This window comes from Oncorhynchus mykiss, chromosome 4 (genome assembly GCF_057628025.1).
Source record: "Oncorhynchus mykiss isolate SJ-2025 chromosome 4, ASM5762802v1, whole genome shotgun sequence".
In the NCBI taxonomy this organism is placed as follows: Eukaryota; Metazoa; Chordata; class Actinopteri; order Salmoniformes; family Salmonidae; genus Oncorhynchus; species Oncorhynchus mykiss.
Window position 1 is genome coordinate 10,292,962 of NC_143025.1, and position 72,089 is coordinate 10,365,050.

Here is a 72,089-nt window from a genome sequence, read left to right on the forward strand (position 1 = left end):
GGATCAAAAAAAGCAGAAGCTCTAACTTTTTTGGCATTGACCTGGATAGTATGACAGAACTCTGCCGGCTATCTCTGCAGTAGATTGCAATTCCGCCCCCTTTGGCAGTTCTATCTTGGCGGAAAATGATGTAATTGGGGATGGAAATTTCAGAATTTTTGGTGGCCTTCCTAAGCCAGGATTCAGACACGGCTAGGACATCAGGGTTGACTAGAGTGTGCTAAAGCAGTGAATAAAGCAAACTTAGGGATGAGGCTTCTGATGTTAACATGCATGAAACCAAGGCTTTTACGGTTGCAGAAGTCAACAAATGAGAGCGCCTGGGGATATGCAGGGCCTGGGTTAATCTCCACATCACCCGAGGAACAGAGGAGTAGGATGAGGGTACGTCTTAAGGCTATAAGAAGTGCTCGTCTAGCGCGTTGGGAACAGAGAATAAAAGGAGAAGATTTCTGGGCATGGTAGAATAGATTCAGGGCATAGTGTAGAGACAAGGGTATGGTAGGGTGTGTGTACAGGGGGGGTAAACCTAGGCATTGAGTGACGATGAGAGAGGTTGATGCTAAAACATCTGCTGTTCCACTCCCCTCGCTGCAAGTGGTGGATTGGCACTTGGTTTCACAACACTGCTGGTGGGAACAGCTCCTACCAAAGAAAATGTATAATTATGCCTCCATATGACTATTTAAAAACAATCATATGACCATGGATAGAACTTCCATTAACAGTTGAAGAGTTGGGCTTGTATTCACAAAGTGTCTCAGAACAGGAGTGCTGATCTAGGATCTGCCCCCACCCTGTCAAAATAATCATATTAATTATGATTATTCTATTCTGAAAGGTAAAACTGATCCTAGAGCAGATTATTTGAAACGCTTTGTGAATATGGGCCCTGGTTTAATTTAGTCAGTGTGGCAGGGACCTGTTGAACATGTGTTTTGGGGGCAGCGGTTTTGCCCACAAACACAAGCAGTCACTTTTTAGCTTGCATATACCCCCACCCAGAGGTCAACTTTGGGTAACAACATCAAACTGCAAGTTCTCTGAAGCTAGCAAGCCGGTTGTATTTAAATGTATTTGGACAGACAAGAACACAGTTTAGAATAAAAATGCATTATATAAATTGCCTTATTTTATCAGCTACCTACAAGTTAACTAGCTAGGACTTAGTAGGAAAAACAAATATTTTTATAACTAAAAATAGACCACAGCTTGTCGCTTCCAATGGGAACAAGCAAAGAGGTGGGCAGAGCAAAGCACAAGCTAGCGAGATCCTATTGGCGCGTTCTAATAAATATTTGCATATTTCAGTTAGGGAACGCCTACTCTGTGAAGTGCGTGTGCAATAACTCAATTCGCCTTTGCACTCCTAAACAACGCAATTTAAAAAAAAACTTTGGCAAAGGGTAAAGTTTAAAAAAAACTTTGTACAGTCTGTTCAGCACATATTCTAGTTTTGGGAACAGAACACTGTATTGAGATCAAATGTTTCATTGATGAGAATATGTGCAGAATTTCGGCCAAAATCCATCTCGTTCCATCTTCTCCCACTGTCCGCCAATGGGCTTCGTAGTGTAAACGCCAAGCGGATGCTTCACATTTACACGTCCAGTGAAATATCTGTCTCATTGTTATATCTGTGACACAAATAGCATGGTGGCAAGTTAGCATGTTTAGCTATCTACTTAGCTACTGACTTACAGCTTGAGTAAAATGTATCACTCGATTCGAACATGGTCTATGAAGGTCTCCAAACATATTTTGGATGACTTAAATATAACTTCCTTGCTTGTTTGTTACTTACCAAATGTATTAGAGAAAAGTAAAAGCTGGCTAGCTAAATAACAGCTCTGTCATGTGTTACTTGAAATAAGTCCCCCTGGAACATCAACTAAATTCATGGTTCCTATTTACTTATTTTGCAGTCCTCAACAGTCCAACAATTTTACAGTGTAGTCCCAAAATAATATTATCTATTTAAAGCCATAAATGTTATAACATATATAACAAATAGTCAGAATGTTACATTGTCGGTTTGGTTCATATGTCCATCAAATATGTCTCTATTCTGTCCACAGAGCTCAGGTATCACTGAGCTCTTTGACTTTGGTGGGAGGTTACCAAGAACTGGATGGTCACTCTGACAGAGCTCTAGAGTTTCTCTGTGGAGATTGGAGAACCTTCCAGAAGGACAACCATCTCTGCAGAACTTCACCAATCAGGCCTTTGTCGTAGAGTGGCCAGACGGAAGCTACTCCTCAGTAAAAGGCATATAACAGCCCACTTGGAGTTTGCCAAAAGGCACCTAAAGACTGTGAAGATGTTTTTCAGCGGCAGGGACTGGGAGACTGGTCCAGAATGAGGCATAGATGAATGGAGCAAAGTACAGAGCTCCTTGATGCTCCAGAGCGCTCAGGACCTCAGACTGGCGCAAAGGTTCACCTTCCACCAGGACAACTACCCTAAGCACACAGCCAAGACAACACAAGAGTGGCTTCGGGACAAGCCTCTGAATGTCCTTGAGTGGCCCAGCCAGAGGCCGGACTTTAACCTGATCAAACATCTCTGGAGAGACCTGAAAATAGCTGTGCAGCGACGCTCCCCATCCAACCTGACAGAGCTTGAGAGGATCTGCAGAGAAGAATGGGAGAAACTCCACAGATACAGGTGTGCCAAGCTTGTAGCTAACATTTCTAAAAACTTGTTTTTGCTTAGTCATTACGGGGTATTGTGTGTAGATTGATGAGGGGAAAAAACAATTTAATCCATTTTAGAATAAGGCTGTAAGGTAACAACAATGTGGAAAAAGTAAAAGGATCTGTACATGGGTAGGCTACAAAGACCTACTGAACAATAGCTAGGCAGCTAAAATAAAAGATCCATATGAATGTTCAGAAAAATATTGAGACATATTTTTTTTTCTGTTTGTGGAAGCTCACATGGAAAGGCTTTCTTCTCCTTTTCATAAAATGTATTTCATATGATTTATTATGGGTTCACAGCAACGCTATACTTCTTAGAATATTAATTTTTTCCTTGCCATGGTCAAATAACTCAAGCATAGATTGGTAACGTTTTCTAAGTTGGCACACAAAAACTTGACTCCATGAGTAACTTGGTCAACAATAATGGCGCCGATTGGCCTGTAGGTGGCGCTGTTTATAAGCAGTCACACTAAAACCCTCATATCCGCTGCCCCGTTTGAGTTAGAACTTTGTATGTAGGTGTTTTTCCTCATGCTGAACAAATTAGCCTCAAGGACCCATGAGGTTTGTCAAGATCGATTTTCCTTCATCTTGGAAATGTTGGAAAACCTTTTGAAATATATATTCTCTCCCCCAATGTTACATCTCTTAATTTAGTTTGAGGAAAGCTAAGGGATTGGTTATGAGATGGCTGAGTTATTTATAAATCAGAAATCAGATTTTACGTGGCCCATTTAAATCTTTTGTCAATCCACTTCACAGTGGCCTATGAAACTTGGTCCATCATGAACCATGTTACGTTTGGCATTGACATCTTAACGAATAAGGAAACTAACAATTCACTTTGTTTGACTATGTAATGCTAACACTAAAAATAATAATTAAAAAATCTTCTGATTTTTAGGACAAAAAGGCTTCTCAACAGTTTCTACCCACAAGCCATAAGACTCCTGAACAGGTAATCAAATGGCTACCTGGACTATTTGCATTGTGTGCCCCCCCAACCCCTCTTTTACCCTGCTGCCACTCTCTGTTTATCATATGCATAGTCACTTAACTATACATTCATGTACATACTACCTCAATTGGCCCGACCAACCAGTGCTCCCGCACATTGGCTAACCGGGCTATCTGCATTGTGTCCCACCACCCACCAACCCCTCTTTTACGCTTCTGCTACTCTCTGTTCATCATATATGCATAGTCACTTTAACCATATCTACATGTACATACTACCTCAATCAGCGTGACTAACCGGTGCCTGTATGTAGCCTCGCTACTGTTATTTTTCACTCTTTTTACTGGTGTTTTTATTTCGTTACTTACCTATTGTTCACAAGTTCACCTGTTGTATTCGGCGCACTTTGACAAATACATTTTGATTTGATTTGATGGACTACAAGTAAGATTCACTCCAAATGTTGTCTTTGGACACATCACATAGTCCCTACAGAGTTTGAGAAAATATCGTTGACTTCAACTCTTCTTCTCATGAACCATAGGACCGAATTTCACCAACTTTGTAATGTAGGAGGCCCGTGGTACATTTCTTAACTTAGCTAAGGGATTTGTAAAAATATGGCCGTAAATCCACAGTTGCCTAGCAACTTGAAACTTGTAGTCATGCTATCATGGACTAAGATAAACCTTATTAAATCTGGGATCTTTACACTGCTGCTACTCTCTGTTATTATCTATGCATAGTCACTTTAATAACTCTACCTACTTGTACATATTACCTCAATTACCTCAACTAACTGGTGCACATTGACTCTGTACCGGTACCCCATGTATATAGCCTGTATTTCTCTTGTTTTACTGCTGCTCTTTAATTATTTGTTACTTTTATTTATATATATATTTTTTTGTATTTTTCTTAAACTGTATTGTTGGTTAAGGGCCTCTTTTCATCAACTTATTTATTTTTCAACTGTCCCTCCTCTCTCCCCCTCTCTCTTGCTTTTCTCCTTCATTCTCTTCCACTCCTTTCTCTTGTTCTTCCTTCCTAATTTCCTCTTTCAGCTTCTCATCCTTCAGCTCATTTTCCTTTATCAATAGTAATGTTTCCCTCTCCTCTCCTGTCTCATTCCCTCGAATCTTCCCTCTCCTCTCCTCTTCCCTCTCTCATTCCCTCTCCTCTCCCCTTTCTCATTCCCTCGCCTCTCCCCTCTCCTCTCTCCTCACTCATTTCCTCGCCTCGCCTCTTCCCTCTCCCTCATTCCCTCTCCTCTCACCTCTCTCATTCCCTTGCCTCGCCTCTTCCCTCTCCCCGCCTCTTCCCTCTCCCCGCCTCTTCCCTCTCCTCGCCTCTTCCCTCTCACGCCTCTTCCCTCTCCCGCCTCTTCCCTCTCCCCGCGTCTTCCCTCTCCTCGCCTCTTCCCTCTCCCCGCCTTTTCCCTCTCCCGCCTCTTCCCTCTCCTCGCCTCTTCCCTCTCCTCGCCTCTTCCCTCTCCTCGCCTCTTCCCTCTCCCGCCTCTTCCCTCTCCCGCCTCTTCCCCCTCCCCGCCTTTTCCCTCTCCCGCCTCTTCCCTCTCCTCGCCTCTTCCCTCTCCCCTCTCCCCGCCTCTTCCCTCTCCTCGCCTCTTCCCTCTCCCCGCCTCTTCCCTCTCCCCTCCTCTTCCCTCTCCTCGCCTCTTCCCTCTCCCCTCTCCCCGCCTCTTCCCTCTCCCCGCCTCTTCCCTCTCCCCGCCTCTTCCCTCTCCCCTCTCTCATTCCCTCACCTTGCCTCTTCCCTCTCCTCTCCCCTCTCTCATTCCCTCTTCCCTCTCCCATTCCGTCGCCTCTTCCCTCCCCTTTCGCCACTTCCCTCCCCCTCCCGCTCTCCTCTCTTCCCTCCTCTCTTTCCTCTCTTTCCCCCCTCTCTCTCTCCTCTCCCCCACCCCCCCGCCTCTTCCCTCTCCTCGCCTCTTCCCTCTCCCCTCTCCCCGCCTCTTCCCTCTCCCCGCCTCTTCCCTCTCCCCGCCTCTTCCCTCTCCCCTCTCTCATTCCCTCTTCCCTCTCCCATTCCCTCGCCTCTTCCCTCCCCTTTCGCCACTTCCCTCCCCCTCCCGCTCTCCTCTCTTCCCTCCTCTCTTTCCTCTCTTTCCCCCCTCTCTCTCTCCCCCCCCCCCCTCAATTCAATTCAAGGGGCTTTATTGGCATGGGAAATATATGTTAACATTGCCAAGCAAGTGAGGTAGATAATATACAAAAGTGAAATGAATAATAAAAATGAACAGTGAACATTACACTCACAGAAGTTTCAAAAGAATAAAGACATTACAAATGTCATGTTATGTATATATACAGTGTTGTAACGATGTACAAATGGTTAAAGTACAAAAGGGAAAATAAATAAACATAAATATAGGTTGTATTTACAATGGTGTTTGTTCTTCACTGGTTGACCTTTTTTTTGTGGCAACAGGTCACACATCTTGCTGCTGTGATGGCACACTGTGGTATTTCACCCAATAGATATGGGAGTTTATCAAAATTGGGTTTGTTTTCAAATTCTTTGTGGATCTGTCACGTTCTGACCTTAGTTCTTTAGTTATGTCTTTGTTTTAGTTTGGTCAGGGCGTGAGTTGGGTGGGTTGTCTATGGTCCTTTTTCCATGTTGTGTTTTGTGTTTGGCCTGGTATGGTTCTCAATCAGAGGCAGGTGTCGTTCGTTGTCTCTGATTGAGAATCATACTTAGGTAGCCTTTTTCCACTTGTGTTTTATGGGTGATTATTTTCCGTTTCAGTGTTTGCACCATTCGGTGTTTCGGTTTTCATTTTGATTCTCTTGTTCTTTTGTATTTTGTATTCAGTCTCATTAAATTATACTATGGAAACACACCACGCTGCATTTTGTTCCTACTACTCTTCCTCTACTCCTCCTCCTTGTCTCTAAGATGGTCATACATTGGGCAGGAGGGTAGGAAGTGCAGCTCAGTTTCCACCTCATTTTGTGGGCAGTTTGCACATAGCCTGTCTTCACTTGAGAGCCAGGTCTGCCTACGGCGACTTTTCTCAGTAGCAAGGCTATGCTCACTGAGTCTGTACATAGTTAAAGCTTTCCTTAAGTTTGGGTCAGTCACAGTGGCCAGGTATTCTGCCACTGTGTACTCTCTGTTTAGGGCCAAACAGCATTCTAGTTTGCTCTGTTTTTTTGTTAATTCTTTCCAATGTGTCAAGTAATTATCTTTTTGTTTTCTCATCATTAGCGGGTATCGGCCTAATTCTGCTCTGCATGCATTAGGATATTTTTACAGAATTCTGCAAAATTCTCTCTCTCTCTCTCTTCTCCTTACCCCCTCTTTCTCCTCTGTCCCCCCTCTCTTCTCTCTTCCACCCCCTCTCTCTCTTCTCGTTCCCCTCTCTTTCTCTCCTCTCTCCTCTCTTCCAACCCCCTCTCTCTCTTCTCGTTCCCCTCTCTTTCCCCCTCTCTCCTCTCTTCCATCCCACTCTCTCTCTTCTCGTTCCCCTCTCTTTCTCTCCTCTCTTCTCCCCCCTCTCTCTCTTCTCGTTCCCCTATCTTTCTCTCCTCTCTTCCACCCCCCTCTCTCTTCTCGTTCCCCTCTTTCTCTCCTCTCTTCTCCCCCTCCCCCCTCTCTTGCACCCCTTCCTCTCTCTTGCCCCCCTCTTCTCTCTTGCTCCCCTCCTCTCTCTTGCTCTGATGTCCTTGTGCCAGGTTATGCGCTCTATCTTCCTCTAACCTCATCTTCCTCTCTTTTTTGTCAAACAGTTCACTTTGACTTTTATTCTGACATTGATTAGGCTTTCTCTCCTCTGCTCCCTCTCCGTCTCAGCCTTCTCTCGTTTTCCTCTATTTTTCACTTTCCTCAGATCATCTGGCCCTCTGCTTCTCTCTAATGCTCCTCCTCTAATTCATGCTCCTGTTCTCACTTCCCCCTGAGCCTCCAGACTCCTCTCTTTCTTTGACCTGATGTCCAAAACTGACTTCCTCTCACCTGATGGGTTGAATGATTGAATTGATTAAACCCCATATTTCTGTCCATGGCCTAAACCAGTAACATAATAGCAGTAGACTGTAGGCTGTCTACAATTATTAGCTATCAATGTTTTCCTTTGTCTGTATACTGCAATTTTTAGCTGCAAATGTGTACAAGATGAAATAAAAGTAAATAAGTCTGCCTATAGGCCTACAAAAAAATATATAGAAAAAATCTAATATATTAAGAGTCCAGTCACCTCTTCTGTTGCTCCTGCAACACAGCAGCCATTTTGAAGCCTGACTGAGTCCAGTAGCTTATATATCTCTTCTCTCTGAGGTTGCTCCTGCAACACAGCAGCCATTTTGAAGCCTGACTGAGTCCAGTAGCTTATATAGCTCTTCTCTCTGAGGTTGCTCCTGCAACACAGCAGCCATTTTGAAGCCTGACTGAGTCCAGTAGCTTATATAGCTCTTCTCTCTGAGGTTGCTCCTGCAACACAGCAGCCATTTTGAAGCCTGACTGAGTCCAATAGCTTATATAGCTCTTCTCTCTGAGGTTGCTCCCTGATAGGGAACTCTTGCCGCAGCTCACTGAAGCGGGCCTCAATGCAGGCCTGAATCAGTTTGTTCTACATCCTATGGAGCTGCTTAAGTATGAAAGCCATAGAGATCCAATTAAATGACTAGAGAAGCTATGTCATAAACCCTCAAAGTGCCATATTGGGTTGAAAATAGCAGCCATCTTGGTCAAGGAGAAATCCAGAAACAGTGTAATTGGAATGAATGACAGTAGAGCTTTTACTGATGCAGGAAAATAAAAGTCAAGTGTCATGAGATGTATCAGAAAGTGTGTAATGTAATTATAGTCAACCTATTGTCATATAATTCTAAATACATTTTAAAAAGCTTTTTCACCAATTTTCTGTATAAATAGCCTCTAAAAAATATGTAAACAGACCATATTTTTTTTTATTTTGGGGGGAAATCTGTGAGGGCTATTATATGATGCAATATCAGTACCTGTGCATTCACAACTTGTCGTATCATCAACTGATTTCAGCCTCTGTATAACTGTCGATTGACTGCATCTTTTCAATCAAATCAATCAAATGTATTTATAAAGCCCTTCTTACATCAGCTGATATCTCAAAGTGCTGTACAGAAACCCAGCCTAAAACCCCAAACAGCAAGTAATGCAGGTGTAGAAGCACGGTGGCTAGGAAAAACTCCCTAGAAAGGCCAAAAGCTAGGAAGAAACCTAGAGAGGAACCAGGCTATGAGGGGTGGCCAGTCCTCCTCTGGCTGTGCCGTTCCATCTTTTCAACGGATTGTTGGCAAATTCATAGTTCATTTGAAAAAGGAATGGAATCATTCCTCTAAAACTGTCTGGCAAGCTAGCTAACACACGCAGTGCAGACACTGTTTTAAAACAAGGAATGTGAAGAATGTATCTTATCACAGCACTGGCAAGCCGTGGTTGACCAACTCCCTGACTAACATGGCTAATCTTCATAAGAAAGCTTGTGTTCATTCTAGTATTCAAATTCCTAATTCTATGATGAACACCCTGTTCTCCTCACTCATCCTGGATGGAGTCAACACAGGAGAACATACAGCAAACGTTTATTCTCCACTAGAGAAATGAACAGTAGAATCACACATACAGGATCTGCTTGGTAATCCGCACCCTAGCTTAGTTAGATTCCAAGCGTCATTGATAAAATCGCAGTTATATGAGCTTAAATGGGACAACTGAACATGTTATTTACCTGGGTCGTGTTCAGCAGCATGTTATTTACCTGGGTCGTGTTCAGCAGCATGTTATTTACCCGGGGTCGTGTTCTGCAGCATGTTATTTACCCGGGGTTGTGTTCAGCAGCATGTTATTTACCCGGGTCGTGTTCAGCAGCATGTTATTTACCTGGGTCGTGTTCAGCAGCATGTTATTTACCTGGGGTTGTGTTCAGCAGCATGTTATTTACCCGTGGTCGTGTTCAGCAGCATGTTATTTACCCGGGGTCGTGTTCAGCAGCATGTTATTTACCTGGGTCGTGTTCAACAGCATAGCATGTTATTTACCTGGGGTCATGTTCAGCAGCATGTTATTTACCCGGGGTCGTGTTCAGCAGCATGTTATTTACCTGGGTCGTGTTCAGCAGCATGTTATTTACCCGGGGTCGTGTTCAGCAGCATGTTATTTACCCGGGGTCGTGTTCAGCAGCATGTTATTTACCCGGGGTTGTGTTCAGCAGCATGTTATTTACCCGGGGTCGTGTTCAGCAGCATGTTAGTTATCCGGGGTCGTGTTCAGCAGCATGTTATTTACCTGGGGTCATGTTCAGCAGCATGTTATTTACCTGGGGTCATGTTCAGCAGCATGTTATTTACCCGGGGTCGTGTTCAGCAGCATGTTATTTACCTGGGGTCATGTTCAGCAGCATGTTATTTACCCGGGGTCGTGTTCAGCAGCATGTTATTTACCTGGGTCGTGTTCAGCAGCATGTTATTTACCCGGGGTCGTGTTCAGCAGCATGTTATTTACCTGGGGTGTGTTCAGCAGCATGTTATTTACCTGGGGTCATGTTCAGCAGCATGTTATTTACCCGGGGTCGTGTTCAGCAGCATGTTATTTACCTGGGTCGTGTTCAGCAGCATGTTATTTACCTGGGGTCGTGTTCAGCAGCATGTTATTTACCCGGGGTCGTGTTCAGCAGCATGTTAGTTATCCGGGGTCGTGTTCAGCAGCATGTTAGTTATCCGGGGTCGTGTTCAGCAGCATGTTATTTACCTGGGTCGTGTTCAGCAACATGTTATTTACCCGGGGTCGTGTTCAGCAGCATGTTATTTACCTGGGTCGGGTTCAGCAGCATGTTATTTACCTGGGTCGTGTTCAGCAGCATGTTATTTACCCGGGGTCGTGTTCAGCAGCATGTTATTTACCTGGGGTCGTGTTCAGCAGGATAAAAATAAATGAAAATTAGTCTCTCTTGGACATGTTCAGGTTGCGCCTGTCTGTTGCATGTGTTTTTCTTTTTTTACAACTGAACATGACCCTGAATGGAGAAGGCTCAGACATTCCAGTGGACCATTAGATGTACATGTACATTTAGGCGAGGGGCTAAAGTCATGGCTACTAGGGTTGGGTTGGGGCTTAACCTAGAACTACATTGTTTTGAATAAATATATCATTTATTTTCTCTATAGAGCTTTGAAATAAGTAACGAAAAGCACTATAAACCTATTATTATTATTATTGTTGTTGTTCCCTCAGGAAACAGCCTTTATGACATCACATGCTATATGTTCTATTTAGAAAATTCAAATTGCCATGGTAGTCTGTCTCCATGTCATGACCCCTCTGTGACATCACCCTCTGTTAGCAGTAGGCCTATGTTAACGGATATTTTTATCTCCTATTTAACCAATGGCATTATCATTCCAACCTACTATAAAACACAGTGTAGTACAAATTTAGGCTACAATACATAGGCTATATATTATTGATCCTCACCCTGCCACCCAATCCTTCTTCTTCAAACTAAATGAGCTTTTACCAATTTTAGTAGCGTGCCTAACATACTTGGAAAACCTACTTTGAAATATCTTCTACCACAGCGGCTGCTTTGAACTTGAAAACAAATCTAAATACAACATTTAAAGTGTTGGTCCCATGTTTCATGAGCTGAAATAAAAGACCCCAGAAATATTCTATATGAACAAAAATCCTCGCTTAGATTTTGTGCACAAATTTGGTTATATCCCTTTAGTGAGCATTTCTCCTTTGCCAAGATACCCATCCACCTGACAGGTGGGGCATATCCAGAAGCTGATTAAACAGCATGATCGTTACACAGGTGCACCTTGTTCTGGGGACAATAAAAGCAAAAAGTTCAAACTCATATCGGTTTTATCCAATTATTCTCATTTCCGTGTAAAGGTCTCAAATGAAACACAGCAAGAAGCAATAAAGTAGACTATTTAAACATCCAGAGAAGTAGCCACTTATCATTCGTCTTGACCTAGTCTCTGGTCATTCTGCATGCAGACAGTCTCTGGTCATTCTGCATGCAGACAGTCTCTGGTCATTCTGCATGCAGACAGTCTCTGGTCATTCTGCATGCAGACAGTCTCTGGTCATTCTGCATGCAGACAGTCTCTGGTCATTCCACATGCAGACAGTCTCTGGTCATTCTGCATGCAGACAGTCTCTGGTCATTCCACATGCAGACAGTCTCTGGTCATTCCACATGCAGACAGTCTCTGGTCATTCCGCATGCAGACAGTCTCTGGTCATTCTGCATGCAGACAGTCTCTGGTCATTCTGCATGCAGACAGTCTCTGGTCATTCTGCATGCAGACAGTCTCTGGTCATTCTGCATGCAGACAGTCTCTGGTCATTCTGCATGCAGACAGTCTCTGGTCATTCTGCATGCAGACAGTCTCTGGTCATTCTGCATGCAGACAGTCTCTGGTCATTCTGCATGCAGACAGTCTCTGGTCATTCTGCATGCAGACAGTCTCTGGTCATTCTGCATGCAGACAGTCTCTGGTCATTCCACATGCAGACAGTCTCTGGTCATTCTGCATGCAGACAGTCTCTGGTCATTCCACATGCAGACAGCTGTTGCTTAGTCTCTGGTCATTCTGCATGCAGACCGTCTCTGGTCATTCTGCATGCAGACAGTCTCTGGTCATTCTGCATGCAGACAGTCTCTGGTCATTCTGCATGCAGACAGTCTCTGGTCATTCTGCATGCAGACAGTCTCTGGTCATTCTGCATGCAGACAGTCTCTGGTCATTCTGCATGCAGACAGTCTCTGGTCATTCTGCATGCAGACAGTCTCTGGTCATTCCGCATGCAGACAGTCTCTGGTCATTCCACATGCAGACAGTCTCTGGTCATTCCACATGCAGACAGCTGTTGCTTAGTCTCTGGTCATTCTGCATGCAGACAGCTGTTGCTTAGTCTCTGGTCATTCCGCATGCAGACAGCTGTTGCTTAGTCTCTGGTCATTCCGCATGCAGACAGCTGTTGCTTAGTCTCTGGTCATTCCACATGCAGACAGCTGTTGCCTAGTCTCTGGTCATTCCACATGCAGACAGCTGTTGCTTAGTCTCTGGTCATTCCACATGCAGACAGCTGTTGCTTAGTCTCTGGTCATTCCACATGCAGACAGCTGTTGCTTAGTCTCTGGTCATTCTGCATGCAGACAGCTGTTGCTTAGTCTCTGGTCATTCCGCATGCAGACAGCTGTTGCCTAGTCTCTGGTCATTCCGCATGCAGACAGCTGTTGCTTAGTCTCTGGTCATTCCGCATGCAGACAGCTGTTGCTTAGTCTCTGGTCATTCTGCATGCAGACAGCTGTTGCTTAGTCTCTGGTCATTCCACATGCAGACAGCTGTTGCCTAGTCTCTGGTCATTCTGCATGCAGACAGCTGTTGCTTAGTCATTCCACATGCAGACAGCTGTTGCTTAGTCTCTGGTCATTCTGCATGCAGACAGCTGTTGCTTAGTCTCTGGTCATTCTGCATGCAGACAGCTGTTGCCTAGTCTCTGGTCATTCCACATGCAGACAGCTGTTGCCTAGTCTCTGGTCATTCCACATGCAGACAGCTGTTGCTTAGTCTCTGGTCATTCCACATGCAGACAGCTGTTGCCTAGTCTCTGGTCATTCTGCATGCAGACAGCTGTTGCCTAGTCTCTGGTCATTCCACATGCAGACAGCTGTTGCCTAGTCTCTGGTCATTCTGCATGCAGACAGCTGTTGCTTAGTCTCTGGTCATTCCACATGCAGACAGCTGTTGCTTAGTCTCTGGTCATTCCGCATGCAGACAGCTGTTGCTTAGTCTCTGGTCATTCTGCATGCAGACAGCTGTTGCTTAGTCTCTGGTCATTCCGCATGCAGACAGCTGTTGCTTAGTCTCTGGTCATTCTGCATGCAGACAGCTGTTGCTTAGTCTCTGGTCATTCCGCATGCAGACAGCTGTTGCTTAGTCTCTGGTCATTCTGCATGCAGACAGCTGTTGCTTAGTCTCTGGTCATTCTGCATGCAGACAGCTGTTGCTTAGTCTCTGGTCATTCCGCATGCAGACAGCTGTTGCCTAGTCTCTGGTCATTCTGCATGCAGACAGCTGTTGCCTAGTCTCTGGTCATTCCGCATGCAGACAGCTGTTGCTTAGTCTCTGGTCATTCCGCATGCAGACAGCTGTTGCCTAGTCTCTGGTCATTCCGCATGCAGACAACTGTTGCCTAGTCATTCCACATGCAGACAGCTGTTGCTTAGTCTCTGGTCATTCCGCATGCAGAAAACTGTTGCTTAGTCATTCCACATGCAGACAGCTGTTGCCTAGTCTCTGGTCATTCCGCATGCAGACAACTGTTGCCTAGTCATTCCACATGCAGACAGCTGTTGCTTAGTCTCTGGTCATTCCGCATGCAGAAAACTGTTGCTTAGTCATTCCACATGCAGACAGCTGTTGCTTAGTCTCTGGTCATTCTGCATGCAGACAGCTGTTGCTTAGTCTCTGGTCATTCCGCATGCAGACAGCTGTTGCCTAGTCTCTGGTCATTCCGCATTTAGACAACTGTTGCCTAGTCATTCCACATGCAGACAGCTGTTGCTTAGTCTCTGGTCATTCCACATGCAGACAGCTGTTGCTTAGTCTCTGGTCATTCCACATGCAGACAGCTGTTGCTTAGTCTCTGGTCATTCCACATGCAGACAGCTGTTGCCTAGTCTCTGGTCATTCCACATGCAGACAGCTGTTGCCTAGTCTCTGGTCATTCCACATGCAGACAGCTGTTGCTTAGTCTCTGGTCATTCCACATGCAGACAGCTGTTGCCTAGTCTCTGGTCATTCCACATGCAGACAGCTGTTGCCTAGTTTCTGGTCATTCTGCATGCAGACAGCTATTGCCTAGTCTCTGGTCATTCCACATGCAGACAGCTGTTGCCTAGTCTCTGGTCATTCCACATGCAGACAGCTGTTGCCTAGTCTCTGGTCATTCCACATGCAGACAGCTGTTGCCTAGTCTCTGGTCATTCCACATGCAGACAGCTGTTGGTTGTTGTTCTTGGAACTCTATGACAATGGTGGATTACCGGTTGTGACATCATAAAGTGATATAAGAGAGATAGTCTTGGCCCCAAAATCTTAGTAAAGATGGAGGCTGGGAGGGGGGGGGGGAAACACATTGGTTGTGCCCCCAAACAGTACACTGTTTCCTATAGTACACTACTTTTGAGTAGGGAACAGGGTGCCATTTGGAATGAATCTTACCACAAAGGAATACCGGAGAAAAGCATACGCCATGTTGTTATAAACTTTATTTTTTTTAAACACACAAGGAATATAAACTTAACATTTGAATCCCTTTTAAACAGCATAGTACATGTTCATTAATAATATCCAAAAATCCTACAAAAAGTTGGAGTGAAACTACAGAGCACATTGCACAGTATTTTTTAAAGTTATAAAATCATAGAAAAGTTCTGAATATTATACAGGTGCAAAGTAGCAGGAGTTCATGGCAATTCACTGCTCAACATCCCTGATCATGTAAAACTGGGGGCGTTTCACACTGAGAACTCTTCTAAAAAAGGCACCACGGTTGAAGTCTGAACAAGGCATACAGAGAGCCAAGGCCCTCACAGACCAAACCTCCATACAAACACAGTCAAACCCCCATACAAACACAGTCAGAAAGAGTTGTGCTCGTTGTACAAAGAGGCAATCTTGCACAATATAATACATACAATCTTTGGTATCTGCAATACAGTGTATGAGCTGTAAGCCAAAAGCGTGTACGGTCAGCTTTTCAACTATTATTGTCACTCGTTCAGAGCTCCATACAAGGACTTCAAATGTGCCAGAGTCCCTCTTGTTGGACCAAAACCAACATGAACTGGATGAGAAATGAGAGAAAAGAAAGTACTTTTGTTTCCCTCCATCAAATCCATAAAACAACCTTACAAGATTGCGGTTGGACAACTTAAAACCAGGAAACAAAACAAATCCACAAAAACAACCACACACAAAAAAAGCCAACAACTCAGCTAAAGTCAAGACAAGCTGAGGCTGGAGAGAGATCCTTACATGGGCTAAGGTCTGAAACGTGTACAAGCCATCAACTGACTATCCGGGTTCTTGATTCCTCCCTCTGGAAGCTCATTGGAAGGGGTTCGAGGAGTGGGACCTTTGAGCCTGTCCGCCAATGAGCTTAGAGAGGTGTTAAGGAAATTAGGAATCAAGGACAGGAGGGATTAAGATTATCACTTGTACACTTTTCAGCCACAGCGTATAAACACAACTTCGTAAAGTACCTGAAGATCTAGCTTGCTTTTACGTACATAAAAATATATTTGAGATTCTTATCACCAATTCATTTTTGTTTACATAGAAAAATAACTATTCCCTGTGCTGAGAACAAAGACATTTTCCTTTCATTTATTTTGTTCCTGCCACTGTGGCCAGTTACCACTTCATTCAGAGAGACTTGCTAAAGTTACATCAATATAGACTCCGTGACACACAAAAATAGTGAAAATTCAACAACATTATCTAATGCAGCGTTCCCCAACCCTCTAATCAGGCTTCCCCAGACGTTTCACATGGTTTTAACCCTAAAATGGCACACCTGACACCATTAGTCAACTAATGGAATCAGGTGTGCCAGTTTATGGCTAAAACTAAACAATGTGAAACGTCTGAGGGGGGGGGGGGGGCTGATCAAGACAGACAGTCCAGGGTAGTTGAATGGAAGTTCTATGGTCAGCTTCTAGTCTCCATTCGTTGCTATGGAGTAGGTTTTACTCGCTCTTCAGCCTGTCACTCTTCCCGTTGCTCTGGTTGGCCAGTTCCCTCAGCTTCCTCCTCTTCAGGTATCCGGTGCGTTGGGCTCGGTTCATCCTGGCCCCGAAGTAGATGACCAAGTTAATAGGCACCAGGACAGTGGTCAGCCAGCCCTGAAGACAACAGAGGACCAGGTTAATAGCCACCAGGACAGTGGTCAGCCAGCCCAGTGGCAAGAGGTTAGTTAGCACTCAGTGTGGACATACTATACAAAACATTAAGAACACATGCTCTTTCCATGACAGACTGACCAGGTGAATCCGGATGAAAGTTATGATTCCTTATTGATGTCACCTCTTAAATCTTCAAAAATCAGTGTAGATGAAGGGGAGGAGACGGGTTAAAGAAAGATTGTTAAGTCTTGAGACATGGATTGTGTGTGTGCGCCATTCAGAGGGTGAATAGGCAAGAGAAAAATATTGAAGTGTCTTTCAACGGGGTATGGTAGTAGGTGCCAGGCACACCGGTTTGAGTCCAGAACTGCAACGCTGCTGGGTTTTTCACGCTCAGTTTTCCCGTGTGTATCAATAAGGGTCCACCACCCAAAGAACATCCAGCCAACTTGACAACTGTGAGAAGCAGTGGAGTCAACATGGACCAGCATCCCTGTGGAACGCTTTCAACACCTTGTAGAGTCAACATGGACCAGCATCCCTGCGGAACGCTTTCGACACCCAATGAATTGAGACTGTTCTGAGGGCAAAAGGTGGAGGTGCAACTCAATAGAAGGTGTTTAATGTTTAGTACACTCAGTGCATTCGGAAAGTACTCAGACCCCTTGGCTTTTTCCACATTGTTAAGTTACAGCCTTATTCTAAAATGGATTAAATAGTTTCCCACCCCGCAATACCCCACAATGTCACAACTAAAAACGGGTTAGACAATTCTGTAAATGTATAATAAAAATAATTTTAAAAACACATTTACATAAGTATTCAGACACTTTATTCAGTACTTTGTTGAAGCACCTTTGGCAGCAATTACAGCCTTAAGTCTTCTTGGGTAGGACACGACAAGCTTGGCACACCTGTATTTGGGGAGTTTCTCACATTCTTCTCTGCAGATCCTCTCAAGCTCTGTCAGGTTGGATGGGGAGCGACACTGAACAGCTGTTTTCACATCTCTCCAGAGATGTTTGATTGGGTTCAAGTCCGGGCTCTGGCTGGGCCACTCAATGACGTTCAGATACTTGTCCCAAAGCCACTCCTGCGTCGTCTTGACTGTGTGCCATTGTCTTGTTGGAAGGTGACCCTTCATCCCAGTCTGAGGTCCTGAGCGGTCTGGAGCATCAAGGATCTCTGTACTTTTCTCCGGTCATCTTTGCCTCAATCCTGACTAGTCTCCCAGTCCCTGCCGCTGAAAAACATCCCCACAGCATAATGCTGCCACCCCCATGCTTCACCGTAGGGATGGTGCCAGGTTTCCTCCAGATGTGGCACTTGCCATTCAGGCCAAAGAGTTCAATCTTGGTTTCATTAGATAATCTTGTTTCTCATGGTCTGAGAGACCTTTAGGTGCCTTTTGGCAAACTCCAAGCGGGCTGTCATGGCCTTTTATTGAAGAGTGGCTTCTTGGTCACCTCCCTGACCAAGGCCCTTTTCCCCCAATTGCTCAGTTTGTCCGGGCGGCCAGCTCTAGGAAGAGTCTTGGTGGTTCCAAACTTCTTCCATTTAAGAATGGAGGCCACTGTGTTCTTGGGGACCTTCAATGCTGCAGATATATTTTGAAACCCTTCCTCAGATCTGTGCTTCAAAACAATCCTGTCTTGGAGCTCGATGGACAACTCCTTTGACCTCATAGCCTGGTTTTTGCTTTGACATGCACTGTCAACTGTGGGACCTTAACATAGACAGGTGTGTGCCTTTCCAAATCATGTCCAATCAATTGAATTTACCACAGGCGGACTCCAATAAAGTTGTAGAAACATCTCAAGGATGATCAATGAAAACAGGATGCACCTGAGCTCAATTTAAAGTCTCATAGCAAAGGGTCGGAATACTTCACGAATGCACTGTACACAGAGGGTGCATTCATTATTCAGTGACGTGAAGCAAAATACAACATGACAAACAGAAGAAAACGTACAGAAACTGGGAAGGACTACCTCGACTTGTCCAAAACGAAACGTACATTTTAAGGGAGATTTGGGGGGGGGGGGGGGGGGGGTCCGTACCATTACAGCGTGGGGGAAGTAGCCGTTGGTCTGGCCCTGCAGTCCGATGGTGTTCAGCTCAGCGGCCACATAGCGCTCAGGGGTGGGCTTGTCCAGGGTGGGCTTCTTGATACGGGTCATCTTGGTGGCCACAAAGAAGGGCAGTACACTCTAGAAAACAAAATATGCAAGAGAGAGAGAAAGTTTAGCTGAAAATTAAACAATGTATATACAGCAACAGTATCCACGTTAAAAACACGACTTGAGACCTGTTGAGTTAGTGTTTCCCAATCTGGGACCTGGGAACCCAAAGGGGTACACATTTAGAATAGTTGAATCAAGTGTATGAGTGCTAAGGCAAAAACAAAACAAACGTTGGGTCCTCAGGACCAGGATTAGATTGAGTTTTGTGGAACTGCAGGGCTGCACGGTGTAGCCATAGCTAGCTTTGTGGAACTGTACGGTGTATCCATAGCTAGCTTTGTGGAACTGTACGGTATATCCATAGCTAGCTTTGTGGAACTGTACGGTATATCCATAGCTAGCTTTGTGGAACTGTAAGGTGTAGCCATAGCTAGCTTTGTGGAACTGTACGGTGTAGCCATAGCTAGCTTTGTAGAACTGTACGGTGTATCCATAGCTAGCTTTGTGGAACTGTACGGTGTAGCCATAGCTAGCTTTGTGGAACTGTAAGGTGTAGCCATAGCTAGCTTTGTGGAACTGTAAGGTGTACCCATAGCTAGCTTTGTGGAACTGTAAGGTGTAGCCATAGCTAGCTTTGTGGAACTGTAAGGTGTAGCCTGTCGTGGAAATTTCCTCTATTTACCAAATCATGAGAGCAAACCACACACAAGTCAGAGTTAGTTATCACAAAGTCCATCTTTAATTATATGAGCTCTATCACAACCCTGTGACTCTCAGATCAATTCAGTGTCTATCAATGAATTCTCTGAGAGTCCCTTACACATTGCAACTGAGATCCTTTATAGCAAAGAGACACATAGCCAGACAGCATAGGCATAATTCATCGTTCAGCTTTGTCTCCTAAACTATGTTATTTTCTCAAACTCAGAACCATAAACCAATCCTCCATATCAACAGCCATATATCAAATCCATCCTATCTTGACAAGATCAGAGACACATTGACTGGCACACAGACATTGTGGAGCCAAGAGATACACGCTTGACGTCTCCCCTCTCTCCGGCCCAAGCAACTTAGTCTTGACATAGAACAGATACTGCAACCCCGCCACAGTATTATACAAACACATTCTGATGAGAAGTAACTTACAAACATATGATGAATATAAAACATCTTACCTATGTTACCAACTAATTCTGATTATTCTCCAACAAGCCATCGCTAGCTTTGTAGAACTGTAAGGTGTAGCCATAGCTAGCTTTGTGGAACTGACGGAGAATAAGTCCTACGGAAATAAGTAGCGAACAGGGTCATGTTTTGTATGCAAACGTTGTAGAACGTGGTGCAAACGTTGCCGATAGAAATTCCATGAATAGAGCTGATCCCTGATCCTATTCTACCTGCTAGAGAGGCATGTTTGCTTTACATAACACAATTGTACCTGAACGTTGCCCAACGTGGTGTCCTGCTGAAAGTGGCCCAGGTAAACAGGAAGAGTTCCTACCTGGACAATGATTCCCTTGGCCTTGTACTCCTCCTGAAGTCCACGAGAGAAGAAGTCCACAAAAGCCTAAAGGTACCAAGAGATATTATCATCATCATCATCATCATCATCATCATCATCTCAATTAGGATGTGACAAAATACATTTTAAAAAAAATAATACTTCAAATCAGTTAATGAACAGGTCCACTTACCAACCAAGAATTCACAAAATGGGACAAACACCCAATTGAGACTCTACATTCTGCAAAAAAACATATGTTTCCCCATGCCAATAAATCCCTTTGAATATGAGAGAGAGCGCCCCCTACTGAACTACAGCTGGAGAACCTAAAAGGTTTCGCTATATGTAACAAATCCTACTATGGAACAATTTATAAACACGTGTTGTATCTGTCGGTCTGCGGGTGGTGCAGGTCTGTATATAGAGGTCTATGAGTGGCCCTTGCCTTGGAAGAGGAGTATACAGTGAGGAGTGGGAAAGGGTACATGCCACTAGCAGAGGAGATGTTGAGGACCACACCTTTGGACCTGAAACACACAAAACAAAAAAAGGGGATGAGAGGACTTTCCTCTTGTTCTGCTATGGCGCGCTGGAAGGTGCCGTGGTCTGTTTTGTCAGAGTACAAGCAGACTAGTTCCACTGTAAACTGCCACACACAGTAATCAAAGTCACTGTGTGGGTTGCCATGGCAGTCGCTTGCTGACGTAGTTTGTGCCCCTGTTGCTGCAGTGATGTAGTGAAAATGGGGTTGGTTGGCCCCTCACCTTTCCATTGGCCCAGAGATCCCATGTGATTCGTCCGAGCCAATCCGAGGGCGCATTTGTGCGAATTGAAAAACAGCTGGTCAGAATGGGGAACAAAGAAAGAGGGCTAGAAAGAAGGAGGGGAGGCGCAGCTGGGTGGTGGGGGAGCTGGGAGAAGGGGAAGGCGCAGCTGGGTGGTGGGGGAGCTGGGAGAAGGGGAAGGCGTAGCCGCAGCTGGGAGAAGGAGCTGTGTTTTAGTGTATCCTCTGGATAACACCCTTGGTCTCCTGTTCTAAACATATCAAGCCTGTCTTCATATCATGGTCCTTCTAATAGAGCACATTTAGGCTTTTCTGATGTAGGTTCCAGCATTGGAATAGCCTGAGTGCCACAGCCCGTTTCTGCCCTCTTGCAAACTCTTTATGGATTTAGAGTGACAAGGAGTGGAATGATCGCTCAGACTAGTACTCACACCAGCATTAGAGGGAGGTGGGTGAAAAAAAAAATCAACCACTCAGGTTGACAAAGGATTTTATTTAGAATTTATAGTTTTATGGTGAAGCACCGCATTGTCATGACAAGAATTTGACTGAGACGTAAAACCCCATAAAGAACTGCCTCAGACTACCTAGTTTGGCACTAAGGCAAATTAGAACTGAATGTACGTTTCTTTATGAAATGTGGCAACAGCACTTCTGAAAAAGGAAACCAACTCACCTCTGAACCATTCTGGGCAGGACAAGACGGGTCATCTGAAGAGGCAAAGGTCAACTCCTGAGCAACAGGTCAACGATCTGACAGAACAGGTCAGGAATCAGTGGCTGCAGCATATACAGTACCATATCAATAAAACACGTGGGACACTACAGATCACACGTTATGCAAATTTCCAGACCAAATTGATTGGACAAGAAAGTTGTCTCAAAAAAAAACAAATACCGTCATTTAAAGTTATACAGGACCAGCGATGAACTTTAGATCCCACTACAGATTTACCCCAGTGGCATTATGGGAGATGTATGGCACACTGGTACATTTCAGCCACGTGAGAAGCAGGGCGAGAGAGAAAGAGAGAAGGGTAAGAAAAAAGGGTAAGAAGGGTAAGAAAGGGTAGTCTATGGGTGAACAATGACAGTTCTGTAGTTCACCGATGCTCTGGGAACCTGCAGGAGGCACAGCAGCAACAGTGAAGGAGGAGAGGAAAGAATGGGTGGGTGAAGAGGAAGAGAAAGATGGACGCCCGTCTACATGCCGTCTGTGCCAGTGATACCAGCGTGTCGTCAAGACGTCGTCTTACCACTGAAAACCCTGAACTTTGCCTCAGAGACAGAGTGCACAGCGTCACTGATAAAATATATACTAGATGATAAATCTATGGTATACATATACACTCAGAACTGCTCCAGAAACGAGAGAACTCTTACCTGGCAAACAGAGGTCATGTTGACATTGATCATGTTGGTGATGAACTAGAATGTAGAAGAAAAACATTAGTTTAAGTGTAAAAACTCCTCTCAAACTTTAATAATTTCAAACAGTTTTCAAAGTGGTTCTGAAGAGCCAAAACAGGTCCCAGTTGTGTACTACGTCATTAACTATGCGTTACCAATTTTGCAAATAGTGTGATATGTTACGAATTTGTTGTGCTTAAGATCCCAGATTGCATCTTTAAATCATTCCGAATGCAAACAGTCTTAGTTTATTTTCTACAGCTAAAGTAACGCTAGGAACCTTCTGGAACTCAACTGGTTTCAAAAGGTGTCAGTCCCCCTGAAGTAACTGATGGTGAGCCCATGCTTCACTCACAATTTAATTTTTTTTTTTATTATTATTATTATTTTTTATAAATACTCACGTTGTCCAGGTCAGGAATATGCAGGAAGTACTCAGGGTAGGGATAGGAGATTCCAACATTGTTCACTGTTGAATAATTGTTTTTATTTAAAAGCAGACGAGACCATAGTTATTGGCAATAAATAAATTTAAAACTGCCGCTGTTACACTTGAAAGCCACCAGGGGGCAGCAGGACCTTATGAGAGCAAGGTGTTCATAAAAAGTGCACACAACCACACCTTAAACTGGAAGAGCAAGCCAAGCAGCACATGTACTTATGGGCTCTGACACAAAGAACAATGGTCTTGTCTGAATGTGACAGTCACACAGCAAGAATGTGGACTGACGGAGAGTGACATCTGAAAACTAATCAACTCTGTAGGTACATCTTAAGGCATACTAGTAGGTGGTTCATTCTGAATGACCACACTGAGAATAGAGTAACACTTCTACTGTTTTAGATTTTTAGGGTCACAACTCCAGGACTGACTGCATCTTATTTTCTAAGGACACATGGTTAGCAGATGTTAATGGTCACATACACATGGTGAGCAGATGTTAATGGTCACATACACATGGTTAGCAGATGTTAATGGTCACATACACATGGTGAGCAGATGTTAATGGTCACATACACATGGTGAGCAGATGTTAATGGTCACATACACATGGTGAGCAGATGTTAATGGTCACATACACATGGTGAGCAGATGTTAATGGTCACATACACATGGTAAGCAGATGTTAATGGTCACATACACATGGTGAGCAAATGTTAATGCAAGTGTAGCGAAATGCTTGTGCTTCTAGTTCCCGACAATGCAGTAATAACCAATGAGTAATCTAACCTAACAATTCCAAAACTACTACCTTATACACACAAGTGTAAAGGGATAAAGAATATGTACATAAAGATATATGAATGAGTGATGGTACAGAACGGCATAGGCAAGATGCAGTAGATGTGTCGAGTACAGTATATACATATGAGATGAGTAATGTAGGGTATGTAAACATTATATTAAGTAGCATTAAGTAGCCGACAGTCCGTGGACCAACGGCTCGACAGTCCAGGGACCAGCGGCTCGACAGTCCAGGGACCAGCGGCTCGACAGTCCAGGGACCAGCGGCTCGACAGTCCAGGGACCAGCGGCATGTGTTGTTAAACAAGTGTAAACATGCATGCCACCATAGTATCAGTATGTGCTGCTGGGAAATGTTTTTAATTTTTTTTAAACTGACACGTTTACCTCGGTACAACAAAATGTGCAATGTCAAAAGTGTGTGCGCGCGAGTCGTTTATCGGTGTAGATTATGAGACCGATGTCAGTATGTGGTTTGTGAGGATGTTTTGTGAAACAGATGAGAACGTGGTGTGTTGAAGTTGTGGTACACAGAGCGAGGAACACCTACCCAACACTCCGATCTCCAGGCCTGCCAGTCCAGCTTCGATCTTGGGGTAGATATCCGACAGACCAAAGTCCACAGCGATGGTCTTGGTCTCCACCTTGTATTGCTCCTCTGTAAACAGTTGATGTTAACGGTGGGACATTAATACAATACTCCATTAATGATGAGCAGTACATATTGGAGGAGAGATTTATATGGTTGTCTGACTGTGTTTCAATGCTTTCCTTATCAGTTATAGTTTTAGTGCAGACAGGAGGCACCAAAGCTAACTTTGCGTTCTAATGTTATGTAGAGACAACCTGAAAAAAAAAAAAACACGCCCATCAAGTAGTCTCCACTTCCTATGGCCTACATACTCACACATTCATACGTTATCATCAGTCAGCCCATTCACTGACTGCACTAAGCACGTTCCATGTCCCATCCAACAGGAGATCGATCCCTCTTTCAACAACAAAAATTCCACAGATTTTTTTTTATTTATCATCAGTATGAAAATACACAACTTTACCGACTCAAACAGGAGTGGGCGATGTATACAAACCCCCCAAAAAAACGTTAAAAAACCCCCCTCCTTTCCCTCTTCTCCTTTAACACTCGCCGCAATTAGATTGTAGAATACTCATTTGTCTAATGTGCGCCCCGGTAAGATACGAGAGAAGAATTCAGGGGGATGTGCCAATCACAGAGAGGGATATTTCTGAACACAGCCAGGAGTCACCACTGCTGGATTAAGGGGTGACATTTTAGTACAAGCCTTGGACAGATACCCATACATGACCAAAAGTATGTGGACACGTGCTCGTCAAACATCTCATTCAAAAATCATGGGCATTAATATGGAGTTGGTCCCTCCTTTGCTGCTGTAACAGCCTCCATTCTTCTGGGAAGGTGTTCCACTAGATGTTGGAATATTGCTGCGGGGACTCGTTTCCACTTCAGTCACAAGAGCATTAGTGAGGTCGAGCACTGATGTTGGGCGATTAGGCCTGGCTTGCAGGCGGCGTTCCAATTCATCCCAAAGGTGTTCGATGGGGTTGAGGTCAGAGCTCTGTGCAGGCCAGTCAAGTTCTTCCACACCGATCGACAAACCATTTCTGTATGGACCTTGCTTTGTGCAGAGGCATTGTCATGATTGTAACTGGAAAGGGCCGTCTAGAATGTCATTGTATGCTGTAGCGTTAAGATTTCCCTTCACTGGAACTAAGGTGCCCGAACGATGGAAAAACAGCCGCAGACCATTGTTCCTCCTCCACCAAACTTTACAGTTGGCACTATGCAGTCGGGAAGGTAGTGTTCTCCTGGCATCCGCTAAACCCAGATTAGTCAGTCGGAATGCAAGATGGTGAAGTGTGATTCATTAATCCAGAGAATGCGTTTCCACTGATCCAGAGTCCAACGGCGGCGAGCTTTACACCAATTCCGCTTGGCATTGCACATGGTGATCTTAGGCTTTTGTGCGGTTGCTCAGCCATGGAAACCCATTTCATGAATCACCCGACGAACAATTATTGTGCCAATGTGGCTTCGAGGCAGTTTGGAACTCGGTAGTGAGTGTTGTAACGGAGGAGACTATTTTCTTTACGCGCTACAGCACTCACCGGTGACGTTTGGTAAGCTTGTTTGATCTATCACTTAGCAGGCTGAGCTGTTGTTGCTCCTAGACATTCTCACTTCACAATAACAGCACTTACAGTTGACCGGGGAAGATCTAGCAGGGCATCCTGATGGTGCCATGTTGAAAGTCACTGAACTCTTCAGTACGGGCCATTCCACTGCCGATGGTTGTGTATGGTGATTACATGGCTGTGTGCTCGATTCTATACATCTGTCAGCGATGGGTGTGGCTGAAACAGCTGAATCCACTCATTTGAAAGGGCGTCCACATACTTTTGGACACGTGGTGTACAACGCAGGCCTGCCCACGCAGACATCTTCATCTTCCCACACACCGTGCCCTCAACCTGACAGCTTTCCATGACAATCTGAAGGGATTCCAGGCTTCCACCTGAAGGGATTCCAGGCTTCCACCTGAAGGGATTCCAGGCGTCCACAGACAGGAGTGTGTATCCCCATGTTATATACAGTTCCTGTAATGATGTACAGGCTAGCCTTTAGTAAAGGCTGGGGAATCTTTTTAAACTGGCCCCCCATCTTACATGTCAGCAGACCTGGTGCACACACACACACACACTATACTCCAAATCAAATGTTCTTGGTTACATACACATGGTTAGCAGATGTTAATGCAAATATAGTGAAATGCTTGTGCTTCTAGTTCAGACAGTGCAGTAATATTTAACAATCACACACACCTAAAGGGATGGAATAAGAATATGTACATAAAATATATGGATGACCAAGCGACATAGGCAAGATGCAGGAGATGGTAAAATACAGTATTTACACATCTACATATATACACATGAGATGAGTAATGCAAGATATGTAAACATTATTAAAGTGACGTTATTAAAGTGAATATAGTGATCCACCCATTAGCATTGGGATGACTGCCAGACAGTCAGAAAGAGGTACACACACACACACACACACACTTACCAAGCTGCCTGGCAACGTCATCCAGCTTGTCCTGGGAGCGACTGATGAGCATCATGGCAAACCCTTTTCCAGCAAGCTGAGAAGGAGGGGCGAGAAGACGAGGTATACCTGAACACCACCACTCCAGTATACCTGAACACCGTCACACCAGTTACTGAACACCGCCACACCAGTTACCGAACACCGCCACACCAGTTACTGAACACCGCCACTCCAGTTACTGAACACCGCCACTCCAGTTACTGAACACCGCCACTCCAGTTACTGAACACCGCCACTCCAGTTACTGAACACCGCCACTCCAGTTACTGAACACCGCCACTCCAGTTACTGAACACCGCCACTCCAGTTACTGAACACCGCCACTCCAGTTACTGAACACCGCCACTCCAGTTACTGAACACCGCCACTCCAGTTACTGAACACCGCCACTCCAGTTACTGAACACCGCCACTCCAGTTACTGAACACCGCCACACCAGTTACTGAACACCGCCACACCAGTTACTGAACACCGCCACACCAGTTACTGAACACCGCCACACCAGTTACTGAACACCGCCACACCAGTTACTGAACACCGCCACACCAGTTACTGAACACCGCCACACCAGTTACTGAACACCGCCACACCAGTTACTGAACACCGCCACACCAGTTACTGAACACCGCCACACCAGTTACTGAACACCGCCACACCAGTTACTGAACACCGCCACACCAGTTACTGAACACCACCACTCCAGTTACTGAACACCACCACTCCAGTTACTGAACACCACCACTCCAGTTACTGAACACCACCACTCCAGTTACTGAACACCACCACTCCAGTTACTGAAGACCATACTGAACTTGAATGGGAGACTCAATAGGAATCAAGCTACACTGTTGCACGGGCCAACTACTACGTCTTGACTGGGAGAGAGAGACCTGTAGCACGGGCCAACCAACTACCACGTCTTGACTGGGAGAGAGAGAGCGGTTGCACGGGCCAACCAACTACCACGTCTTGACTGGGAGAGAGAGAGTGGTTGCACGGGCCGACCAACTACCACGTCTTGACTGGGAGAGAGAGACCTGTAGCACGGGCCGACTAACTACCACGTCTTGACTGGGAGAGAGAGAGCGGTTGCACGGGCCAACCAACTACCACGTCTTGACTGGGAGAGAGACCTGTAGCACGGGCCGACCAACTACCACGTCTTGACTAGGAGAGAGAGAGCGGTTGCACGGGCCGACCAACTACTACATCTTGACTGGGAGAGAGACCTGTAGCACGGGCCGACCAACTACCACGTCTTGACTGGGAGAGAGACCTGTAGCATGGGACGACCAACTACCACGTCTTGACTGGGAGAGAGACTTGTAGCATGGGACGACCAACTACTACATCTTGACTGGGAGAGAGACCTGTAGCACCGGCCGACCAACTACCACATCTTCACTGGGAGAGAGACCTGTAGCATGGGCCGACCAACTACTATGTCTGGGCTTTTACTACTACTCTAAAACACATGGCCCAATGACAAGGGTTCTCCAACTCAACACGGAACTCTGTGTGTGTGAGGAACTGAGTAGAAGCCTGGGAACCACTGCTCTTGTGTGTTTTTCTATGGAGGAAATGAAATAATGGGCCCATGCAGGAAACTCACCTTCTCTGCATAGACTTTCCCGATTCCGTCTGTGGCTCCCGTCACAACTGGAGATAAAAAAAGAGAAAATGGGGAGGAGAGGTCAGTACAGAGAGGTCAGTACAGAGAGGTCAGTACAGAGAGGTCAGTACAGAGAGGTCGGTACAGAGAGGTCGGTACAGAGAGGTCGGTACAGAGAGGTCGGTACAGAGAGGCCGGTACAGAGAGGCCGGTACAGAGAGGCCGGTACAGAGAGGCCGGTACAGGTTCTCATAACATTTCAGCCTGGTGCCAAATCACTATACACCACACTTCAAACTGTATGGACTGCTAACATATAGTGGGGAATATATGACATAACCAATATATTGGGGGTCTAACATACTGAACAAAAATCAACACCACATGCAACTATTGCTACGATTTTACTGACTTAAAGGTCATATAATGATATCGGTCAAATGAACTGAATTAGTTAGGTCCTAATCTATGGATTTCACAAGACTGGGCAGGGGTGCAGCCTGGGAGGGCATAGGCCCACCCACTGGGGAGCCAGACCCAACCAGTCAGAGGTTTTCCCCACAAAAGGGCTTTATTACAGACAGAAATACGCCTCAGTTTCATCAGCCGTCCAGGTGGCTGGTCTCAGATGACCCCGTAGGTGAAGAAGCCGGATGTGGAGGTCCTGGGCTGGCATGGTTACATGTGGTCTGTGGTTGTGAGGCTGGTTGGACATACTACCAAATTCTCAAATTGTGTTGGAGGCGGCTTATGGCAGAGAAATGAACATTCAATTCTCTGGCAACCGCTCTGGTGGACATTCCTGCAGTCAGCATGCCAATTGCACACTCCCTTAAAAAGTTGAGACATCGGTGGCATTGTGTTGTGCAACAAAACTGCACATTAGTGGCCTTATTGTCTCCAGCACAACATTACCTGGGTAATGATCATGCTGTTTAATCAGCTTCTTGATATGCCACACCTGTTAGGTGGATGGATTATCTTGGCAAAGGAGAAATACTCACTAACAGGGATGTAAGCAAATTTGTGCACAACATTTTAGAGAAATAAGCATATGGAAAATGTCTGAAATCTTTTATTTCAGCTCATGAAACATGTGACCAACATGTTATATTTGTGTTCAGTATACATTAACATGAAGTGTCCTCATGCAATTCCTGTCAAGGCTTTCAAAAGAAACTCATTGCAGAGAAAATTCCTTTATCTTAGCTAAATTGTGACGCCATAATTTCTGGTCAGACTGCTTTTCGGATGATCAAAACAGCAACAGTGGAGCAACAGAGTTTCCACAGCACTGGAGCCTTCACAGCACTGGAGCCTTCACAGCACTGGAGCCTTCACAGCACTGGAGCCTTCACAGGTGACTGGATGGCAATCGGTTCAAATAGAACATCTGTGTCAACAGCAAATCAGTCAAGGAGACACACCCAACAACGTTATTAATCCACATGACAACGCACAAACGTGGAACTGAAAGAAAATAAACTAGTATAAATTCTACAACGTTATCAATAAGCTACGCTGACTCATTATAAAACGAGGCCTCTTGACAAATGGTCTTTACAGTTGGCTGAAGAGAAAGGTCTATTAAACAAGGCCTCTTGACAAATGGTCTTTACAGTTGGCTGAAGAGAAAGGTCTATTAAACAAGGCCTCTTGACAAATGGTCTTTACAGTTGGCTGAAGAGAAAGGTCTATTAAACAAGGCCTCTTGACAAATGGTCTTTACAGTTGGCTGAAGAGAAAGGTCTATTAAACAAGGCCTCTTGACAAATGGTCTTTACAGTTGGCTGAAGAGAAAGGTATATTAAACAAGGCCTCTTGACAAATGGTCTTTACAGTTGGCTGAAGAGAAAGGTCTATTAAACAAGGCCTCTTGACAAATGGTCTTTACAGTTGGCTGAAGAGAAAGGTCTATTAAACAAGGCCTCTTGACAAATGATCTTTACAGTTGGCTGAAGAGAAAGGTCTATTAAATGAGTGGTTATAACAAAGACTAAAGACAGCGGAGCCCAAGCAGGATAGATGGATGTACAAGGAGTCCGGACTGATGTTCTAGTGACATTCTCTGCTCTCCTTGTCAGGAGGGAGCACTGCTATTTTTAGACAGCTTCTGCCCTTCACCCCCTAGTCCCTGCCTGACTGATCAACACACACACACCTCTCGCTACCCAAAGCCATCAGATGCAGGATGTTCAGGGTGGGAAGTGGGTACCAATGCTTACCATCACCCCACCCCAAAACCATCATGCACCATGAGTAGCACTGTAGCAGAGGAACCAACCCACAGATGATGAAAGATTCATGCAGGCAGTAGCCATTATTATCTAGCACCAAGCTGGAGGGGGGGGGGGGGGGTTGATGACGAACAAGAAGCACAAGAGGGAGGGAGAGCAGGGATCCTAGGGGTGGCTAAAAATAGAAAGAGAGCAGAATAATGAGAAGAGGGGGAGGGAAAGTGAACAAAAAAGGAGGGAGAGCGCAGCACAGAGTGAAAAGAGAAGCAGAGTCCCTGGCCATCTTAAGAATTAAAACACTCCTGGGCAGAAAAGCATCAATGGGCAACTTGACTGCATCACATCAGGTTGACAAAAAAGTCTGAGGGATGGAGAGGAGGAGGGTATTCACAAGATGGAGAGGAGGAGGGTATTCACAAGATGGAGAGGAGGAGGGTATTCACAAGATGGAGAGGAGGAGGGTATTCACAAGATGGAGAGGAGGAGGGTATTCACAAAATGGAGAGGAGGAGGGTATTCACAAGATGGAGAGGAGGAGGGTATTCACAAGATGGAGAGGAGGAGGGTATTCACAAGATGGAGAGGAGGAGGGTATTCACAAGATGGAGAGGAGGAGGGTATTCACAAGATGGAGTTAGAGAAAGAAACACTATGTTAACAGATCAGTCCATCCCTCTACAGGAAAAACAGACAGAGTGAGAGACAGAGAGAATTCAGGGCTCCCTGAAATGATGCAACGTATATTGATCCCATGTCTCAACGCATAGGGTGCAAAGCAGTGTGTGTGGAATTATGTTACATTTCAGATGTACTTTTATCACCTAAAATGGTGGACCGCGTTTGACCCGGGTCCAATAGAGTAGCAACTGCTAACGACTGCAACAAATACAAACTGGACAGTTTAATTTCAATCTCTTCCTTCAAAGACGCAAATCATGGAAACTCTTACTGTGGCTGCTTTGTGTGATGTATTGTTCTCTCTACCTTCTTGCCCTTTGCGCTGTTGTCTATGCCCAATAATGTTTGTACCCTGTGTTGCTACCATGCTGTGTTGTCATCTTAGGTCTCTTTCTGTTGTGTTGCTACCATGTTGTTGTTATGTTGTGTTGCTACCATGTTGTTGCTGTGTTGCTACCATGTTGTGTTGTCATGTGTTGCTACCATGTTGTTGTTATGTTGTGTTGCTACCATGTTGTTGTTATGTTGTGTTGCTACCATGTTGTTATGTTGCTACCATGTTGTTATGTTGCTACCATGTTGTTATGTTGCTACCATGTTGTGTTGTCATCTTAGGTCTCTTTATGTTGTGTTGTCTCTTGTCGTGATGTGTGTTTAGTCCTATATTTTTTATTAAATTCATTTTGTATTTTTTATCCCAGCCCCCGTCCCCGCATGAGGCCTTTTGGTAGGCTATCATTTTAAATAAAAATGTCTAGTTAAATTTGTAGTTAACTAGTTAAATAAAAGGTTAAATACATTTACAATATACCTAAGTAGCACACTAGAGGGAATAGGATCCATTTCAGACCCATTCATAAACTGCTATAGGGAATAGGATCCAGTTCAGACCCATTCATAAACTGCTATAGGGAATAGGATCCAGTTCAGACCCATTCATAAACTGCTATAGGGAATAGGGGCCATTTCAGACCCATTCATAAACTGCTAGAGGGAATAGGATCCAGTTCAGACCCATTCATAAACTGCTATAGGGAATAGGATCCAGTTCAGACCCATTCATAAACTGCTATAGGGAATAGGATCCAGTTCAGACCCATTCATAAACTGCTATAGGGAATAGGGGCCATTTCAGACCCATTCATAAACTGCTATAGGGAATAGGATCCAGTTCAGACCCATTCATAAACTGCTAGAGGGAATAGGATCCAGTTCAGACCCATTCATAAACTGCTATAGGGAATAGGATCCAGTTCAGACCCATTCATAAACTGCTATAGGGAATAGGGGCCATTTCAGACCCATTCATAAACTGCTATAGGGAATAGGATCCAGTTCAGACCCATTCATAAACTGCTATAGGGAATAGGATCCAGTTCAGACCCATTCATAAACTGCTATAGGGAATAGGATCCAGTTCAGACCCATTCATAAACTGCTATAGGGAATAGGATCCAGTTCAGACCCATTCATAAACTGCTAGAGGGAATAGGATCCAGTTCAGACCCATTCATAAACTGCTAAAGGGAATAGGATCCAGTTCAGACCCATTCATAAACTGCTATAGGGAATAGGGGCCATTTCAGACCCATTCATAAACTGCTATAGGGAATAGGATCCAGTTCAGACCCATTCATAAACTGCTATAGGGAATAGGATCCAGTTCAGACCCATTCATAAACTGCTATAGGGAATAGGATCCATTTCAGACCCATTCATAAACTGCTATAGGGAATAGGATCCAGTTCAGACCCATTCATAAACTGCTATAGGGAATAGGATCCAGTTCAGACCCATTCATAAACTGCTATAGGGAATAGGATCCAGTTCAGACCCATTCATAAACTGCTATAGGGAATAGGATCCAGTTCAGACCCATTCATAAACTGCTATAGGGAATAGGATCCAGTTCAGACCCATTCATAAACTGCTAGAGGGAATAGGATCCAGTTCAGACCCATTCATAAACTGCTATAGGGAATAGGATCCAGTTCAGACCCATTCATAAACTGCTATAGGGAATAGGGGCCATTTCAGACCCATTCATAAACTGCTATAGGGAATAGGATCCAGTTCAGACCCATTCATAAACTGCTATAGGGAATAGGATCCAGTTCAGACCCATTCATAAACTGCTATAGGGAATAGGATCCATTTCAGACCCATTCATAAACTGCTATAGGGAATAGGATCCAGTTCAGACCCATTCATAAACTGCTATAGGGAATAGGATCCAGTTCAGACCCATTCATAAACTGCTATAGGGAATAGGATCTAGTTCAGACCCATTCATAAACTGCTATAGGGAATAGGATCCAGTTCAGACCCATTCATAAACTGCTAGAGGGAATAGGATCCAGTTCAGACCCATTCATAAACTGCTATAGGGAATAGGATCCAGTTCAGACCCATTCATAAACTGCTATAGGGAATAGGATCCAGTTCAGACCCATTCATAAACTGCTATAGGGAATAGGGGCCATTTCAGACCCATTCATAAACTGCTATAGGGAATAGGATCCAGTTCAGACCCATTCATAAACTGCTAGAGGGAATAGGGGCCATTTCAGACCCATTCATAGACTGCTAGAGGGAATAGGATCCAGTTCAGACCCATTCATAAACTGCTATAGGGAATAGGGGCCATTTCAGACCCATTCATAAACTGCTATAGGGAATAGGATCCAGTTCAGACCCATTCATAAACTGCTATAGGGAATAGGATCCATTTCAGACCCATTCATAAACTGCTAGAGGGAATAGGATCCAGTTCAGACCCATTCATAGACTGCTAGAGGGAATAGGATCCAGTTCAGACCCATTCATAAACTGCTATAGGGAATAGGATCCAGTTCAGACCCATGCATAAACTGCTATAGGGAATAGGATCCAGTTCAGACCCATTCATAAACTGCTATAGGGAATAGGATCCATTTCAGACCCATTCATAAACTGCTAGAGAGAATAGGATCCAGTTCAGACCCATTCATAAACTGCTAGAGGGAATAGGATCCAGTTCAGACCCATTCATAAACTGCTAGAGGGAATAGGATCCAGTTCAGACCCATTCATAAACTGCTAGAGGGAATAGGGGCCATTTCAGACCCATTCATAAACTGCTATAGGGAATAGGATCCAGTTCAGACCCATTCATAAACTGCTATAGGGAATAGGATCCAGTTCAGACCCATTCATAAACTGCTATAGGGAATAGGATCCATTTCAGACCCATTCATAAACTGCTAGAGGGAATAGGATCCAGTTCAGACCCATTCATAAACTGCTATAGGGAATAGGATCCAGTTCAGACCCATTCATAAACTGCTATAGGGAATAGGGGCCATTTCAGACCCATTCATAAACTGCTATAGGGAATAGGATCCAGTTCAGACCCATTCATAAACTGCTATAGGGAATAGGATCCAGTTCAGACCCATTCATAAACTGCTAGAGGGAATAGGGGCCATTTCAGACCCATTCATAGACTGCTAGAGGGAATAGGATCCAGTTCAGACCCATTCATAAACTGCTATAGGGAATAGGGGCCATTTCAGACCCATTCATAAACTGCTATAGGGAATAGGATCCAGTTCAGACCCATTCATAAACTGCTATAGGGAATAGGATCCATTTCAGACCCATTCATAAACTGCTAGAGGGAATAGGATCCAGTTCAGACCCATTCATAGACTGCTAGAGGGAATAGGATCCAGTTCAGACCCATTCATAAACTGCTATAGGGAATAGGATCCAGTTCAGACCCATTCATAAACTGCTATAGGGAATAGGATCCAGTTCAGACCCATTCATAAACTGCTAGAGGGAATAGGGGCCATTTCAGACCCATTCATAAACTGCTATAGGGAATAGGATCCAGTTCAGACCCATTCATAAACTGCTATAGGGAATAGGATCCAGTTCAGACCCATTCATAAACTGCTATAGGGAATAGGATCCATTTCAGACCCATTCATAAACTGCTATAGGGAATAGGATCCAGTTCAGACCCATTCATAAACTGCTAGAGGGAATAGGATCCAGTTCAGACCCATTCATAAACTGCTATAGGGAATAGGATCCACTTCAGACCCATTCATAAACTGCTATAGGGAATAGGGGCCATTTCAGACCCATTCATAAACTGCTATAGGGAATAGGATCCAGTTCAGACCCATTCATAAACTGCTATAGGGAATAGGATCCAGTTCAGACCCATTCATAAACTGCTAGAGAGAATAGGGGCCATTTCAGACCCATTCATAGACTGCTAGAGGGAATAGGATCCAGTTCAGACCCATTCATAAACTGCTATAGGGAATAGGGGCCATTTCAGACCCATTCATAAACTGCTATAGGGAATAGGATCCAGTTCAGACCCATTCATAAACTGCTATAGGGAATAGGATCCATTTCAGACCCATTCATAAACTGCTAGAGGGAATAGGATCCAGTTCAGACCCATTCATAGACTGCTAGAGGGAATAGGATCCAGTTCAGACCCATTCATAAACTGCTATAGGGAATAGGATCCAGTTCAGACCCATTCATAAACTGCTATAGGGAATAGGATCCAGTTCAGACCCATTCATAAACTGCTATAGGGAATAGGATCCAGTTCAGACCCATTCATAAACTGCTATAGGGAATAGGATCCAGTTCAGACCCATTCATAAACTGCTAGAGGGAATAGGATCCAGTTCAGACCCATTCATAAACTGCTAGAGGGAATAGGATCCAGTTCAGACCCATTCATAAACTGCTAGAGGGAATAGGATCCAGTTCAGACCCATTCATAAACTGCTATAGGGAATAGGATCCAGTTCAGACCCATTCATAAACTGCTATAGGGAATAGGATCCAGTTCAGACCCATTCATAAACTGCTATAGGGAATAGGATCCAGTTCAGACCCATTCATAAACTGCTATAGGGAATAGGATCCAGTTCAGACCCATTCATAAACTGCTATAGGGAATAGGATCCAGTTCAGACCCATTCATAAACTGCTAGAGGGAATAGGATCCAGTTCAGACCCATTCATAAACTGCTAGAGGGAATAGGATCCAGTTCAGACCCATTCATAAACTGCTATAGAGAATAGGATCCAGTTCAGACCCATTCATAAACTGCTAGAGGGAATAGGATCCAGTTCAGACCCATTCATAAACTGCTATAGGGAATAGAATCCAGTTCAGACCCATTCATAAACTGCTAGAGGGAATAGGATCCAGTTCAGACCCATTCATAAACTGCTAGAGGGAATAGGATCCAGTTCAGACCCATTCATAAACTGCTATAGGGAATAGGATCCATTTCAGACCCATTCATAAACTGCTATAGGGAATAGGGGCCATTTCAGACCCATTCATAAACTGCTATAGGGAATAGGATCCAGTTCAGACCCATTCATAAACTGCTATAGGGAATAGGATCCAGTTCAGACCCATTCATAAACTGCTAGAGGGAATAGGATCCAGTTCAGACCCATTCATAAACTGCTAGAGGGAATAGGGGCCATTTCAGACCCATTCATAAACTTCTATAGGGAATAGGGGCCATTTCAGACCCATTCATAAACTGCTATAGGGAATAGGGGCCATTTCAGACCCATTCATAAACTGCTATAGGGAATAGGGGCCATTTCAGACCCATTCATAAACTGCTATAGGGAATAGGGGCCATTTCAGACCCATTCATAAACTGCTAGAGGGAATAGGGGCCATTTCAGACCCATTCATAAACTGCTATAGGGAATAGGGGCCATTTCAGACCCATTCATAAACTGCTATAGGGAATAGGGGCCATTTCAGACCCATTCATAAACTGCTATAGGGAATAGGGGCCATTTCAGACCCATTCATAAACTGCTATAGGGAATAGGGGCCATTTCAGACCCATTCATAAACTGCTATAGGGAATAGGGGCCATTTCAGACCCATTCATAAACTGCTATAGGGAATAGGGGCCATTTCAGACCCATTCATAGACTGCTAGAGGGAATAGGAACCATTTCAGACCCATTCATTAAATGCTAGAGGGAATAGGATCCAGTTCAGACCCATTCATAAACTGCTAGAGGGAATAGGATCCAGTTCAGACCCATTCATAAACTGCTAGAGGGAATAGGATCCAGTTCAGACCCATTCATAAACTGCTATAGGGGATAGGATCCAATTCAGACCCATTCATAAACTGCTATAGGGAATAGGGGCCATTTCAGACCCATTCATAAACTGCTATAGGGAATAGGGGCCATTTCAGACCCATTCATAAACTGCTATAGGGAATAGGGGCCATTTCAGACCCATTCATAAACTGCTATAGGGAATAGGGGCCATTTCAGACCCATTCATAAACTGCTATAGGGAATAGGGGCCATTTCAGACCCATTCATAAACTGCTATAGGGAATAGGGGCCATTTCAGACCCATTCATAAACTGCTATAGGGAATAGGGGCCATTTCAGACCCATTCATAGACTGCTAGAGGGAATAGGAACCATTTCAGACCCATTCATAAAATGCTAGAGGGAATAGGATCCAGTTCAGACCCATTCATAAACTGCTAGAGGGAATAGGATCCAGTTCAGACCCATTCATAAACTGCTATAGGGAATAGGATCCAGTTCAGACCCATTCATAAACTGCTATAGGGAATAGGATCCAGTTCAGACCCATTCATAAACTGCTAGAGGGAATAGGATCCAGTTCAGACCCATTCATAAACTGCTATAGGGAATAGGATCCAGTTCAGACCCATTCATAAACTGCTAGAGGGAATAGGATCCAGTTCAGACCCATTCATAAACTGCTATAGGGAATAGAATCCAGTTCAGACCCATTCATAAACTGCTAGAGGGAATAGGATCCAGTTCAGACCCATTCATAAACTGCTATAGGGAATAGGGGCCATTTCAGACCCATTCATAAACTGCTAGAGGGAATAGGAACCATTTCAGACCCATTCATTAAATGCTAGAGGGAATAGGATCCAGTTCAGACCCATTCATAAACTGCTAGAGGGAATAGGATCCAGTTCAGACCCATTCATAAACTGCTAGAGGGAATAGGATCCAGTTCAGACCCATTCATAAACTGCTATAGGGGATAGGATCCAATTCAGACCCATTCATAAACTGCTATAGGGAATAGGGGCCATTTCAGACCCATTCATAAACTGCTATAGGGAATAGGGGCCATTTCAGACCCATTCATAAACTGCTATAGGGAATAGGGGCCATTTCAGACCCATTCATAAACTGCTATAGGGAATAGGGGCCATTTCAGACCCATTCATAAACTGCTATAGGGAATAGGGGCCATTTCAGACCCATTCATAAACTGCTATAGGGAATAGGGGCCATTTCAGACCCATTCATAAACTGCTATAGGGAATAGGGGCCATTTCAGACCCATTCATAGACTGCTAGAGGGAATAGGAACCATTTCAGACCCATTCATAAAATGCTAGAGGGAATAGGATCCAGTTCAGACCCATTCATAAACTGCTAGAGGGAATAGGATCCAGTTCAGACCCATTCATAAACTGCTATAGGGAATAGGATCCAGTTCAGACCCATTCATAAACTGCTATAGGGAATAGGATCCAGTTCAGACCCATTCATAAACTGCTAGAGGGAATAGGATCCAGTTCAGACCCATTCATAAACTGCTATAGGGAATAGGATCCAGTTCAGACCCATTCATAAACTGCTAGAGGGAATAGGATCCAGTTCAGACCCATTCATAAACTGCTATAGGGAATAGAATCCAGTTCAGACCCATTCATAAACTGCTAGAGGGAATAGGATCCAGTTCAGACCCATTCATAAACTGCTAGAGGGAATAGGATCCAGTTCAGACCCATTCATAAACTGCTATAGGGAATAGGATCCATTTCAGACCCATTCATAAACTGCTATAGGGAATAGGGGCCATTTCAGACCCATTCATAAACTGCTATAGGGAATAGGATCCAGTTCAGACCCATTCATAAACTGCTATAGGGAATAGGATCCAGTTCAGACCCATTCATAAACTGCTAGAGGGAATAGGATCCAGTTCAGACCCATTCATAAACTGCTAGAGGGAATAGGGGCCATTTCAGACCCATTCATAAACTTCTATAGGGAATAGGGGCCATTTCAGACCCATTCATAAACTGCTATAGGGAATAGGGGCCATTTCAGACCCATTCATAAACTGCTATAGGGAATAGGGGCCATTTCAGACCCATTCATAAACTGCTAGAGGGAATAGGGGCCATTTCAGACCCATTCATAAACTGCTATAGGGAATAGGGGCCATTTCAGACCCATTCATAAACTGCTATAGGGAATAGGGGCCATTTCAGACCCATTCATAAACTGCTATAGGGAATAGGGGCCATTTCAGACCCATTCATAAACTGCTATAGGGAATAGGGGCCATTTCAGACCCATTCATAAACTGCTATAGGGAATAGGGGCCATTTCAGACCCATTCATAAACTGCTATAGGGAATAGGGGCCATTTCAGACCCATTCATAGACTGCTAGAGGGAATAGGAACCATTTCAGACCCATTCATTAAATGCTAGAGGGAATAGGATCCAGTTCAGACCCATTCATAAACTGCTAGAGGGAATAGGATCCAGTTCAGACCCATTCATAAACTGCTAGAGGGAATAGGATCCAGTTCAGACCCATTCATAAACTGCTATAGGGGATAGGATCCAATTCAGACCCATTCATAAACTGCTATAGGGAATAGGGGCCATTTCAGACCCATTCATAAACTGCTATAGGGAATAGGGGCCATTTCAGACCCATTCATAAACTGCTATAGGGAATAGGGGCCATTTCAGACCCATTCATAAACTGCTATAGGGAATAGGGGCCATTTCAGACCCATTCATAAACTGCTATAGGGAATAGGGGCCATTTCAGACCCATTCATAAACTGCTATAGGGAATAGGGGCCATTTCAGACCCATTCATAAACTGCTATAGGGAATAGGGGCCATTTCAGACCCATTCATAGACTGCTAGAGGGAATAGGAACCATTTCAGACCCATTCATAAAATGCTAGAGGGAATAGGATCCAGTTCAGACCCATTCATAAACTGCTAGAGGGAATAGGATCCAGTTCAGACCCATTCATAAACTGCTATAGGGAATAGGATCCAGTTCAGACCCATTCATAAACTGCTATAGGGAATAGGATCCATTTCAGACCCATTCATAAACTGCTATAGGGAATAGGGGCCATTTCAGACCCATTCATAGACTGCTAGAGGGAATAGGATCCAGTTCAGACCCATTCATAAACTGCTAGAGGGAATAGGATCCAGTTCAGACCCATTCATAAACTGCTATAGGGAATAGGATCCAATTCAGACCCATTCATAAACTGCTATAGGGAATAGGATCCATTTCAGACCCATTCATAAACTGCTATAGGGAATAGGATCCATTTCAGACCCATTCATAAACTGCTATAGGGAATAGGATCCATTTCAGACCCATTCATAAACTGCTAGAGGGAATAGGATCCATTTCAGACCCATTCATAAACTGCTATAGGGAATAGGGGCCATTTCAGACCCATTCATAAACTGCTATAGGGAATAGGGGCCATTTCAGACCCATTCATAGACTGCTATAGGGAATAGGGGCCATTTCAGACCCATTCATAAACTGCTATAGGGAATAGGATCCAGTTCAGACCCATTCATAAACTGCTATAGGGAATAGGGGCCATTTCAGACCCATTCATAGACTGCTATAGGGAATAGGGGCCATTTCAGACCCATTCATAGACTGCTAGAGGGAATAGGATCCAGTTCAGACCCATTCATAAACTGCTAGAGGGAATAGGATCCAGTTCAGACCCATTCATAAACTGCTAGAGGGAATAGGATCCAGTTCAGACCCATTCATAAACTGCTAGAGGGAATAGGATCCAGTTCAGACCCATTCATAAACTGCTAGAGGGAATAGGATCCAGTTCAGACCCATTCATAAACTGCTATAGGGAATAGGATCCAGTTCAGACCCATTCATAAACTGCTATAGGGAATAGGATCCAGTTCAGACCCATTCATAAACTGCTATAGGGAATAGGGGCCATTTCAGACCCATTCATAAACTGCTATAGGGAATAGGATCCAGTTCAAACCCATTCTTAGACTGCTATAGGGAATAGGATCCAGTTCAAACCCATTCTTAGACTGCTATAGGGAATAGGATCCAGTTCAAACTGCCCCATTGTGTTGTACTCTTGTGAAATGGAATAAAACAATAGATGAAAACGATGCAGGAAAATCATTCATTCAACAATTCCACTCGTCAACCCAGAAAGGAACATTGTGTCCAAACTTCTCATTGTTAAAATTCAGTTACACACACACACACACACACACACCAGGGCTACAAGAAGAATGGTTAATTCCCCTCACGTGAGGGGAGAGTTACGTCGGTGACAATCCTCACAGAAAGGGGCAAGCAGCCGTGAGTGATATCACAGCAGCTGACGCTTCTCTACTGGGAGGACAGAAACAATGACAACCATGTGGGGGGGAGGGGTTACTGTGTGTGGATCCATAGAGCCCTTTTTAAGTGTTGAATTGAAATGTAGAACGCCTCATTGGCACAAATGTTTCACTCCCATCTTATCTACCTTCAAGATACAGAAAATTATCCTAAATGCCATTTTGGCTCAATGATGCCCCGAGTGGGGAGGGCATCAGTTGCACTCAGCGCAGAGTGCTGCACATCACGTAACAGAGGTAGCTGCTGTATATCGACGTTCCCCCCCTCGGCCGCACAGCGGAGCTGCCCCTGCCGCAACAAGCTGAGCTCTTCCCTTCACAGACCCCTTATGGCTACCCAGTCGCATCAAGCAACCTGGAAAACACATAGGGTCTCAGGAAACTGAAAACACTGTAGCTGTAGCCTGGAGCCTCATGCAACAGAGATTCTTTAGACCTTGTCAAGGAATTGACACTGAAAAGGGGGAGGGGGGGGGGTAGAAAACAATATACATGTATACATGGCTGTATACAATATAGCATACATGGCTGTATACAATATAGCCTACATGGCTGTATACAATATAGCATACATGGCTGTATACAATATAGCGCTGTAGCAAATAAAAAATGGGTACCAAACTACAAGTGGATCCCTGTCTCTGTGAGGAGAAGCGAGCCTCTCTCCTCTCATTACATAAACTGTCCCACCCCTCTTCCTCCTCCTATCAACAATCCACCCCCTCCCGAGAGAGGAGTGTGTGGTGGGGAGGGTGAGGGCTGCAGTAGAAGAGCCAACGTGCCCTCCATCCACCACCACCACCCTCTCAGACACACGCTGCTTTAAATAGCAGGAGAAGAAGAAAGTCACATGGGCGAACAAACAAAACACAGAAGAAAAAAATACTGCAGAGCATAATCAGCTGAGAGACAATACATCTTATTAAAGTCTACTTCAGAGCCACCCAGGACCAAAAATAGCATATATATTTAGGTCACAAAAATATATAAAAATCAATAGTTTATTTTTCTTCACATCTCAACTTCTCTCTCGGGGGGGGGGGGGGGGGTTTTGGAGAGAGGAAACTTTAGGGTAACTTGTTGCTTTCTAATCCCCCCCCCCCCCCCAATTGATGCCTAGTTAGTGCATTGAAAGAATCTTTAAGTTGACATCAATAAATAGGATTTCATTTCAAATGATAACATACTGTAACTGAAATAAAAACAATCAGCACAGGCATTCCTTTAAGAATGATTTAACTGTAGCTGATATATCAAAACAATCAGAACAGGCATTCCTTTAAGAATGATTTAACTGCAGATTCTTGAACACAATTCTAAATTAAAGCCACTTACGGTCATTCAATTTGTGTTAAATATATAAAGCAACACTTATTGGGCAGTCTTCTGCAGTGAATCGTATTCAGTTCACCCCCACTACAGAACAGTTACACTGCTAAGGTGGGATCTCCAAACAAAAAGACTATAGAGAAGAGTTAAGTTCAAACCATTCAGACTGACTAAACAGAACAAGTGGACAGGAACAGCACCTTGTGGGATTATTTTTATCGTGGTGACAAAGTGTAGGTGAGAGAATTATAAAAAATTAAAGAAAAGATCAAGAGCAGGATGGAGGGATGAGAGATGCTGCTGGACAGAGAAGAGTGGAGGAGAGGGGTGCTGGTGGGGGGAGCTTCAAATGAGGAGCTGCAGCATTCTTTACCCGGAGCATGTTCGTCACATGAACTGCAACGCCGCTCTCGCACTCTCTCTCTCTCTCTAGCACAACTCTTTCAAACACACACACACACACACACACCACTAGGGGGAAGCACATTCACAAGCATAGATGGAGCTGCAGACCATTCCTGAGTAACAGACACACTGGGGATACATTTCATTCCCATATGTGCATGTTCCTTACAATGAATGAAACGCTGTTCTAACCCCCCCCCACCGCTCTACCGGCGTCTCCACACCCACCACCACTACCCCCCCTCCGGTGTCTCCACACCCACCACCACTACCCCCCCTCCGGTGTCTCCACACCCACTACCACCGGCGTCTCCACACCCACCACCACTACCCCCCCACAACCACCACCACTACCCCCCCACAACCGATGTCTCCACACCCACCACCACTACCCCCCCACACCCACCACCACTACCCCCCCACTACCGATGTCTCCACACCCACCACCACTACCCCCCCTCCGGTGTCTCCACACCCACCACCACTACCCCCCCTCCGGTGTCTCCACACCCACCACCACTACCCCCCCACATCCACCACCACTACCCCCCCACTACCGATGTCTCCACAACCACCACCACTACCCCCCACATCCACCACCACTACCCCCCCACAACCGATGTCTCCACAACCACCACCACTACCCCCCACATCCACCACCACCACTACCCCCCCACAACCGATGTCTCCACACCCACCACCACTACCCCCCACATCCACCACCACTACCCCCCCACAACCGATGTCTCCACACCCACCACCACTACCCCCCACATCCACCACCACTACCCCCCCACAACCGATGTCTCCACACCCACCACCACTACCCCCCCACATCCACCACCACTACCCCCCCACAACCGATGTCTCCACACCCACCACCACTACCCCCCCACATCCACCACCACTACCCCCCCACTACCGGTGTCTCCACACCCACCACCACTACCCCCCCACATCCACCACCACTACCCCCCCACAACCGATGTCTCCACACCCACCACCACTACCCCCCCACATCCACCACCACTACCCCCCCACAACCGATGTCTCCACACCCACCACCACTACCCCCCACATCCACCACCACTACCCCCCCACAACCGATGTCTCCACACCCACCACCACTACCCCCCCACAACCGATGTCTCCACACCCACCACCACTACCCCCCCACATCCACCACCACTACCCCCCCACAACCGATGTCTCCACACCCACCACCACTACCCCCCCACATCCACCACCACTACCCCCCCACAACCGATGTCTCCACACCCACCACCACTACCGATGTCTCCACACCCACCACCACTACCCCCCCACAACCGATGTCTCCACACCCACCACCACTACCCCCCACATCCACCACCACTACCCCCCCACTACCGATGTCTCCACACCCACCACCACTACCCCCCCACATCCACCACCACTACCCCCCCTCCGGCGTCTCCACACCCACCACCACCACTACCAGCAACTCCCCACCTCTCTACCGGCGTCTCCACACCCACCACCACTCCCCCCACACCGGCCTCTCCACCCCCACCACTCTACCGGCGTCTCCACCCCCACCACTCTACCGGCGTCTCCACCCCCACCACTCTACCTGCGTCTCCACCCCCACCACTCTACCTGCATCTTCACCCCCCCCCCCCCCCCACCACCAAGTCTCCACCCGCATCCCCCCGTCTGCTCGCGTCTCCACTCTACCCGCAGCACCAACCCCCTCTACTTACGTCTCCACACCCACCACCACTACCCCCCACTCCGGTGTCTCCACACCCACCACTCTACCTGCGTCTCCAACCCCTCACGTCTCCACCCGCATCCCCCCACTCTGCCCGCGTCTCCAACCCCTCTACTAGCGTCTTCACTCCCCCCGCACCCCCACCTGCGTCTCCACCCCCCCACCCGCGTCTCCAACCCCCTCTACTTGCGTCTTCACTCCCCCCGCACCCCCACCCGCGTCTCCACCCCCCCACCCGTGTCTCCACCCCCCCACCCGCGTCTCCCCCCCCCACCCGCTTCTCCAACCCCCTCTACTAGCGTCTTCACTCCCCCCACCCGCGTCTCCCTCCCCCCCACCCGCGTCTCCACCCCCCCACCCGCGTCTCCAACCCCCACTACTAGCGTCTTCACTCCCCCCGCATCCCCACCCACGTCTCCACCCCCCCCACCCGCGTCTCCAACCCCCTCTACTAGCATCTTCACTCCCCCCGCACCCCCACCTGCGTTTCCATCCCCCTGCGTCTACAACCCCCCACCCGCGTCTCCACCCCCCCACCTGCGTCTCCAACCCCCTCTACTAGCGTCTTCACTCCCCCCACCCGCGTCTCCCTCCCCCCCCACCCACCCGCGTCTCCAACCCCCTCTACTAGCATCTTCACTCCCCCCGCACCCCCACGTGCGTCTCCACCCCCCCACCCGCGTCTCCAACCCCCTGCGTCTCCACCCCCCCACCCGCGTCTCCCTCCCCCCCCACCCGCGTCTCCAACCCCCTCTACTAGCGTCTTCACTCCCCCCACACCCCCACCCACATCTCCACCCCCCCACCCACATCTCCACCCCCCCACACGCATCTCCAGCCCACCCACCCGCGTCTTCACTCCCCCCGCACCCCCACCCACGTCTCCAACCCCCCCCACCCGCGTCTCCAACCCCCTCTATTAGCGTCTTCACTCCCCCCGCACCCCCACCTGCGTCTCCACCCCCCTCTACTAGCGTCTTCACTCCCCCACCCGCGTCTCCAACCCCCTCTACTAGCGTCTTCACTCCCCCCCGCGTCTCCAACCCCCTCTACTAGCGTCTTCACTCCCCCCCGCATCGCCAACCCCCTCTACTAGCGTCTTCACTCCCACCACTCTACCTGCGTCTCCAACCCCCCACGTCTCCACCCGTATCCCCCCACTCTGCTCGTGTCCCCACCCCCCCCACTCTGCCCGCGTCTCCAACCCCATCTACTAGCGTCTTCACCCCCCCCACCCACGTCAACAACCCCCTCTACTAGCGTCTTCACTCCCCCCGCACCCACGTCTCCACCCCCCCCACCCGCGTCTCCAACCCCCTCTACTAGCGTCTTCACTCCCCCCACACGTCTCCACCCCCCTGCGTCTCCACCCCCCTGGCGTCTCCAACCCCCTCTACTAGCATCTTCACTCCCCCCGCACCCCCACGTGCGTCTCCACCCCCCCACCCGCGTCTCCAACCCCCCACCCGCGTCTCCAACCCCCTCTACTAGCGTCTTCACTCCCCCCGCGTCTCCACCCCCCTGCGTCTCCACCCCCCTGCGTCTCCACCCCCCCACCCGCGTCTCCAACCCCCTCTACTAGCGTCTTCACTCCCCCCGCACCCCCACCCTCTACCAGCGTCTCCACCCCTACCAGCACCCCCCCCACTCTACCGGCATCTTCATCCCCCCCACTCTACCAGCAATTTACCCCCCCAACATCTCTACACCCCACACACAACTAGCGTCCACCCCCCCCCCCCCCCCCCCCTTTGGCATGATCGCCATGTACAGGTAGCCTGGTCCCAGGTCTGTTTGTGTTATTTAGACAATGACCATAAGAGTTGGCAACATAGTCTGTCTTGTGAGTCTTGCTCAACCTGGTTGCAAGACCTGCGCTTCAGGGAGAGTAACAAGTTTACCCATACCCTGGCACATAGTCACCTCTACACTGACCTCACCCCCACTACCGCTATACATACTGAGGACTGTTATCATTGGAAATGAATGAGAAGAGGCTGAGGGTTGGTTTCAGGGCGAGGCATGCATATTTCACATCACCACTTAAAGAAAAATTGCCAGGGTGGCATATAAGAAACGCCACCCCCCCCCCCCAAAAAAAACGAATTAAACCCTAATTATCAATCATATTAATATCACCTGTTGTACAGTGAGGTAGGCTAGTGGCAGCCTGCCAAACCTCAATGTGAAACAATCAATATGGAGATTGACTACATACCTATTATAAATGGTTACATACGAACGTCCACGCAACATGAGAATGATTTTTTGAATCTATGACAAGGCAATAACCGATTACAGAGCTAGAGCGCAGACAAACCCGAACCCCGAGGCATAGAAACCGAGAGTAGATCAAACTATGTCCTTATGCATTATATCAATGTGACACGTGTCCGATTCCTTAAACGCACATGGCATTCATTTTGTATCAAATTAAAATATAATTCCAAACCCAGACCTTTTTTTTTTTTTTTTTTTTGACAAACGTGCGTCATGATGCAGAGAAAGATGTGGCCGTTTTGCATATGTGAACGTCTAAGATAAAACCTATCCGGATGCTATGGAGTGCGCGCTGGGCCAATTGCGCAGCAAGACGAAAACGCGCTTCTCCTCCAGACGCAGTAGTATACTCGAAAGAGGAGACTGGATAACTGGGTCAAGCTAGGCCAAAGCTATTCCAACGAGACAAGTCTCAGCATTATGCAAAGACACGATTCTCGAATGTCTACACAGCGAAGACAAACTTCTAGATTACCAAAACGGCGACAGAAAGCCCTATAGTTTTAAACACACAAACAAAACAATTTTGAAACAAGACAACTGTCTGGATACGAATGAGACCAAATACAGTCAGAGGCAAAGAAACTAATAACCAAAGATCAATACATTTGATAACCCATTGCGTCAAAAAAAATTAAAAAAAACAAAACATGGTAACACAGTACGCATGACCAAATTAATAAAACTGTTGGATAATCTAACGATGTCAACATTAGGAATCTATATTTATAGAATTGGGCAGGTTGTTCCTACAGCAAGTGGATGGGCAATTGTTGCCCAGTGTGCCGCTGGATGAATGCTCACCCACAACACATGACAGAGCTCTGAATGAGTGCACAACCTGCGCAAATTGGTTTGTGGTTCATCTGTACTGGACATCTTTGTAGATTCTAAAGGAGGGCGAAAAACAACGCTGGTTTGGGTTCTGGAACATCAGTCAGAGGTGCTGAAGTGCGGGTGTTGCGCACACACACATACATTTAGCCAATAAGCATGATCTTGTTAACCAGTTAGTGCGTTTACTCGATAGCCCTGTTACACAACTCAACTTTCTAATGTCGCTGATACGTCAAAAATGATGAGAATACATTTTTGGGGGGGAATTGCAAAGTTTCCCTGAAATATCCCAATGTTGACATTTTATTGTCGAGTTCAGGGCTTATTGAACAGCATTCGTGACTTGGGTTTTTTCGTAAGGAATTCGTGTGACCAACTCACCTGCCCATTTGCCCAATTTCGGAGAGAGCAACTGTCCATTTCCCAAGACCCAAATCCGAAAACCCTGGAGGAGTCGGTGGAGCACCCATAAAGACAGTGAGGCCACGGTGAATGTCCCGACCCAGAAGAGCGGCGTCTCGGTCATATGAAGCATGTCGTCCAACTTCAACGAATGCATGACAGCGGTTTTTCAGTGACTGTGTGGAGACCTCAAATTCAGGCAACGTGCTCTAATTTCAAGACACACCGTGAGTCCCTTTATAAGGTGGTTGTAGCGTCACACTCCCACAACTCCCCCAACACTCGTCTATCCAGATTTAAGCACACGCCCACCACCTACTCTACGGCTGCCTGCCAACCCACCTCCACTCCTGATTGGCTACAACAGCTGTCTACCAATAGAAACGGCCCACACTTTGGTGAATTTACATGTCAATCACGAAGAGTCTATTTCCATTCATGCAATTTTGTGTATGAAGGAGGGGGGGTCACATGTAGGTCCTAGGTGAGGAACGATTGGGCGCACATTACTGCAACTTCTTTTCCGAGCCTTTTATTGGCTCTAGTCGAACAGGTTTTTCAGTTTCAGTCAGGGTTATGAAACCCTCCAAATCCACGCGTTCAAAAAAACAACTGTCCACACCACTTTATGAATGGAAGGATGCTCCGATTGGTCGAACAATAATCTATCCACCAGCCTCCCGGAGAGCTTTTGGAAAGACGCCATTCGATAAAGAAATGTCTATCATTGGTATCAGCGCGCACCCTTCTGGACATGACTCATTCGCCTATTTTAAGCACCCTGGTACCATTATATTGATAATTACAACATGTGATAGGGTATGTGTAAGTAAGCATTTTACTATTAGTCTAAACATAATGTTTAGGAAGCATGTGACGAATACAATTGTATTTTATTTGACATTTCATAGTTAAAGCTTATAAGCACACGCGTGTTTTTTTTGCTTACATGAGAGCTAGTAGCGCGCGTGAACAATAGCACCCCCCCCCCCCCCCCCCCATAAAAACTACAAACCCCATCTGGCCGATTTCATTCTATTCTCATGTTTCGCGAGACTACTGTCTCGCCATAGTAAATCAAAGATGGTGGATGAATAAAGATGTCCCACTCCCACAACTGTGACAAAAAAAATCTAAGTTCCGGTCTGCTTAAGGGGTCTCTCATTAGCACCAATGCATTAGCAGCTGTGTCTGGTCTGCTCAGTTGAATATGAACCAGAGAAAATGAGAGAGTGAGATGTCTCGCTTCCTCTTCTGTCTCTGAGTAAAATTTCCAAACACGGAAGAGGAGGGGCGGATGTGTGATTACATAAACAGAGAGACAGTCAGTGAATTTCTAACATTTTATTCCGTTGCACTGTACATTTGTGAGCCACAATGACATCTCGAACATGATTAATGAGAGAATATGCGTCTCCTTTGCATAATGTCACGACTGTGGAAAAATGTAGACTTGTCGTTGGGCATTTTGATGTACAGTGCGTCAGCCTGCAATCCAGACAGAGCGTCTCACAACAGTGTATCCTGGGATATTCTTGCCTTGAAGACACCCCGCTGTCGCCATAGTCTATTAGCTGTATGCCTGCACCGACATGTAAACTAAACATGAAATATGAACAAACCACAAATGCCCTAGAACATTTTACCAATGTAATGTGCTCAGCAAAATGTGCTCAGTAGGAAAAAACGATTGACTTTTGACAAGTCATCATTCAACCATTTGCATTCTTTGACAGAAGTGAAGATCATTCGATATATACGTGATAGGTAGCGCCTACGTTATGGCTTGGATGAACTGGCGTTTCAGACGTTCATCTCACTTTTGTAACGTAGACTATTTGGCATAGTAGCACATTTACAGAATATTCTTACATTATTAATATATCTCTTCAGGTGATAGGATATTACTCAAACAGGGGTTATTCATTAAGAGGTAGCCTATTTTATTTATCATCCTGCTTAGATAGCTTATGACTTAACTTTACCAACTATAGTGCCATTTTATAAAGGTCCATCAGAATTCATCTCTAAATTAAAGACAGCAACAACAACAAAAGGGGCAAAAACATTTACAACCAATGAGTATATTGAAAAGATATCTCAGCATTTGAGATCTTATGAGCGTGCATCAAAGGGACATGACTTACAGTCTATACCCATCAAATGAATACAACAATACCACATGTAATTGTAAATTAGGATAGAAATACATTCAGCACTCTTCATATGTCACGTCCATCTGTTTTGTGAGTTACGTCAGTAGTGGTTATTCACACTGCTCTGAGCCCCCACCACGAACATCTGAAAAACAGTGATTATGCGTCAGCCCATAACATTAGCAATACACAATGACACCCCAGCCAAAAATATACATTTTTTTAAAGGCCCAAAAATAAGAGGTGAAATCAACAATTCATCATTCCGTTCACGCACAGATATTTCAGAATGATTTCATAACAATCACATCAATGCTGAAAATATCCAACACCTCGTCTCCAATGAAGAAGTAGTTATATAATTACTCACAACAACTTCCTCAATCTGTCATTATGATTTTCTGCCATGGTTTCAAATATGACAATGCACAATAAACAAAACAATTGTAAGTAAATATTCTACACGATCGTGTCAGCGACTCAAACACCCAGCAGTTTATTGAGCAACAATTCTATACATCATGCCACGCAACAACATTTTCTCTTTTAGAGAATATATACACACACACACACATATATATATATATATATATATATATATATATATATATATATATATATATATATATATATATATTGTGTGTGTTTGCATATGCATTTTTGTTAATGGAACATCACGTGATGAATTCTAGACAGGTATGTATTCATAAAGACCTATACACAGACACACACCGATTATACATCAACAGAAATAGTGTCCCCGGTAAACACATTAAAAATAAGGCATTTATTGACATTGCAACAGCCCATTTGATGGAAAATATAAAATACATTTCAGCGTTAGGAGTTCAAAGGACATCTGTATATTCTAGTGGTCTAATCCACACACACACACCCTTCCAGACACCCCTCTTACATACTGTATACTGACACACACACTCTTGAAACAGACAAACACACTATTTTATCTCTCTCACACACACACACACACACACACACACCCTTCCAGACACCCCTCTTACATACTGTATACTGACACACACACTCTTGAAACAGACAAACACACTATTTTATCTCTCTCTCACACACACACACACGTGCAAACACACACACACACACCCTTCCAGACACCCCTCTTACATACTGTATACTGACACACACACTCTTGAAACAGACAAACACACTATTTTATCTCTCTCACACCACACACACAATCATTTTTGGGAGTTCAAAGGCCGTCTGTATATTGTAGTGGTCTAATCCTGCATCATCTGTATAACTGGCTGTATGAACCGGCTACGAAACACTACTCTGCTGTCAGACAGTCCCTCTAGCTCTTCAATGTCTTCAATAAATACATGTCCTGTAATATGTTTTAACTGTCCTGTCTTCTAGTTAGGCCAAGTAGTATGTATTTTCAGTGCTATTTGTAATTATGTAAAATTCGTCTTTTTCTTCCGTTTTTTTCTTTCAAGTCAAATGCATCCTATTTGACTTAAACACATTTCAGCGTCGTGTGCAGTTGGAATGGGACATACAACCCATTCGGAATTATAGAAGATATATGGACTCTCATCTTGACAATATTCTGAAACACCTGGGTGTTGCATACATTTCCCCTGAAACACACAGTTACTCCACTAGTATCGTGTGGGCTGCTACACTTTCCCCTCTCTTTTGTCCAGTGCATATACATTTCCTCCCATTTCAAACAATCACCATGTGTATGTTTATCTCTGTTTCGTACTTAAAGTTCACATTTGACATTTGTAATAAAAAATATGCCAATCAATAAATTATTTGATGTGTAAGTGTTTAAAATGGCCCCTTGAAGTCATACAAGAGAACGCAACAGTTCAGCACCACCGTTCAGTGGACAGCGACACTCATTTAACAGCCCCCAGCTCGGCTGCTCATGCGCTCCAATATTATGTCCTCTCAATATTAAAGCAATTGTCCATGCTGTTTAGGGAACTTTTTCTCCACATACAAGGTATGTACAAATATGCATACAGCTGTGCGTACATTTTTCAAGCTCTTCCCTGCTGGCACATGCTGTATGTGCAACAAAATACAACGTGAATTTACAGACCTTGCATTTTAAAAAATCGGATCAATTCTAACCTGGTCACAATTCCACACGGAAACTGCCATATTAAGGCAACCTAATTGCTCTTATCTTTGACAACATTTGTAATACACAATATAATATCTGTGTAAGAGTAAAGGAACAAATTACCCGGTTTCTTGACACACGTATGATTCTGTCACAGTACCACAGTTTTCAAATGTACCATCAAACTGCCCGCTCCTTCACAAACGAGTAGAGCGTGTTCACACTGAGAAGAACAGCAATACTTTACAGAGCCCAAGCACAGTCTTACCATGTTTGTATCAAGAATTTCAGTTCTAACTTCATCAAACACTCCCTAACAAAACTAACAAGCAATTTACTAATGTCTTACTTTGATGACACAGAACATAAGGCATTTTGATAAGTAATTAACGGCTTTCTAATATTTAGAGAAATTACAGTACCATGATAATATCTGGTTAAATCAAATCAGTAGGCTACACAAGGTCCTACTTATAGGCTACATGATTTTGCAAGCAAAAGAGTCTCACTATATAATGTTAAAATGTATTACATTTCTTAGGGGGACATAAAATCTTTTTCAATCAATATATTCATACACATCCTCTATCTCTCTCTCACATACACACACGCACGTGCAAACACACACACACACACACACACACACACACACACACCCTTCCAGACACCCCTCTTACATACTGTATACTGACACACACACTCTTGAAACAGACAAACACACTATTTTATCTCTCTCACACCACACACACAATCATTTTTGGGAGTTCAAAGGACGTCTGTATATTGTAGTGGTCTAATCCTGCATCATCTGTATAACTGGCTGTATGAACCGGCTACGAAACACTACTCTGCTGTCAGACAGTCCCTCTAGCTCTTCAATGTCTTCAATAAATACATGTCCTGTAATATGTTTTAACTGTCCTGTCTTCTAGTTAGGCCAAGTAGTATGTATTTTCAGTGCTATTTGTAATGATGTAAAATTCGGCTTTTTCTTCCGTTTTTTTCTTTCAAGTCAAATGCATCCTATTTGACTTAAACACATTTCAGCGTCGTGTGCAGTTGGAATGGGACATACAACCCATTCGGAATTATAGAAGATATATGGACTCTCATCTTGACAATATTCTGAAACACCTGGGTGTTGCATACATTTCCCCTGAAACACACAGTTACTCCACTAGTATCGTGTGGGCTGCTACACTTTCCCCTCTCTTTTGTCCAGTGCATATACATTTCCTCCCATTTCAAACAATCACCATGTGTATGTTTATCTCTGTTTTGTACTTAAAGTTCACATTTGACATTTGTAATAAAAAATATGCCAATCAATAAATTATTTGATGTGTAAGTGTTTAAAATGGCCCCTTGAAGTCATACAAGAGAACGCAACAGTTCAGCACCACCGTTCAGTGGACAGCGACACTCACCTAACAGCCCCCAGCTCGGCTGCTCATGCGCTCCAATATTATGTCCTCTCAATATTAAAGCAATTGTCCATGCTGTTTAGGGAACTTTTTCTCCACATACAAGGTATGTACAAATATGCATACAGCTGTGCGTACATTTTTCAAGCTCTTCCCTGCTGGCACATGCTGTATGTGCAACAAAATACAACGTGAATTTACAGACCTTGCATTTTAAAAAATCGGATCAATTCTAACCTGGTCACAATTCCACACGGAAACTGCCATATTAAGGCAACCTAATTGCTCTTATCTTTGACAACATTTGTAATACACAATATAATATCTGTGTAAGAGTAAAGGAACAAATTACCCGGTTTCTTGACACACGTATGATTCTGTCACAGTACCACAGTTTTCAAATGTACCATCAAACTGCCCGCTCCTTCACAAACGAGTAGAGCGTGTTCACACTGAGAAGAACAGCAATACTTTACAGAGCCCAAGCACAGTCTTACCATGTTTGTATCAAGAATTTCAGTTCTAACTTCATCAAACACTCCCTAACAAAACTAACAAGCAATTTACTAATGTCTAACTTTGATGACACAGAACATAAGGCATTTTGATAAGTAATTAACGGCTTTCTAATATTTAGAGAAATTACAGTACCATGATAATATCTGGTTAAATCAAATCAGTAGGCTACACAAGGTCCTACTTATAGGCTACATGATTTTGCAAGCAAAAGAGTCTAACTGTATAATGCTAAAATGTATTACATTTCTTAGGGGGACATAAAATCTTTTTCAATCAATATATTCATACACATCCTCTATCTCTCTCTCACACACACACATACACACACACACACACACACACACACACACACACACACACACACACACACACACACACACACACACACACACACACACACACACACACACACACACACACACACGTAATGCAAAGAATGATACATTTCATTTCTTCCCCTCTGTGCCATGTTTTTACCCACTGGGGAGAAGACTGGTTGAAACAACGTTGTTTCCACATCATTTCAATCAGAAACATTTAATTTGATGACGCTGAATCAACGTGGAAAACTGATTGGATTTGCAAAAAGTCCTCAATGTAAGGGAATGTTGTTTTATTTTTTCACCTAAATCAAATGACATGTTGAATTTTTTATAATTTTACATTGAATTCACGTTAGTTGACAACTCAACCAAATGTAAATCCAAACTAGATGTTGAATTGACGGCTGTGTCCAGTGGGTAGGTACTTAGAATAACATATTCTATATACTGTCTCTCTCCATCTCTCACCCAACTGTCTCTCTCCATCTCTCACCCAACTGTCTCTCTCCATCTCTCACCCAACTGTCTCTCTCCATCTCTCACCCAACTGTCTCTCTCCATCTCTCACCCAACTGTCTCTCTCCATCTCTCACCCAACTGTCTCTCTCCATCTCTCACCCAACTAACTCTCTCCATCTCTCACCCAACTGTCTCTCTCCATCTCTCACCCTACTGTCTCTCTCCATCTCTCACCCAACTGTCTCTCTCCATCTCTCACCCAACTGTCTCTCTCCATCTCTCACCCAACTGTCTCTCTCCATCTCTCACCCAACTGTCTCTCTCCATCTCTCACCCAACTGTCTCTCTCCATCTCTCACCCAACTGTCTCTCTCCATCTCTCACCCAACTGTCTCTCTCCATCTCTCACCCAACTGTCTCTCTCCATCTCTCACCCAACTAACTCTCTCCATCTCTCACCCAACTGTCTCTCTCCATCTCTCACCCAACTGTCTCTCTCCATCTCTCACCCAACTGTCTCTCTCCATCTCTCACCCAACTGTCTCTCTCCATCTCTCACCCAACTGTCTCTCTCCATCTCTCACCCAACTGTCTCTCTCCATCTCTCACCCAACTGTCTCTCTCCATCTCTCACCCAACTGTCTCTCTCCATCTCTCACCCAACTGTCTCTCTCCATCTCTCACTCAACTGCCTCTCTCCATCTCTCACCCAACTGTCTCTCTCCATTTCTCACCCAACTGTCTCTCTCCATCTCTCACCCAACTGTCTCTCTCCATCTCTACTTTTCACACACCCTTTAAATACACTATTCTTACACACACACACACACAGACACACACACACACAGACACACACACACACACACACACACACACACACACACACACACACACACTGTTACTTATCTTTACATGTTGGAGTTGAAAATGTTCACCTCAACTAAGACAATCATTACCAGTACAACTATTGTAAACTTTAACCTACAATTTCTCTAAGTAAATCTTAGAGCTTCAAGAACACTGACAAGTCAAGAGCAAAATAAGGATTACAGATCAGCTGCTAAAGATATTGAATGTGTGCTAACATGTCTCTTGGAACAAAGAAAAAACTATTTTCTCCTCTCACATTGAATTATCAATGGGATACGTCGCAAATGGAACAGGAAGATACAAAGAGAATACTCATTGTCCTTTTTCTGTTCTAAGAATACTCATTGCCCTTTTTCTGTTCTAAGAATACTCATTGTCCTTTTTCTGTTCTAAGAATACTCATTGTCCTTTTTCTGTTCTAAGAATACTCATTGTCATTTTTCTGTTCTAAGAATACTCATTGTCCTTTTTCTGTTCTAAGAATACTCTGTAATTTGTATATTCTAAGAATACTCATTGTCATTTTTCTGTTCTAAGAGTACTCTTTGTCCTTTTTCTGTTCTAAGAATACTCTGTAATTTGTATATTCTAAGAATACTCATTGTCATTTTTCTGTTCTAAGAATACTCTGTAATTTGTATATTCTAAGAATACTCATTGTCATTTTTCTGTTCTAAGAGTACTCTTTGTCCTTTTTCTGTTCTAAGAATACTCTGTAATTTGTATATTCTAAGAATACTCATTGTCATTTTTCTGTTCTAAGAATACTCTGTAATTTGTATATTCTAAGAATACTCATTGTCATTTTTCTGTTCTATGAATACTCTGTAATTTGTATTTTCTAAGAATACTCATTGTAATTTTTCTGTTCTAAGAATACTCTGTAATTTGTATTTTCTAAGAATACTCATTGTAATTTTTCTGTTCTAAGAATACTCTGTAATTTGTATATTCTAAGAATACTCATTGTCATTTTTCTGTTCTAAGAATACTCATTGTAATTTTTCTGTTCTAAGAATACTCTGTAATTTGTATATTCTAAGAATACTCATTGTCATTTTTCTGTTCTAAGAATACTCTGTAATTTGTATTTTCTAAGAATACTCATTGTAATTTTTCTGTTCTAAGAATACTCTGTAATTTGTATATTCTAAGAATACTCATTGTCCTTTTTCTGTTCTAAGAATACTCATTGTAATTTTTCTGTTCTAAGAATACTCTGTAATTTGTATATTCTAAGAATACTCATTGTCATTTTTCTGTTCTAAGAATACTCTGTAATTTGTATATTCTAAGAATACTCATTGTCATTTTTCTGTTCTAAGAATACTCTGTAATTTGTATATTCTAAGAATACTCATTGTCATTTTTCTGTTCTAAGAGTACTCTTTGTCCTTTTTCTGTTCTAAGAATACTCTGTAATTTGTATATTCTAAGAATACTCATTGTCATTTTTCTGTTCTATGAATACTCTGTAATTTGTATTTTCTAAGAATACTCATTGTCATTTTTCTGTTCTATGAATACTCTGTAATTTGTATTTTCTAAGAATACTCATTGTAATTTTTCTGTTCTAAGAATACTCTGTCATTTGTATTTTCTAAGAATACTCTGTGATGTTTATATTCAAAGAATACTATGTATTTTTTCTGTTCTGAGAATACTCACGGTCATTTTTCCGTTCTAAAAATACTCTGTCATTGTTCTGTTCTAATCTCTTTATCAAACTAGATACTAGTTTTAGAGGACAAGAGCTTTAAATCAATGACCAAAACAATATACTATGTTGAGAACAGAAGTATGTGCAGTTGTAAATGTGTGGCTTTATATGTGGATTTATATACAGTCATTGATATCAAACAAAGTTTTGGAAATGTATACATATTGTCTGCTCACAAATACATGCATGATTTCCTTGGCTTGTTCTAAGTATCAGCTCATAAATGGCATCTATAGCACTAGGAAATGACCGAATCTGACACCAGAATGGCACCTACCCACGTCTGCCTGGTCTACATGAGACACCTTACTTTAACCATTGTTCATTTGAGTATTCTTCATGACAAAGCATGCTGGGTAAAATGCTCATTTTTTAAAGAAGCACACACTCAACAAGATACAGAGACAATGACTAACAAGATACAGTGACAATGACTAACAAGACACAGTGACAATGACGAACAAGATACAGAGACAATGACTAACAAGATACATAGACAATGACTAACAAGATACAGAGACAATGACTAACAAGATACAGTGACCATGACTAACAAGATACAGGTGACCATGACTAACAAGATACAGAGACAATGACTAACAAGACACAGAGAGGATGATTAAGAGGACACAGAGAGGATGGCACCCTAAGCCTTGTTTCTATCCCTGACCTCTGGTACCGTAAATGTCAGACTAAGAGTGCTGATCTAGGATCAGCCACCCACCTGTCCATATAATCTTATCCATTGGGATCCCAAAGACAAAAATGAGCCTACAACAGCACTCCTAATATGATATGCATGATCTTGTTCCCCCTGACACTGAATACACTGTATTCATGGTTTTACTTCCAATGAAATGTTAAGTTCTGCTTGAGAGACTCTCCTCAGAAAACAGTGCGGTCGGCAGTATTGTCAGCTTTTGAGATTTGTTTCGGAACAGATTAGGACAAAATGTATGCAATTTCGTTATGTATCTAGACACAATCTAGAACTCAATCTTTTTTCCCTCCAAGTTTGTTCTCTCTCTCTCTCTCTCTCCCCATCTCTCGCTCGCTCTCTCTCTTGTTCTCTCATAGTGCATGTGCCCCGCCCAAAATGGCCGTCATTCAGCGTACCTCCTCTCTGGTTGATAACTCCTGATACCTCCTCTCTGGTTGATACCTCCTGATAACTCCTGATACCTCCTGATCACTCCTCTCTGGTTGATACCTCCTGATACCTCCTCTCTGGTTTATACCTCTTGATACCTCCTCACTGGTTGATACCTCCTGATACCTCCTGATCACTCCTCTCTGGTTGATACCTCCTGATACCTCCTGATAACTCCTGATACCTCCTCTCTGGTTGATACCTCCTGATACCTCCTCTCTGGTTGATACCTCCTGATACCTCCTGATAACTCCTCTCTGGTTGTTACCTCCTGATAACTCGAGAAATCTCCTCTCTGGTTGATACCTCCTGATATCCCCTCTCTGGTTGATACCTCCTGATACCTCCTGATACCTCCTCTCTGGTTGATACCTCCTGATACCTTCCCGATACCTCTTCTCTGGTTGATATCTCCTGATACCTCCTGATAACTCCTGATACCTCCTGATAACTCCTGATACCTCCCGATACCTCTTCTCTGGTTGATACCTCCTGATACCTCCTCTCTGGTTGATACCTCCTGATAACTCCTGATACCTCCTGATACCTCCTCTCTGGTTGATACCTCCTGATACCTCCCAATACCTCCTCTCTGGTTGATATCTCCTGATACCTCCTGATAACTCCTCTCTGGTTTATACCTCCTGATACCTCTTCTCTGGTTGATACCTCCTGATAACTCCTGATACCTCCTGATACCTCCTCTCTGGTTGATACCTCCTGATAACTCCTGATACCTCCTCTCTGGTTGATACCTCCTGATACCTCCTGATATCTCCTGATACCTCCTGATACCTCCTGATAACTTCTGATACCTCCTGATAACTTCTGATACCTCCTGATACCTCCTCTCTGGTTGATACCTCCTGATATATCCTGATACCTCTTGATACCTCCTCTCTGGTTGATACCTCCTGATACCTCCTCTATTGAACTTCTGGATTATTCTCCTTCTATTTGAGCCCCCCCCCCCCTCCCCAGTTGTTTTGTACTCTTAATCCATCTCTTTCCTCCATCTTCCTCTTCCTCTCCTCTTCTTCTCCCAGGATGTACAAATCTCTCCGTTTCACCACTCACCATTCACAACATCCTTTAATAAATCTCCTCTGAAAACAAGAGAAATACACAGACGCCATGAGACTCTGCTCATAACAATGGGAGTAATGGAGACACAGACGCCATGAGACTCTGCTCATAACAATGGGAGTAATGGAGACACAGACGCTACGAGACTCTGCTCATAACAATGGGAGTAATGGAGACACAGACGCCATGAGACTCTGCTCACAACAATGGGAGTAATGAAGACACAGACGTCATGAGACTCTGCTCATAACAATGGGAGTAATGAAGACACAGACGCTACGAGACTCTGCTCATAACAATGGGAGTAATGAAGACACAGACGCCATGAGACTCTGCTCATAACAATGGGAGTAATGGAGACACAGACGCCATGAGGCTGCTCATAACAATGGGAGTAATGGAGACACAGACGCCATGAGACTCTGCTCATAACAATGGGAGTAATGAAGACACAGACGCTACGAGACTCTGCTCATAACAATGGGAGTAATGAAGACACAGACGCTACAAGACTCTGCTCATAACAATGGGAGCAACACACTACTATTGCTATGAGGACAAAGGGACAAACACACTGTAAAACTCACATGTGCAGCAAATGATATTGTGTACGCACACACAGACACAAACACACACACACACACACACACACACACACACACACACACACACACACACACACACACACACACACACACACACACACACACACACACACACAGACACAAACACACACACACACACACAGACACAAACACACTCACAGACACACACACACACAGACACACAGACACACACACACAGACACACACACACACACACACACACACACACGTGCGCATCTCGCCATTCAAGCAGTTTGGGTCTTTAAAATATACACAAACAGAGCATCCGATTTGTTAAACAATTTCTCCAAAACCATTTGGGTGTTGCTGGTTGTCTTAAAGCACTCTTACCATTAACAATTATATGAAAAATATTTTGGGAATTGGAGATACTTTAGTATAATTGGGATTGATGCCTGAAATCAAATGAAGTAAAATACTAAAGATAAGGAAAGAAACAACAGCGTTTCGGTAGGCCTAGGGTTCCCCAGGTTTCCCAGAAACCCCAGTTGGAAGATTCTCTGAATCAGGAGGGAATGAGCAGGAAATCTAGAAAGTTACCAGAATTTTCAAACCCTAGGTAGGGCCCACACATGGTGTTGTCACACTCTGTTCACATTGCTTTAGGAACTATGCCATTGCCCTGAGCTGAGCACATGCTACATGGGTGGACAGTAATTAACAGAGCACATGCTACATGGGTGGACAGTAATTAACAGAGCACATGCTACATGGGTGGACAGTAATTAACAGAGCACATGCTACATGGGTGGACAGTAATTAACAGAGCACATGTTCCATGGGTGGACAGTAAATAACAGAGCACATGTTCCATGGGTGGACAGTAATTAACAGAGCACATGTTCCATGGGTAGACAGTAAATAACAGAGCACATGTTCCATGGGTAGACAGTAAATAACAGAACACATGTTCCATGGGTGGACAGTAAATAACAGAGCACATGTTACATGGGTAGACAGTAAATAACAGAGCACATGTTCCATGGGTGGACAGTAATTAACAGAGCACATGTTCCATGGGTAGACAGTAATTAACAGAGCACATGTTCCATTCGGTAGACAGTAAATAACAGAGCACATGTTCCATGGGTAGACAGTAATTAACAGAGCACATTTTCCATGGGTAGACAGTAAATAACAGAGCACATGTTCCATTCGGTAGACAGTAAATAACAGAGCACATGTTACATGGGTAGACAGTAATTAACAGAGCACATGTTCCATGGGTGGACAGTAATTAACAGAGCACATGTTCCATTCGGTAGACAGTAATTAACAGAGCACATGTTCCATGGGTAGACAGTAAATAACAGAGCACATGTTCCATTCGGTAGACAGTAATTAACAGAGCACATGTTCCATGGGTAGACAGTAAATAACAGAGCACATGTTCCATTCGGTAGACAGTAATTAACAGAGCACATGTTACATGGGTAGACAGTAATTAACAGAGCACCATTGTGTTTCTGGTAGGAGGAGTGGTGCTCCCTTTTGGGCTGGGACTCTTGATGTTGGGTGTTACAGTCTCACCAGCCCACAGGCATCTCTGGACAGACTGTTCACAGTTTCTGAATGTGCATGTAAGATTACACACTCAAAAACACAAATACATAAACGCACACACAAATGGCTAGCTAATTTTCCTCCCAACAAAGGGACACCCCCTAACTCCACTGAAATGTCAAACATGCTAATTGCTAACCCGTTAGCTAACATTATTACGACACCAATAATCACAAGACATTGATGTCTTGATCACAAGATAACACTGTTGAAGGTAACATATTTCTTAAATAACACGGGGTGATACGCTAGCATGTTTCAACAAGAAGGGCACTGTTGAAGTGGGTAACCCACAGCACAACATCAGGTGCAGTGAGATTGGATTAAAACGTCCTATATTAGTGACATACGTGGTATTTTATCACTTCTTTTTTTTTTACATACTATACTATCCTGTGTCATTTTTCAAACCAAAGCAACAAGGCTTCAAGTTTCTCAAAAGTATTATTGAATGTTGCAGACACACTCACAACCCAGTGACTGCACAGACATTCTCTGTCATTTGTTTACGAGCGACCACATCCGTCTGGTGGAAGCACACACACACACACACACACACACACACACACACACACACACACACACACACACGCAGGCACCACCGTTCATTAAAACTGTTTACAGCTCCAATTTACCTAAAAAAAAAAGACGTCTCCTTTTGTTTTTATACAAGCTGGTGTCCAGACACGGCATCCTGTCAGAATATTTCACGTCTCCGCTAAAAAGTACAACAACAACAACACCAAAAAACAAGACTTTTCTGAGGGTCCATTGACATTCATGGGATCTTGCTCTGTCTTTTACTAAAATCAAACTTAAAACCTGTAGCAATCTGTTATAGGCCTACAAAGTAACGATTTAGAATGTTTTAAATGCCTGAAAGTCTTTGGGAAAGTAACGTAACAGTTAAAATCGATGAAAAGCTGTGCACAAATTGGTAGATAAAGAAATTATTTGGAATGGGTCAAAAAGTTGAAATAGTTGAGTACACCATGTATCCCGAGAAACAGGTTCAACATCCTTTACATCTACTGTCTTTATTTGATTTCTTTACCACTCTAAATCTAAATCTGCATTCGTCTCTATCTGTATTAGTCTGTATTCGTCTCTATCTGTATTAGTATGTATGTCTCTATCTGTATTAGTCTGTATTCATCTCTATCTGTATTAGTCTGTATTCATCTCTATCTGTACTCATCTTTATCTGTAATAGTCTGTATTCGTCTCTATCTGTATTCGTCTCTATCTGTATTCATCTCTATCTGTATTTGTCTCTATCTGTATTCATATTTATCTGTATTAGTCTCTATCTGTATTAGTCTGTATTAGTCTCTAGCTGTATTAGTCTCTATCTGTAATAGTCTGTATTCGTCTCTATCTGTATTCATATTTATCTGTATTAGTCTCTATCTGTAATAGTCTGTATTCGTCTCTATCTGTATTCGTCTCTATCTGTATTAGTCTGTATTTGTCTCTATCTGTATTCGTCTGTATTCGTCTCTATCTGTATTCGTCTGTATTCGTCTCTATCTGTATTCGTCTATGTCTGTATTAGTCTGTATTCGTCTCTATCTGTATTCGTCTGTATTCGTCTCTATCTGTATTCGTCTGTATTCGTCTCTATCTGTATTCGTCTTTATCTGTATTAGTCTGTATTCGTCTCTATCTATATTAGTCTGTACTCGTCTCTATCTGTATTAGTCTGTATTCATCTCTATCTGTACTCATCTTTATCTGTAATAGTCTGTATTCGTCTCTATCTGTATTCGTCTCTATCTGTATTCATATTTATCTGTATTAGTCTGTATCTGTATTAGTCTGTATCCGTCTCCATCTGTAATAGTCTGTATTAGTCTCTAGCTGTATTAGTCTCTATCTGTAATAGTCTGTATTCGTCTCTATCTGTATACATATTTATCTGTATTCGTCTCTATCTGTATTAGTCTGTATCCGTCTCCATCTGTAATAGTCTGTATTAGTCTCTAGCTGTATTAGTCTCCATCTGTAATAGTCTGTATTAGTCTCTAGCTGTATTAGTCTCTATCTGTAATAGTCTGTATTCGTCTCTATCTGTATACAAATGTATCTGTATTCGTCTCTATCTGTATTAGTCTGTATCCGTCTCCATCTGTAATAGTCTGTATTAGTCTCTAGCTGTATTAGTCTCTATCTGTAATTGTCTGTATTCATCTCTATCTGTATTTATATTTACAGTATCTGTATTCGTCTCTATCTGTATTACTCTCTATCTGTAGTAGTCTGTATTAGTCTATGTCTGTATTATTCTGTGTTAGTCTCTATCTGTATTAGTCTGTGCTACTCTCTATATGTATTAGTCTCTATCTGTATTTGTCTATATCTATATTAGTCTGTGTTACTCTCTATCTGTATTAGTATGTATGTCTCTATCTGTATTAGTCTGTATTAGTCTCTATCTGTATTAGTCTGTATTAATCTCTGTCTGTTTATTTCCATCTAATTTCTCTATTTTCATCTGGTTGCATCTTTGTATATGTTGGTTTGTAAAAACAGAAATTTACTTGAAATTATGTTGATTCCTTAGTGGTGGAATAATAAACTAACAATATACTGCTTTTACACACCTTCACACACACACACACACACACACACACACACACACACACACACACACACACACACACACACACACACACACACACACACACACACACACACACACACACACACACACACACACACACACACAATCCAGGAGGAAGTAAGACCATGTATATCCTGTATCACTCTTACTCCACCCATCATATTCTAGCTCTATATTACCTCACCTGCCTGGTTAATTCATTCTTCCTGTTGCTTCAACAGAACCTGTCAAAAACAATGAAACATAAAAATGGAGGTGTTTTTTTTTGGTGGCGATAGAATAAGTAACAGTAAACTAACCACAGTTTGTTATCTTCAACTATTGACTAATGTCATGTTATGTAATGCTGTATCTACAGTCTATTGGAATTTATTTCCATTGTAACAATGTCGAGCAGCTAGCAGCAGAGAACGCTTGACCTTGATTTAAAACAAAGATACAATGGAATGACGAATATTCTGACATTTCATTCTACATAATTTACACAGAATTCTGCAATTTTTTATTTTCTGTCAGAACAATTGTCTCAATAGATATTTGACATGTTGCTAATTTCAGCCTCAATGGTAAGTCATGGATCCCTTCTACTATTTAACAATTACAAACGGATTTAATCTGTGCAAGTTTCTATTTATTGTATCCAATGAAATGATGTAGTAAGATAAAAATGTCTCAGTCCTTTAACAAATAAGTGTTTATTTTCATCTAACATATTTCTGAATAAGAAGAAACAGCTTATTGTTCATTTTCCATATCATACAATCTTGTTGTCTGAATTTACTGTAATGTAAAGACATATTCCCTCTCAAATGAGGCCACAAAACATTATTGTAATACAACAAAACTCCTTTCTTTGTGTGATAAAAGTAAGTCAATTGCATGAGTCCATTTTTTTTAAATCTATTTTGGAAAATGAAAATATTATAATATTCAAAACTCGAACAAATTACACATCTACAGTCTAAACAAACTTATAAAAGTATCTTCTGTTCATCACTAATATTGTTAAAAGTTGAAAAAACAAAAAGGTGATAAAACAATGTTATTCTTTCATTTAAGAACTCTTTTAAATGCTGTTTTTCAGTACAGTCATCTTTTCAGAAAGATTAGTCAGATAAGTTAGATATCATTTAGTGATTTTGTTTTGATAAACATTTATTTCCGCAGCAATGAGTACTTAACTATAATAAAATCATAATGAATAAATACATTAATCATACATTCTATTTTATTCTATTTGACAAATTCAGTGTGTTTGTGTGTGTGTGTGTTGTGTGTGTGTGTGTGTGCGTGTGTGTGTTTGTGTGTGTCCAAGAGAGAGAAAGTGTGTTCTATAGAGTGAAAGTGTGTTCTATAGAGTGTGTGTGTGTTCTATAGAGTGTGTGTGTGTTCTATAGAGAGAAAGTGTGTTCTATAGAGAGAAGGTGTGTTCTATAGAGTGAAACTGTGTTCTATAGAGTGTGTGTGTGTTCTATAGAGTGAAAGTGTGTTCTATAGAGAGAAGGTGTGTTCTATAGAGTGAAAGTGTGTTATATAGAGTGAAAGTGTGTTCTATAGAGAGAAAGTGTGTTCTATAGAGTGTGTGTGTTCTATAGAGTGAAAATGTGTTATATAGAGTGAAAGTGTGTTCTATAGAGAGAAAGTGTGTTCTATAGAGTGAAAGTGTGTTCTATAGAGTGAAAGTGTGTTCTATAGAGAGAAAGTGTGTTCTATAGAGAGAAAGTGTGTTCTATAGAGTGAAAGTGTGTTCTATCGAGTGTGTGTGTGTTCTATCGAGTGTGTGTGTGTTCTATAGAGCGTTACAGTGTGTTCTATAGAGTGAAAGTGTGTTCTATAGAGTGAAAGTGTGTTCTATAGAGTGAAAGTGTGTTCTATAGAGAGAAAGTGTGTTCTATAGAGTGAAAGTGTGTTCTATAGAGAGAAAGTGTGTTCTATAGAGTGAAAGTGTGTTCTATAGAGTGAAAGTGTGTTCTATAGAGTGGGGTCAACGTGTGAACCTGAGAGTCGTCGTCATAAGTATGAAGTTTCAAATCAATTTACACTACATGACCAAAAGTATGTGGACACCTGCTCGTTGTCCATAATCATGGGCATTAATATGGAGTTGGTCTCCCATCCCCTTGCTGCTATAACAGCCTCCGCTCTTCTGGGAACACTTTCCACTAGATGTTGGAACATTTCCGCGGGGACTTCAGCCACAAGAGCATTAGTGAGGTTGGGTACTGATGTTGGGCGATTAGGCCTGGCTCTCAGTCCGCGTCACAATTCATCCCAAACTTGTTCGATGGGGATCTTGACAGACTATTTCTGTATGGACCTCGCTTTGTGCACTGGGGCATTGTCATTCTGAAACAGGAAAGTGACTTCCCCAAACTGTTGCCACAAAGTTGGAAGTACAGAATTGTCTAAAATGTAATTTTATTAAGTAGCGTTAAGAATTCCGTTCACTGGAACTAAGGCCCCTAGCCCGAACCATGAAAAACAGCCCCAGACCATTATTCCTCTTCCACCAAACTTTACAGTTGGTACTATGCATTCGGGCAGGTAGCATTCTCCTGGCATCCGCCAAACACAGATTAGTTTGTCGGACAGTCAGATGGTGAAGCCTGATTTGTCATTCCAGAGAACACGTTTCCACTGCTCCAGAGTCCAATGGCTGCGAGCTTTACACCTCTCCAGCAGCCTGGCATTGCGCATGGTGATCTTAGGCTTGTGTGCGGCTGCTCGGCCATGGAAACTCATTTCATGAAGCTCCCAACTAACAATTTTTGTGCCGACGTTGCTTCCAGAGGCAGTTTGGAACTCGGTAGTGAGTGTTGCAACCGAGGACAGAGGATTTTCTCCACACTTCAGCACTGTGAGCTTGTGTGGTCTACCACTTTGCGGCTGATCCGTTGTTGCTCCTAGACATTTCCATTTCACAATAACAGCACTGACAGTTGACCGAGGAAGCTCTAGCAGGGCATAAATTTGATAAAATGACTTGTTGGAAAGGTGGTATTCTATGACGGTGCCACGTTGAAAGTCACTGAGCTCTTCAGTAAGGCCATTCTACTGCCAATGTTTGTCTATGGAGATTGCATGGCTGTTTGCTCGATGTTATACACCTGTCAGCAACGGTTGTGGCTGAAATAGACTAATTCATGGCATACTGGTGAATAATGACGGCGCCGGAAAGGATGGCTGCCGTTTTACGGGCTTCTAACCAACTGTGCTATTTTGATATTTTTTTTCACAATGTTTGCAACTTATGACCGAAAAAGAGCTTCTGGGCATCAGAACAGCAATTTCTCACCTCAAACTTAACTTCCTGACTGATGTCTTGAGATGTTGCTTCAATATATCCACATAATTTTCCTGACTCATGATGCCATCTATTTTGTGATGTGCACCAGTCCCTCCTGCAGCAAAGCACCCCCACAACATGATGCTGCCCCCCCCATGCTTCATGGTTGGGATGGGGGTGTTCGGCTTGCAAGCCTACCCCTTTTTTTCTCCAAACATAATGATGGTCATTATGACCAAACAGTTCTATTTTTGTTTCATCAGACCAGAGGACGTTTCTCCAAAAAGTACGATCTTTGTCCCCATGTGCAGTTGCAAACCGTAGTCTGGCTTTTTTATGGCGGTTTTAGAGCATTGGCTTCTTCTTTGCTGAGCGGCCTTTCAGGTTATGTCGATGTAGGACTAGTTTTACTGTGGATATAGATACTTTTGTACCTGTTTCCTCCAGCATCTTCACATGGTTCTTTGCTGTTGTTCTGGGATTGATTTTCACTTACCCCCCAAAATTATGTTCATCTCTAGGAGACAGAACACGTCTCCTTCCTGAGCAGTATGACGGCTGCGTGGTCCCATGGTGTTTATATTTGTACAGATGAACGTGATACATTCAGGCATTTGGAAATTGCTCCCAAGGATGAACCAGACTTGTGGAGGTCTACCATTTCCTTTCTGAGGTCTTGGCTGATTTCTTTTCATTTTCCCATGATGTCAAGCAAAGAGGCACTGAGTTTGAAGGCCTTGAAATACATCCACAGGTACACCTCCAATTGACTCAAATGATGTCAATTAGCCTATCAGAATCTTCTAAAACCATAACATCATTTTCTGGAATTTTCCAAGCTGTTTAAAGGCACAGTCAACTTAGTGTATGTACACTTCTGACCCACTGAAATTGTGATACAGTGAATTATAAGTGAAATAATCTGTCTGTAAACAATTGTTGGAAAAATGACTTGTGTCATGCACAAAGTAGATGTCCTAACCCGGGATGAGTGTTTCAAGTTCCTTGGTGTCAACATCACCAATGATGTATCATGGTCCAAACACACCAAGACAGTCGTGAAGAGGTCACAACAACACCTTTCCCCCCCAGGAGACGGAAAAGATTTGGCATGGGTCCCAGGATCCTCAAAAGGTTCTACAGTTGCAAGGCAAGCGGTACCGGAGCACCAAGTCTAGATCCAAAGGGCTCCTTAAATGGCTTCTAACCCAAAGCCATAATACTGCTGAACAATTAATCAAATGGCCACCATGACTATTTACATCGACCCCCCACCCCCTCCTTTACACTGCTGCTATTATCTGTTTAATACCTACGCATTTCCTGAACTGCGTTGTTGGTTAAGGGTTTGTAATTAAGCATTTCACGGGAAAGTTCTACACCTGTTTTATTCAGTGCATGTGAATAATACAATTTTATTAGATTTGATTTGTGTGTGCGAGCATGCGTGTGTGTGTGAAAGTCAAGAGTTTGTGTGTGTGTGTGTGTGTGTGTGTGTGTGTGTGTGTGTGTGTGTGTGTGTGTGTGTGTGTGAGAGAGAGAGAGAGACTTGGTGATGTCAGAGCAACCACAGAGACAGCACGGACAATGTGTGAAGTGTGTGTGTGTGTGTGTCAGATACCAGGCTCATAACACAGTGCTGTGACCAGCTCTAATAAGATAGAACACCAGGCTCATAACACAGTGCTGTGACTAGCTCTAATAAGATAGAACACCAGGCTCATAACACAGTGCTGTGACTAGCTCTAATAAGACAGAACACCAGGCTCATAACACAGTGCTGTGACCAGCTCTAATAAGATAGAACACCAGGCTCATAACACAGTGCTGTGACCAGCTCTAATAAGATAGAACACCAGGCTCATAACACAGTGCTGTGACCAGCTCTAATAAGATAGAACACCAGGCTCATAACACAGTGCTGTGACTAGCTATAATAAGATAGAACACCAGGCTCATAACACAGTGCTGTGACCAGCTCTAATAAGATAGAACACCAGGCTCATAACACAGTGCTGTGACCAGCTCTAATAAGATAGAACACCAGGCTCATAACACAGTGCTGTGACCAGCTCTAATAAGACAGAACACCAGGCTCATAACACAGTGCTGTGACCAGCTCTAATAAGATAGAACACCAGGCTCATAACACAGTGCTGTGACCAGCTCTAATAAGATAGAACACCAGGCTCATAACACAGTGCTGTGACCAGCTCTAATAAGATAGAACACCAGGCTCATAACACAGTGCTGTGACCAGCTCTAATAAGATAGAACACCAGGCTCATAACACAGTGCTGTGACCAGCTCTAATAAGATAGAACACCAGGCTCATAACACAGTGCTGTGACCAGCTCTAATAAGACAGAACACCAGGCTCATAACACAGTGCTGTGACCAGCTCTAATAAGATAGAACACCAGGCTCATAACACAGTGCTGTGACCAGCTCGGATAAAATTAAACATAGAGGTGTACCACTAGCCTCCCAGTCGCTGCCCATGAAAAACATCCCAACAGCATGATGCTGCCACAAGCATGCTTCACCATAGGAATGGTGTTGGCCAGGTGATGAGTGGTGCCTAGTTTCCTCCTGACGTGACGCTTGGCATTCAGGCCAAAGAGTTCAATCTTGGTTTCACCAGACCAGTGAATATTGTTTCTCATGGTCTGAGAGTCCTTTAGGTGCCTTTTGGCAAACTCCAAGCAGGCTGTCATGTGCTTTTTACTGAGGAGTGGCTTCCGTCTGGCCACTCTACCATAAAGGCCTGATTGGTGGAGTGCTGCAGAGATGGTTGTCCTTCTGGAAGGTTCTCCCATCTCCACAGAGGAACTCTGGAGCTCTGTCAGAGTGACCATCGGGTTCTTTGTCACCTCTCTGACCAAGGCCCTTCTCCCCCGATTGCTCAGTTTGGCCGGGCATCCAGCTCTAGGAAGTCTTGGTGGTTCCAAACTTTTTCCATTTAAGAAGGATGGAGGCCACTGTGTTCTTGGGGACCTTCAATGCTGCAGAAATGTGTTGGTACCCATCAAGTTGTAGAAACAGCTCAAGGATGATAAATGGGAACAGGATGCACCTGAGCTAAATTCTCAAGTCTCATAGCAAAACGTCTGAATACTAATGTAAATAAGGTATTTCTGTTTTTATTTGTAAAAATTAGCATAAAAAAATCAAAAAAACTGTTTTCGCTTTGTAATTATGGGCTATTGTGTGTTGATTGATGAGGGGAAAAA

At 43.9% G+C, this 72,089-nt stretch overlaps 1 protein-coding gene and 1 long non-coding RNA gene across 6 annotated transcripts in view; both read right to left on the minus strand.

The window, feature by feature from the left end:
- Positions 1 to 14,935: 14,935 nt before the first annotated feature.
- LOC110521254 (very-long-chain 3-oxoacyl-CoA reductase-A) lies at positions 14,936 to 49,227 on the minus strand. Of its 4 annotated transcripts, none has more exons than XR_016495087.1 (11): positions 48,915 to 49,227; positions 28,485 to 28,531; positions 26,831 to 26,906; positions 24,272 to 24,379; positions 22,880 to 22,944; positions 22,449 to 22,493; positions 21,742 to 21,818; positions 20,727 to 20,808; positions 20,279 to 20,344; positions 18,652 to 18,801; positions 14,936 to 16,591 (listed from the first exon to the last, which is right to left on the minus strand). XR_016495087.1 is itself a non-coding variant. In XM_021598702.3 (11 exons), exons 1-11 carry the CDS (start codon positions 49,090 to 49,092, stop codon positions 16,436 to 16,438), a joined length of 1,008 nt encoding a protein of 335 aa, XP_021454377.1. In that variant the 5' UTR covers positions 49,093 to 49,227; the 3' UTR covers positions 14,936 to 16,435. The 4 variants fall into 4 exon arrangements, 1 of the variants encoding a protein (XP_021454377.1); XR_016495085.1 differs by having other exon boundaries at positions 21,742 to 21,845; XM_021598702.3 differs by having other exon boundaries at positions 21,742 to 21,776.
- A 1,032-nt stretch (positions 49,228 to 50,259) lies between these two features.
- Positions 50,260 to 72,089, minus strand: part of LOC149983695 (uncharacterized) — a 44,960-nt gene continuing 23,130 nt past the window's right edge. For both annotated transcript variants that reach the window (XR_016495089.1, XR_016495090.1), the window contains exon 4: positions 50,260 to 51,236. This is a non-coding gene — a long non-coding RNA (uncharacterized LOC149983695). The remainder of the gene's footprint in view (positions 51,237 to 72,089) is intronic.

Coding starts and splice junctions, on each gene's coding strand:
- LOC110521254 (XM_021598702.3), bottom strand. CDS start 49,092: ATGCATTCGTTGAAGTTGGACGACATGCTTCATATGACCGAGACGCCG. Junction 28,532..48,914: donor GAAATTGGGCAAATGGGCAG/GTGAGTTGGTCA, acceptor TTTTATCTCCAG/TTGTGACGGGAGCCACAGAC. Junction 20,809..21,741: donor CTGCCCAGAATGGTTCAGAG/GTGAGTTGGTTT, acceptor TGTGTGTTTCAG/GTCCAAAGGTGTGGTCCTCA.